Source organism: Solenopsis invicta, chromosome 6 (genome assembly GCF_016802725.1).
Source record: "Solenopsis invicta isolate M01_SB chromosome 6, UNIL_Sinv_3.0, whole genome shotgun sequence".
NCBI lineage: Eukaryota > Metazoa > Arthropoda > Insecta > Hymenoptera > Formicidae > Solenopsis > Solenopsis invicta.
Window position 1 is genome coordinate 13,944,569 of NC_052669.1, and position 72,089 is coordinate 14,016,657.

General features: G+C 39.1%; 5 protein-coding genes and 2 pseudogenes across 5 annotated transcripts; 5 read left to right on the forward strand and 2 right to left on the reverse strand.

Moving 5' to 3' along the window:
- Positions 1–23,143: 23,143 nt before the first annotated feature.
- LOC105200606 lies at positions 23,144–24,709 on the forward strand. Its single transcript, XM_011168240.2, has one exon. The coding sequence runs from the start codon at positions 23,144–23,146 to the stop codon at positions 24,707–24,709; it is 1,566 nt and encodes a 521-aa protein (XP_011166542.2).
- An 8,053-nt stretch (positions 24,710–32,762) lies between these two features.
- On the forward strand, positions 32,763–33,917 carry LOC105205980. The gene has a single exon (XM_011175513.1). The coding sequence runs from the start codon at positions 32,763–32,765 to the stop codon at positions 33,915–33,917; it is 1,155 nt and encodes a 384-aa protein (XP_011173815.1).
- Positions 33,918–35,835: 1,918 nt separating this feature from the next.
- On the forward strand, positions 35,836–36,966 carry LOC105205971 (matrix metalloproteinase-14-like). Its single transcript, XM_011175506.2, has one exon. It carries the CDS (start codon positions 35,836–35,838, stop codon positions 36,964–36,966), a length of 1,131 nt encoding a protein of 376 aa, XP_011173808.2.
- Positions 36,967–37,184: 218 nt separating this feature from the next.
- On the forward strand, positions 37,185–44,155 carry LOC113005440 (annotated as a pseudogene).
- Positions 44,156–47,939: 3,784 nt separating this feature from the next.
- On the reverse strand, positions 47,940–48,734 carry LOC120358172. Its single transcript, XM_039451214.1, has 2 exons — positions 48,130–48,734; positions 47,940–48,051 (listed from the first exon to the last, which is right to left on the reverse strand). Exon 1 carries the CDS (start codon positions 48,638–48,640, stop codon positions 48,224–48,226), a length of 417 nt encoding a protein of 138 aa, XP_039307148.1. The 5' UTR covers positions 48,641–48,734; the 3' UTR covers positions 47,940–48,051; positions 48,130–48,223.
- A 2,764-nt stretch (positions 48,735–51,498) lies between these two features.
- Positions 51,499–55,435, forward strand: LOC120358091 (uncharacterized protein K02A2.6-like). The gene is made up of 6 exons (XM_039450811.1): positions 51,499–51,632; positions 51,880–52,465; positions 52,855–53,945; positions 54,028–54,473; positions 54,657–54,837; positions 54,937–55,435. Exons 1-6 carry the CDS (start codon positions 51,499–51,501, stop codon positions 55,433–55,435), a joined length of 2,937 nt encoding a protein of 978 aa, XP_039306745.1.
- A 3,823-nt stretch (positions 55,436–59,258) lies between these two features.
- On the reverse strand, positions 59,259–60,752 carry LOC113005441 (annotated as a pseudogene).
- Between the last annotated feature and the right edge of the window lie 11,337 nt (positions 60,753–72,089).

The following is a 72,089-nucleotide window of genomic DNA, read 5'->3' on the forward strand; positions in this document are numbered from 1 at the left end:
TTGTTGGTCTCAGACTTTGTTGGAAACATCAGATTTGATCTGTATTTGGTGTCATTCTGGTAGCACGTTTGAAAACGGATTTAGTTTGTATTTTTTTGTCAACGCATTTGATAACAGATTTGGTTTGTGTTTGATGCCATTTTATCATCACATTATTATTATCAAATTTATTCTGATATTGGTTTTAATTTGACTTTAGATATGTTCGTCAGATTTGGTTTACATTGGGCATCATAATGCGGACATAGTAGGATACGGTTTTGGTACAAAATTCCGCTGGAATTTGGTATCAATTTGATATCCTTTTGCGTACAAAATATTTGCTGGGTAGATAATTCTTCAGAACTGAACTTTTTGCACAGCTAATCCTTTTTCTCTTTTTCTTTTTATATTGAAGAGAAATAGCGAAAAAAAACTTACCACTTTAGTAGCGATGCTTTACTTATTATATCTGCTTGGGGGGTTTTAATAACATCTTGAACCCTCATGAAAGTTAGGTTATATGACGTGTGGTGAGTGTGACTCTACTCGCTCTCGAGCCTTGGTCGTGGTATAGCGGTCACGCAACGCTATACGATTCTACCCGAATTATATCTGCGTAATTATTTCAGAGGTTAGGTGTTATAGTTTTGGAGATACTAAAGACAGTAATAGCATTTTCGAGTGAAATGGGTTTTAACCAACCTGAGTCAGGTTTTGACGCTATATGCCGGAATCGTCAAAAATGTTATAAGCGAATGATCGAACATGTACTATATAGCCTGCTTGCCGTAGTGATGAGATTTGTAATTAGAATATCTCAAATTCTCATGAATCCGAAGTCTAGCCTGTTTTATCCTGAAGATCTTTTGAAGACTGTTCGAAAATTTAGCATGCTTTAGAAATTTATTGTTGGTCAAAGTGGATCTTGACGATTTATGCCCATTTCTACCAATGTAGATTAACTTTGATCTCAGTTTAACTTACTCCTTATCTTTTTCTAATTATTAGAACTAAAGAAAGATAAAGAGTAAGTTAAACTGAGATCAAAGTTAATCTGCGTTGGTGGAAATAGGCATTAAGGAGGCCAAATAATTTAGAACAAACTCGACTGATTTGGAAGCAGTTTGCCGGCTTGCAATTGTTTTACCTTGTTTTACCTTATACTCTTGGTTGCACTTGGTTGTGCGCATTTTCTATTAAGTAAGCTACGCATTTTAAGAGTAAAATTATATATAATATACTAAATTTAAATATGTAAAAGTATAAATGCTTCTGATACACTACGAATCAAAAGATTAGGTATTATTTATGTTTATTTACTTATATTAAGAAAACTGTTGAAGCATTGACTTAAGGTTAAGATGCTATATGCTATACCGTGTCGCATTAGATTTCAAAACGTCCTTTCAGAGGAAAGTTCTACTCAAAATATATAGTACATATATGTAATATATAATATATTATATTGAATAAACTTTTTCTCGGGGAGGATGTTTTGGAATGTAACTTAGAAAAGTTGTGTACAAATAACTCTCCGATGCAAAATAAAGTTTAAAGAAACTGGTAGAATTAACTCTCCACAAATTAACTTGAGTTTTAATTTGGATAATTCTTCTCATTTTGTCAATTCTATCTCAATTTGGACATTACAAAAAAAAGTAAAAATCGTGTTGGATCGTATAATTTATACAATTGTATTTCTAAATGTTAAAAACGTGTACTAGAATTTTGTCACATTTTTTAAATCTTAAAAACTTTTTAAAATATATATAACTGTTTACGAGTGACTCTGATAGTCTCACTAAGTACAGTGAAAAACAATATAATCTGTGAACAATTTATGAAGTTCTTAAATGTGTCATCAACTTGTAATGTATCTAACATATCTAACATCAATATCCTTATGTGCTATTTTGACTATTATATTAATTATTTGTAATGCATATTTAACTTGTTAAAATATTTGTAATAAATGTGTTTACTTTTATAAGTTTTCAATCATGGAGCAATACGCTATTGTGAAATTCAGTGATGGACTACAAATGATACCTTCTTGTTGGATAACGGAAGATAAGAAGCATGCATATTGGCCAACATTCCTCAGCAATAAAAAATTTAGAAAATCCGTACAAAAATATATTTCAAAAATGAAATATTGGCCACTACTTGAGATAAAAAAATTTTAGGCAACTGCAAGTAAACACAAAAATCAACATGTAAAATAATAACAATAGTTCTAATAAAATTGAAAAACTGGCAAATTAGTGTTTATTAATTAACAATAATGTATTGTTGTTAATTAATGAACATTAATTTGCAAATTTGTCGACTTTAAACTATTGCCGTTTTTATTACTAGCGACTATAAGCTACTTTCCACATTTGTAGATGTATAATATTATAATATTTTATTAGGAGTATAAATAAGTTTCCGCCGTTTCACAAAAAATGGCGCCACTAGTATGTTATAGTTGAAATTGTCTGTTGTAAAACGTTATATCGTAAGGTTGGACATCTGGCAACAACATAACCTTAAAATATTAGCGATTTTGTATCAACATCATATATCTTTTTTCGTGCGAAAATGTCGAGTTTTGAGCCGAATAAGCGTCATTTGCGGGAGCTTTTGATTTACTTCTTTAATTTGAAGAAATCTGCAGCCGAGGTGCATTGATTGCTTGTAGAAGCATATGGTGAGGCTGCCTTAAGAGAGAGAAGTTGCCGTGAGTGCTTTTACAAGTTTAAGAACGGTGAATTTGGCGTCGAAGACAAAGAACGTAGCCGAAGGCCGAAAGTGTACAAAGATGCGGAATTGGAAACATTATTAGATGAAGATTCGTGCCAAACGCAAGAAGCACTTGCACTTACATTAGGAGTGACTCAACCAGCAATTTCACATCGCTTAAAATCATTGGGAATGGTTCAAAAACAAGGAAACTAGGTTCCATATGAACTGAAGCCGAGAAACGTTGAACGCCGATTTTTCACATGTGAAATGCTGCTTGCCAGGCATAAACGAAAGGGTTTTTTGCATCGTATAGTCACTGGTGATGAAAAATGGATCCACTACGATAACCCAAAGAAGAAGAAATTATGGGGACCACCTGACCATGCTTCAACATCGACAGCCAAGCCGAACATTCATGGAAAAAAGCTCATGTTGTGTATTTGGTGGGATCAGCTTGGTGTCGTGTATTATGAGTTGCTCAAACCGAATGAAACCATTACTGGGGCTCTCTACCAAACACAATTGATGAGATTGAGCCGAGTACTCAAGGAAAAATGTGCTTACTACTACTCCAGACACGACAAAGTTATTCTTCTGCATGATAATGCTCGTCCACATGTTGCGGCGCCGGTCAAAACCTACTTGGAAACACTTAATTGAGAAGTTTTATCCCACCCGCCGTATTTACCAGACATTGCTCCTTCTGATTACTACCTGTTTCGATCGATGGCGCATGGCCTGTCTGAGCAACACTTCACATCATATGAAGATACAAAAAATTGGGTCGATTTGTAGATAGCTTCAAAAAATGAAGCATTCTTCCGACGCGGTATCCGTATGCTGCCAGAAAGATGGGAAAAAGTAGTGGCTAGCGATGGACAATACTTCGAATAAAACATTAGGTATTGTTCTTTCACAATAAATGCCCAATTTTTGATAAAAAACGGCGGAAACTTATTTATACTCCTAATACATAAGTAAAAATTGCTTGTGTTTTTTTCTATATATTTATTTCAAAATAAAAATAAAATTTAATAAAGATGTCTCATCCATATAACTTCTAGAAATTTGATACAAACATTTATCAACTTGTAATACCTTTTGTTGGCTAAATTGTAATTAAGAAGTATTTTTTATATAAAAAGTTTAAAATATGTTAATTGTTATAATGCTATCTTTTACTTTAGTACTATTTAGTATAATATTTTCTTTTTTTTAGTTACATATGATAAAGGTATGAAAAAGTTAAAAAAAGTAGAATTTACATCGGATGTTAATTCAGAAAACGAAGATAATGAAATTTCCAAGAAAGAAAGAAAGAATAGAGCGAAGACTATTATGAGTAGTGAAGAAAGCTTCAACGAAAACGAAAAATGTGTTCGTTTACCGTCTTATCCAAAACTTCCACAAAAAAAATCTTGCTTATTCTAAAAATCAAACTAAAACATATAAAACAACATATAAAAGTAAGTAAAGATATTTACACATGTATAATAATATGCAATAGAAAGATTTTTTATGTAACAATTTTACTTTTAATTTATAGGCAAAAACATATTAAAGCAGATAGATTGTGAAAATAATAACACTCAAACAATAAATGTCAAGACATACAAATATTGAAAAAGTTAATACGTGTAAGAAATTTATACGCACGCACGCGCACACACGCATCACACGCATCACACACACGCACACACACTGCAGTTCCATGTTCTAATAATCAAATTATGTCAGTTTTGGGCTAGAAATAAGAAAGAAATAGGTGGATATCTATTTAAAACAGTTATTACATTGTAACAAAAATATGAAATTGAATAGAGTACGCTTTTTTTTAAACAGGTACACAAGATAATAATGAGTCAGCAATGAAAACAATAAAATCATGATCTTATGTTTATTTGGTGTACTTAATAATAATAAGCATAATATCATTTGATTTATATTTAATTGTTATTTTGCATTACAAATTTTATTGTTCATATGTTGATAGTGCATGATGAAAGCGATATGAAGGAAAAAGATACATTCTTTGATCTAAAAAATTTTGAAACTGGTAATACTTGTAAGTACTAATTATACTTTTTTGTAAGATACCATAATAGTCCGAAATTTATTAATCAATATACCAGAAAGACAGTTTCTAAAAAATTAAATAGAAGTTAATTAATTACAAATTTTAATTTCAAGTACTTGTTTTGAAGATACAAAGGTTTAAATTAAAGGTTAAATCAATCAGAAATTAGTAAATTAGAGATTACGTTTAGATAATCATCTATCATCTATTATTGATATAATCACAATTGCAATTCACCAATATGCAGGGTTGGCAAAAAACTTGTTTTTTTTCATTTTAAACAAAAAACGTTTTTTTTTATTTAAAACAGTTTGTTTCTGTTTTATTTGTGTTTTTTAAGTAACCAAAGAAAACATGTTTTAAACAAAAAAAACATGTTTTAAAAAAGCAAAATAATTTAGTATCTTTGAGTTATGCAAATATTTGAATCTTCCGCCAACATTAAATCGGAAGATAGGTCTTTTCCAATAACAATGTTGGTAACGCTATATTACTGCTTACTGCCTGGCGCCACTTGGTACCTGGCGCCTCGAATCACATGCAGGCACAGTCGTGTAAATACATACATATTTTTTTGGTTAGTTTACTTTCAATCTGTATCTCTCGAATTTATCGTACTACTTTTACCTTTTACCCCTTGATTTTGTTCTTGAATTCTTTTAATTATTAGTCTACATAACATACTGCAATTTAATAGTAAGTGGCAATAATGCAAATGCATAAAGTTGTTATGGTTATTAGGTTTAGTTTTCAGTTAAACCCAGTCTACAATTGCGTAAGTAAAATTGTACTTGTAAGTGGTTGTAAGGTGTTATAAGACGCATAAAATATGTTGTAAACCATTGTTACCGGTTATAAAGTACGTTATAGAAAATGATAGATCTTCACCTTCCACGCTCACAACTCACAACAACATCAGCTGTAAGAAGAAACCAAAGTGTTTAGGTTTAAAGGACTGCCATGTCTACGCTGCCATCATTCATATGACATATCTTTACTTCATTGTAAAATAACTTTGTAGAATATTTACTATTACTACTCTTATAACCCTACACATTTACACAATTGTAGAATAAGCTTTATTGTTATAATTGTAATTTAAAGTATTTGTTTATTTTTGGTATATGTTACTTGTTACTCATATTCTCGATTGTTCTTTTAGTTCTCAATAAATAAAAAATAACAGGAAAGAAAAGAGATCCAATATGGCACAATTTCATTGAAATTAAAGAATCTCACAAATCTGTTAACAAAGCAAAATGTAAAAAATGCGATACAAATGTGACAGGATTGGTTGCTAGAATGAAAAAACACGTACAGATATGTAACATTACATTAGTTAATGAAGATATTGAAGATAGCTTCTGATAGTAAGGCAGCATCCGTTCTCGATCTCCGTCTCGCTTAAATTCAAGTTAGTTTAAAGCATAATATACATAATACTCTATTTTCTATTTTTCATTATTAAAATGTTGACTAGCTATACAATTTTTGCGTAACTTTTGATTTTTCCTTTGATACAAAAGAAAACTTGAACTTTTCATTACATTCTAACTTAATTTTTTTGTAATAGACCAAATTTGATAGTTTTAAGTATTTTCTTTACAGCAACAGCGACAGATACAGCTATACATATTTCACCATCAACATCAAGATCATCAACGCCAAAACAGTCCGAATCAAGTTTATCAAATATGGAATCATTCATTATTAGAACATCAATTGCAAACAAGAAAAAAATTTGATTTGCAGATAGCTAAATTTATTTACGCAACAAATTTGGCCTTCACACATGTAGAACACCCAGAGTCTATAAAATTAATAAATTTATTACATCCTGGCTATAAACCGCCATTAAGACGTCAAATTGCAAATGAATTATTAGATGAAGTGTTTAATTCAGAGACGGTTAAAATAAGAGATTATTTAAATGGTAAAAATGTATGTATGGCTCAGGATGGATGGAGCAATATTCGTAATGAGTCCATAGTGTGTATATCAGCGACAGATATTATTGACAAAACTGTACATTTATTTGATACTATTGATACCAAAGATAATAGCCATACTGTAGAATACTTGCTAAGTTTGGCAGTAACTTCAATCAAAAATTGTCAAAAGTATGGTTGTAGGGTTAGAAGTTTTGTGACCGATAATGCAGCAAATATGCATAAAATGATAGAACAATTGGCAAAGTGTGAAGAACTTGGTATACCTGATATTATTACTTATGGATGCTCTGCACATGTTTTAAATCTTCTTGCGCACGACATTGAAATTCCAGGAATCAAGGAAGACATTAAAAAAATTATAAAATACTTTCGAAACACGCATTTTGCCGCTGCTAAGTATAAACAAGCAGGTGGAAAAGCTTTAGTAATGCCACAAGATGTTCGATGGAATACTTTTGCCGATTGTCTGGAATCATATGCTAATAATTGACATATTCTATGTAAAATTTGTACTGATAATCGAGTAGCAATAAGCTCGGATATTTCATCCAAAGTTAACGATATGGGTTTAAAAATTAATGCAACTAATTATTTGGAAAAATTAAAATTAATTTCAGTCGTTTTAGATAAAGTTCAACGAGATTATTGTACAATTGGTGAGGCAACAGAAATTTGGATTGAAATAATAAATCATTTTAAACAAAACAATTATGTAGAGTCTGATATTAATTGTGTTCTACGGCGTTTCAAAATGGCAATGAGGCCTGCACATTATTTAGCAAATTTACTCGATCATCGATTTAGAGGACTTCAGTTAAGTCAGGAACAATTAGATGAAGCCATGGAATATGTCAATTCGTATCACCCTGCAGCCATTCCTAACATTATGTCTTACAGAGCAAATACTTCTCCGTTCAAAAATTATCTGTTTTCCGAGGAAACCATTAAAAATGTTAAGCCGATAACATGGTGGCTTGAGTTAAAAAATAGTATTAATATCGTAACATTTGAATTAATAACACAACTTTATACTGCAGTTGCTTCTTTTGCTGGCATAGAAAAGCTATTCTCAGCTTTTGGTTTAGTGCATACAAAATTGAGAAACAGATTAGGTACAGAAAAAGCTGCAAAATTAGTAATAGTTCTGAAGGCGGGTGTGTGAAGTTGGCACCCCTATGATACACAATCATAGTTTCGTTCAGAGTTCTGGATTATTTACAACAAAAGGAAGAGTTCTTGATAGTTTTTACAAACAGTTCTGCCATTATAATAAAAAAAAAATGAATTTTGAAAAATGGGGGTGCTAATTTCACACCCAAAAGTAGCACCGCATAGTTCTGAATAATTAATTTGATGCTTTTTAAGGAGTACTAGAGTTTTCCGTATAAAAAAAACTTTTTCGAAGAGAAAAGGAAATGAAAAAATTAAAAAATGCATATCAAGTCTGAATAGTTTTGAATAGCCCATACGATTCCTTTCGATGAGTTCTAGAGTTCTCCATACATTTTAAAAACAGATCTGCTCAAAAAAGTAAAAAAAATCGCAATTGAATTCTCGAAAGTGGTATCAAAAAAATAATAGAAACTTCAAAAGTATCAGTTTTACATAATTTTCTCATTAAGATTTTTGATAGAACTCCGCGACGTCTCTTCAGAACTCAACAGAACTCCCAGAACTCTTAAATAATTTTTTCACGATGTCGGCCTTGTATTTTTGAAGTTCGGAAAAATTTTTTAAGAGTTCTGGTAGTTCTGTTGAGAGTTCTAGGTAGTTCTCTGTGGTCACCGCGTTGTTCCCTCCGGGACTGGGGGAGGTGGCCCGTCTCGGCGCGCCCCCTCCGCCGGCGCCTGACCGATGGGGAGGTGCGCGCGAGGTCTCGAAGGAGGAGGTGCTGGGGATTGCCAAGAGGCTCCGGGCGAAGAAAACAGCCCCGGGCCCGGACGGCATCCCCATAAAGGCCCTGGCCTTGGTGTCGGGCATTCTGGTGGACGGCCTCCGGCACTTGTTCGGGAAGTGTCTGGAGGCTGGGCGGTTCCCAACCGCGTAGAAAGAGGCTAGAATGGTGCTCCTCCGGAAGGAGGGTAAGCCCGAGGGGTCGCCCTCGGCCTACCGCCCCATCTGCCTTCTCAACGAGGCGAGCAAAATGCTGGAACGCATTCTGGCGGCTCGCCTCCGAGAGCACTTGTCCCACGAGGGCCCCGATCTGGCCGACTGCCAGTTCGGATTCCGAGAGGGTAGATCAACCGTCGATGCCATTCGGCGGGTCCGTGCCCTCTCGGAGGAGGCTGTCTCCCGCGGGGGGAAGGTGTTGGCGGTCTCGCTAGACATAGCCAATGCCTTCAATACTCTCCCGTGGGAGTGTATACGACAGGCACTCCGCTTTCATCGGGTGCCTGCGTATATGCAGGAGGTGATCGGGGATTACCTCCGGGACAGGGGCATTAGTTACCCGGGGCGGTACGGGGTGACCTGGAAACGAGGGATCCACCATGGTGTCCCGCAGGGATCGGTCCTGGGGGCGCTCCTGTGGGATCTTGCCTACGACTGGGTTCTTCGGGTTGCCCTCCTTCATGGGCTGGGACTAGTGTGTTACGCCGATGACACGCTACTCTTGGCCTGGGCAAGGGATTGGGGGAGCGCCATTCGCCTTGCTGAGGCCGGGGTGGCACACTTGGTGGATCGTATACGGATGCTGGGCTTACGCGTGGCCCCCCAAAAGACCGAGGTCGTCTGGTTCGACGGACCTCGGACGAGGGGACCGCCGCGCGGGGCCCGGCTAACCGTGGAGGGGATCCGAGTCCCAATAGGGACCCAGATGAAGTATCTGGGTCTCATCCTCGACAGCAAGTGGAGTTTCGTGCCGCACTTCCTGCGGTTAGTCCCCCGAGTGCGGGCAGCGTCTGCCAGTCTTGGCAGGCTGATGCCTATTCTCGGGGGACCTGGAGGTGGAGCTCGCCACCTATACCTGGGCGTGGTCCGGTCCATGGCGCTATATGGCGCCCCCGTGTGGTACGCCGATGTGGTGGCCAGCCGTCGCCTGAAGGAGCTCTTACAGAGAGCCCAGCGGGGGCTGGTCGTCCGTGCCGCACGAGGTTACCGGACTATTGCCACTGTGGCGGCGATGCTCATAGCCGGGGCGCTTCCGTGGGTGCTCGAGGCGCGCGTGTACGCGGACGCGTACGATGAGAGATGCGCGCGCCGTCGGGTGCCTGGGGCTCCCTGGACTAACAAAGAGCAGGAGGTGTGGCGCCTCCAAGCTAGGAGGTGTGCTGTCGAGGACTGGGGCGAGAGCCTGACCCTAGATGGGCCGGGTTCTCGTGTCGTCGGTGCCATTGGGCCCGTTCTGGAGGAATGGGTGGGCGGCCGGCGATTCGGGTCCCTCACTTACAGGCTGGGGCAGGTGCTCACCGGGCATGGTTGTTTCGGTGAGTACCTGCACCGTATAGGACGTGAACGCACCAAGATGTTTCACCAATGCAGGGCCCCGGTGGACTCGGCGGATCACACCCTGCTGGAATGTCCAGCATGGGATGTGGACCGTCGGGTCTTGCTTGGGGCCTTGGATATCACCCAGGCTGACTTCTCCCTGGAGAGCATGGTGCGTGCCATGCTCGAAGGGGAGGAGAACTGGGCGGCCGCGCTCTTCTTCTGCGAGTCTGTTATCTCGCAGAAGGAGAGTGATGAGAGAAGGAGGGAGTCGGCCCCGAACGCCGACCCCTGCAGGAAGAAGAGAACCGGGAGAAGGGCTCGGGCATATGCCCGGACCTTGTAAACTCTCCCAAACAGTCACGGCTGGAGGGAGGAGCGGGCAAGATGTGCCTGACCCTCTAGTCCGGGACTGCTGGAGCTGCAGGGATCGGGTGCGGGGGCACCCTATCCCATTGCACGCAGCTCCACGGTAGGGGAGACCGTTGCGTGGTGGTCCCGCAGCGGTCTTCAGTTAGGACGATCCTCTCCCATTAGGAGAGGGGAATGAGCTAGGGGGACGCCCGTTGAGAGAATGCCTCTGCAATCCCGGGGCGTCCCTCACGTCCCATGTAAAGGTGGACCACCATGGGGTTTTAGCCGGTAAGAGTCCGGTATAACCACCTCCCTTCCCCCCGGAAGGGGGGGTATCCTATGAGAATTTCCCCATGTAAAAAAAAAAAAGGTAGTTCTCGATGAGTTCTATTAAAAATCCTAATGACAAAAATCTGTAGGATTGAAAACAAAAATGTTACGGACGATCGCAGTTGTGTCGATTTTATATTTTCCGACTGCAAAATATTTTTTAAGAGTTCTGATAGTTCTGTTTAAAGTTCCAGGTAGTTCCTGATGAGTTCTATCAAAAATTTTAATGACACAAATCTGTAGGATTAAAAACGAAAATGTTACAGACGATTGCAGATTATTCCAAATATGGAATAAGATAATCAAGCAGATACTTCGTTAGATTAAATTGAAGTTTTTCATAACGGTTATATATACACACACACGCACGCACGCACGCACGCACGCACGCACGCACGCACGCACGCACGCACGCACGCACGCACGCACGCACGCACGCACGCACGCACGCACGCACGCACGCACGCACGCACGCACGCACGCACGCACGCACGCACGCACGCACGCACGCACGCACGCACGCACGCACGCACGCACGCACGCACGCACGCACGCACGCACGCACGCACGCACGCACGCACGCACGCACGCACACAGTGTCTCCCAGACCAATGTATAAAGATTACTACGAGGTAGAAGGGATCGAGATAAATCAAAAAGTCTCATAGCAGTTTGCGATATTTGCAATAACTTTCGTGTAATAAAATATTAAAGTCAGCCGAATAAGAGCGCGCGGAGAGGCAAACGGTTGGTCACCTGAGCCGTTATTCGGCTGACCTTAATATTTTATTACTCAAAAATTATTGCAAATATTGCAAAATAATATTAGACTTTTTTATTTATCTCGACCCCTTCTACCTCATCGTGATAATCTTTATACATTGGTCTGGGACACCTTGTATATACAGGGTGTCAGGTAAGTTGACACAGGTGCTCACCGGACATGGGTGTTTCGGTGAGTACCTGTGCCGCATTGAGAAGGAGCCAACGGCGCGATGCCACCATTGCCCAGCAGCCGTGGACTCCGCGCAGCATACCCTCGAACACTGCCCTGCGTGGGAGGGGCTGCGCGGGGTCCTAAAGGACGAGATCGGGGAGGATCTCTCCCTGGGGACCGTCATAGGCAAGATGGTCCTCAGGGAGAGCAGTTGGAAGGCGGTCGCCTCCTTCTGCGAACAGGTCATGTCGCAGAAGGAGGCGGCGGAGAGAGAGAGGGAGAGACAGAGAGGAGGAAGCCAAGGAGGAGGCGTGGAGCAAGCGTCGCCGGCCCCGAGGAGAGCGGAGATGGCGGGGATGCATCCACCGCAGGACCGCCCCAGACCCGCGAAGCGGCGGTGGCCCACCCCGCAAAAGAAGAAGGGGGCCTGCCGGAGCCGTGCCTCCCTCCCTCCCGACCATCGAGGAGGAGAGGGGGAGCGACAACGGCGCCCCACCAGACGAGGCCCCTTCCTCGCCTGCTGAGGGCCCGGCCTTGCGGACCCGAAGCAGAGCGAGGAAGCGGGCCGCACCTAATAACCCCCCCGACGAGTCAGGGCCGTTGTAACATGGGGGGAGGGCCTCCCTCCCACACACGGGGGAGAGTAAACCCTCCCAGACTCGCCGGAGAAGATGGCCAATACCATCTTCTGAGAATCTGAGGGAGCTGACGCCAAATAGGGGCGCGGCTAGGCCCGGGAACCATCTGGCGGGGGCCGGACCCCCGGGCCCATACCCCCAACACTAACGGGGAAGAGGCGGGGGAGGGACGGTGTCCCTCTCCCCCGACCTAAGGCAGACTAAGGCCTTACAAGCCCTGCCAGGGGCGCCCACCGTCAGGGCGCCCCTGGCGTGACGAGTCGGCTGTCAACTGGCCGACTGGGTCCGGGGGGCTCCGGAAGTATGCTGCACGCGTTCCCGGAGCCCCCCAGTTATGGACCAGGGCAGGACACCCGGAGGGGTTTTAGTGGGTATGCCCCCGCCGCCACACTGACGGCGGGGGAGAGCCCCACATAACCACCGGGCCTCCCCCGAGGCCCGGGGTATGCGGTAACGCATTTCCCCTCCGTAATAAAAAAAAAAAAAAAAAAAAAAAAAAAAAAAACTACCGCCCCTGGTTTCGTAGATTGATAGATCAAGTAAAACTGAGCAGAAAAGTTCTTTACTATTTTTTAATATTTGCCATAGTTAACAAAATAAAAATTAATAAAGTGTGCGAATAAACGCGGGCCACGGTGGGCGGTCCTACGGCTCAGGCGAGCGACCGCTTGTCTCTGCGCGCGCTCTTATTCGGCTGACTATAATATTTTATTACTCGAAAATTATTGCAAGTATCGCAAAATTGTATTAGACTTTTTGGTTTGTCTCGATTTTTTCTACCTCATGTCACGAGTTTCATAGTACGGTCTGGGACACCCTGTAAATCTAGGGCAATTTACATCCGTTATTGTTATTGCAAGATTTTGGAGTAAAACACGATGTGTTGCTCTGTAATGAGAGTTTTTGTTAGGTTTTATCATAGATACAGTTTATAGATACAATACAATCACAGCTACAACATTTACAATTCTACCTGTAATGAGAGAAACGACAATCGATGTTATTTTTCCACTCTTTATCAAGACTCTATCTATTTTGTTTATACTGTGGAAGTATTAGCGCACGTGTTTCTTACGTCCTTTTCTCAATTTCTCCCATCGAAGTCTCAAGACTACAGCCGCAAACTCTCGCGTTTCGGAGATCCAACTGTGCGTTTAACGCGGCAAATCCGAGTGAAGAAAGTATACTTTCTTACATCTCTCTCCCCCGGAGCGAACAACCTCAGCGTTTGTCCTTTGGTTATTTATTTTTATCTAAATCTTCTTCCTCTTCCATTGTTGGAATTAGTTTAGTGATGTGGTATAGAATTGATTCCGTCTTTTTCTTTTCTGTGTTGACTTTGTAAATAGAGTTTGAAATTTTCTCTATTATTTCTAATGAGCCGGTATATAGTTCGTCCAATTTTTTTCTATTAAGTCTGTTGCTGTTTTTTATGTATACTGTATTTCCTACGTTGAATGTATGTTGTTTTTGTTTTTTATTGAATAATTTCTTATTGTAGTTATGTGATTTGATAGTATTTTTGTATGCCAGTCTTCTATCTCTAATCCACTTGTCCTTATCAGTCGTTCTCTTCAGTTCTTCCGGTAAAGCTGTTACATTCGTGCCATCTAATAGGTACTTTGGTAAAAATCCGGTGATTGTGTGTTCTGTCTCATTGTACTTATCTACACATTCTCTTGCAATTGTTGTCCAGGCTTTTTTCTCTTTTTCTTTGTTTATTTTACATCTAATCTTGTTTACCAGCGTCTGATTTAGTCTTTTGTTTAAACCGTTAGAAGAAGGTGTGTCTCCTGCTGTCAGGATCAGTCTTACTTCATTTTCCTCTCGAAACTCCTTATACTCTTTTAAATTAATCCCCGGATATTGGTCCGTAAGGATTATTCCAATCTGGTCCGTTTCGAGTACAGTTTTTACTAGTTTAATAAAGTCGTTTGCACTTTGTGTTTTTTGATAAATGCGTATCTTGTATAGTAGTCTACTAGGAGGTGTAGATATTCTTTTGTAGATCTAGATCCACCAAAACCGCCTATCGTGTCTATAGACATTATCTCGTAAGGTTTCGTTGGTCCTAAGTGTGACATGAAACCATATCTTCTTTAGCCTCTTGATTTATTTTTCTTGCAGGTCTTACAATTGTTACATACTTTTTTTATATTTTGTGTCAGGTTTTTTGCTGTATATAGGGGGCTAATTCTTTTCTGCATCTGTCTGATGCCTATATGACACCACTCCTCATGGATCTTTTTTATGAATTTTTTACTGAATTCTTCTGACAAGATTATTTTATCTTTTTTCCTTGTTTTTTTATAAAATATAACATTTTTTAAATCAAATGTTTCTTTTTGTTTTTTATTATTTTATTATTCTCTTGGTCTGTCTTTATGTCATCTAATTGTATTAAGTTTACTATATTTAAAATTTCCTCTTCATTATCCTCTGGCTCTAATACAGGGTTTCTGCTCAGGCAGTTTGCTTCTAGATTCTCTTTTCCTGGAACATATTTTATTTTAAAGTCGTATTAAGACAGATAGTAAGTTAGATCTCCCAATTCCTCGTCCGTTCTAGCCCTGTTCATGTTTTCCAGAGGCTTGTGGTCCGAGTGTACTGTAAATTTCTTCCCGAGCCAGTGTTGCCAGTATTATATAGTCTCTTTTATAACTAGACATTCTAAATATATTGCCTTTTTCTTTCTTTTGGCTTTATTTAATTTCTTAAAAAAGTATGCTACTGTTTTATCTTTTCCGTTTGGTTGTTTTTGTTTTAATATGGCATCAATATTTTTTAATGATGCGTCCGTATAAGTTTTTATTGATAGGTTATTGTCGAATATTTCTAGTATCGGCTGGGAGCATAAAAGTTTTTTTATTTTATTAAATGAATTCTCACATTTCTCTGACCAATCGAATTTTTCGTTTTTCCTTAGTAATTTGTGTAGTGGGTAATGTAGTCTAAAATTATTGCGTTATTTGGTATGTATTTGTTGGCGGGGACCTTTAGAGCAAGAAGTAACTGTACAACAGGATTGAATTAAGAAATGATACACTTTATTGTATATATAAGACCGTGAATGAGAGCGAATGATCACAACGTGTCTAAGGGTCAGTGAGTAAGCGAGAGTGTGTATGTGTGTTGTACGAGTGACACACGGTTACGGTTAGATGGCGTCATTGTTGCTTTTTGGCTCCTTAAAAAACTCCTCAATGACGACATCTTCATGCTAGAAAGTGCCTGTAGTCCAGTTTCCTTTGATAATTTACGCAGCCTCACGTGCTGTATTGCTTTTGTAAGCATATCTGCAAGCATATCTTCACTCGCACAATATTCGAGCAAAATTATGTTACCTTTATTTAGGTCCCTCACAAAATGGTACTTTGTGTCGACATGCTTCGATCTTTTACTGAATTTTTGATTATTGGCTAACTTTATGCAGCTTTGGTTATCTTCGTAAATTTTCACTGGTAGTTTAACTTCTTCTTGAAAATCCTTTAATAATTTCGTTAGCCATAACATTTCTTGACATCCATCGCTTAGTGTGATATATTCCGCTTCAGCAGATGGTAGTGCTACACAAGATTGCCTTCTGCAGGCCCAACTGATTGTGCTTCCATAATATTTGAATAAATATCTGCTGTTTGATTTTCTGTCGTCCTTAGATCCTGCCCAATTTTCGTCTGCGTAGCCTATGAGTCCTTCTTCCATTCGTTCCTTCCTTCCGAGTTTAAGTTTATAATCTGCTGTGTATTTGATGTATCTTGCAATTCTTTTTGTTTCTGTCCAGTCAGTTTCCGTTGGATTATTTAATTTTCTGCTTAGTATTGCAACAGCAGCCTTGATGTCCGGTCGTGTACATGTAGTTATATATAGCAAGCTCCCGATCAGACTCTGAAAATTTTTGTTATCTCGTAATATTCTGTGATCCTCGTATCCTACACTTAGCGGTACGTTTGATCTTTTGGCGTCTTTCAATCCATAGATTTCCAAAATGTTACATATGTGCTTCGTTTGATGTATGTAATAGACTTCTTTATCTATCTGTATTTGAATTCCTGAGTATTCTTTAATTTTTCCTAGTTTTGTTAATGCGTACGAATCCGATAATGTTTCTTCTAGCTTCATTATGTCTTCTGTGTTGTTAGACGCAATTATTACATTGTCTATGTAAATTGTCACATAATTTTTAGTATTCTTATCATGTTTTATGTAAAGACATATGTCAGCTTTACCCTGTATATATCCTAACTTTAATAGTTTGTCCGAAATGCATTTGTTCCATAAATTTGCTGACTATTTTAAACCGTATATACTTTTGTTCAATTTTAGCACGTATTGTTCCTTTTCTTTGACTTTATATCCTTTAGGTTGTTGCATGTATATTGTTTCTGTTAAATTCACGTATTCCTTGTCACGATCTGACCTTAATATTTTGGGCTTTCTGTTGAATTTATTCTTGACTGCTTCAATAAATTCTTTAATACCTGAAAACCTCCGATTTGTGTGCTAGAAGGAACACTTCCGTATAGTTGCTGTAGTCATCGATCATGGTTAATACGTACCTTTTACCACCTGGCGTGATGGTTTGCATGGGACCGCAAACATCACTGTGTATGATATCGAGAATATCTTTTGTTTGTCTGTTTCATACTTTTGGGAAAGGCTTTATACTTAACTTCCCTTGAATATAATCCTCACATACTTCCTTAATTCCGCAGTCTTGTATCGTAATACCGTATGCCATATCTTCTTTGACTAATTTTCTGATTGCGTCCGGATCTCTGTGTTCTAACTTTCTGTGCCATGAATGAATACAGTTGCTTGAATGCGTTTTCGTCAACGATAGAGTATGTTTTACTGTAAGTTTGTACAAATTTCCTTGCGCTTTTTGCCGTAATGATTACCTCTTTATCTTTTAATATATTGCATGTTCTTTCTTTAAATTCTATTGCAAATCCGTTTTCTGTAATTTTCTTCACTGATAATAAGTTACTATGTAAGCCTGATATGTATAGGACATTCTTTAACATGATTGTCTTCTCAATATTTCCGTTGTAACAACTGATTCTTTCTGATCCTATGCCCATTACCTTAGCTTCCTTTCGGTTTGCAACAGTAACTTTATCTTTAATAGTTGTGAATATTTCGTTGAAGAACTCTGCTATTTGTCATGTGACTTGTGGCACCCGAATCTGCATACCACGATTCTCTTGAATTGTCTTCACTGTCTATATTAAAGCAAAGATTATCCTTGTCCGTAGTTGCTTTATTCGCTTTTTCAGTTTTCTCTTTCCATGCTTTATATTTCCTGCAGTCCTTCTTCATGTGGCCTTTTTTCTTGCAGAAGAAACATTCCATGAGATCCTGTCCTGATTTTGTGTGTTTTCCAGTATCTTGTATCTTCAGAACCTTGTCCTGTTTTTCATTCATTACAGTTATGTTGCCTGTTCTCCTGTGATACTCGTCGATAAACTTTCTTTTTACCAGACTGATAGTTAAATCCTTTTCTGGCCTGCTTTCAAGCGCATTTATCAAGCTGTTGTAAGAATCTGGAAGACTACCGAGTAATATTGCGATAAAGAATTCCTCTTTAATATTAGTAGGTGTCTAAGATGCGTCTAAGAACGCGTTGGGAAAAGCGGGGGAGAAGAACGCGGGGGGGGGGAGCAACCGTAGCGCCTGCCGTAAACGGTGGGCGAGGGGGGCGAGATAGAGGAGGCGCCAAAACGTATGTTCGTTTCAGCGCACTGCGTATGAGCGCTGGTGAGCGATGGGGTGGGGGGGTGATGGGGGAGCGTGAACATATATTCGTTTCAGCTCAGTGCGTATGTGTGAGAGCGTATGTGTGATGACGCCGGTTTGTGAATATTGTGCTTTCTAACGCATTGTAGCCGGAGATAGGAGACGACCTTGGCTGCCGCGCAGCATGACGTGTTATCTGCGGTTAACCGCATCGACGCTTCTTGCATTTTGATAAGTGTGAGATGCAGTTTTTATTGAGATGCACTTCCTGCATTTTGATAATTGTGAGATTCAGTTTTTTTCATCGCGATGTAGTATTTTATTTTAACGAGTTTAGGTGCGGCCCGATTTACGATGGCGCGACTACTATTTTGCATTTGCATTGATTTAGGTGCGGTTTGATTTATGATGGCGCGACTACTATTGTGCATTTGTCTAGCATTTATAATTATTTGTTTAGGACGTGTGTTGTATAACAACAATGTTATTGAAAAAGTGCATCGATTTGGGCGTGGCCTGATTAACGATGGCGCGACTACTATTGTAGTGTATTTGTCTAGTGTTATAAGCATTCGTTTACGACGTGCGTTGTATAACGAAATGTTTTTTCTGAGAAAAGCTTATCGCGGTTTATACGTAATTTGTAATAGAGATCGATGAGTATTTTTATGTGTCAGTAAGGCGTTTCCTGTTTGGATTAAAAAAACGATTGTTTCTTTGCGGAATGATAATGCGCTCGTGTCAATTTGGCGGCGAGTGTTTATAAGAGAGGTTGTGCGGTTTTTTATTGTCAGTAGAGAGGGACGAGCATTGTGAGTAATAATCAAAGAGATGTCGTGGTCAGTGTTAGAGAATGTGTAATAAAAAGAAGAAAGATGATGTTAGTAAAGTGGCGGATTTAGGATTGCCACCGCTGACAGATGAACAAATTGAGGAATGTTTGCAGCTTCTTGAACAGTTGCGGAGTAAGATATTCGGTTTAATTGTGCTTGATGCCTTGGAATCAGCTTGTATGGAGTGCATTGCCACCCTTGAAGCTGAAATGGAGAAGACTCGATGTCATAAGGAATAAGAAAAAGAAATGACCGAGGTAATTGATAGCTCGAGTAGCAGTAGTGACAGTATTGATTTGTATTGTAACGAGATTTCGCTATCGAGTGTACCGTGTGATACTGCGCTTGTGCCAAAAGAAGATAAACGATGGAATTTGGCGACGCATCATATTCGGAGGGAGTATGAGATTGTTTGGGCCACGAGAATTGTTATGGATAAGAACGACGATGGCCATAAGTCAAAGGGGGTTTTCCTATAAACGCACAGCGTATGCTAGTTGGAAGAAACAGAGCCATTCAAAAGTGAAAAGGTCCGCTCGCGGTTGTGATGTGATGAATTGTATTAGTTTTATGATTCCCACTGATAGTGCTGGTTGTACATTGTGGAAATCACGAGAAGATTTAGCATAAAAAAAACATGGATGACATCGAACGTGATCTCATAGATTGTGCGTCGAGGGTGAATGATGCGGAGGCGGCACGTGCGTGGGAACAACGTTGTAACGAGCATATAGAAACATTGCGGAATATATGCCGTGGTGATGAACGCGGTCGCTTTACAATTTCATTTGTTGCGACTGTAAATTCTGTGCTTGCTCGATTAACACGTTTGGAAAATCTCAAGGACACTGTGCGTTAACGTGTTTTTACAGTCGGTGCTGGTAGTGGATCGATCACAGACTATTCGTGGATAGAGATAGAAACCGCGTTTAAAAATCGTGTATTGACTGGTGTAATAGTAAACAAAAAGTACATTGAGCCTCAACGATTTCTCACGGATATACGTAAACTGGTTTTTGATCGAATTCGCGAACGCATGAGTATACATGGATGTTAATACTAAAAGTAAATACTATGTTTAATGGAGAATTTACTAAGAGAGAGAACAGAATGGAAGTGAAAACTATTGTTACCAAGAACTGTCAATTGTTACCTACATCTGATTTGCACGAATGGTACGGTATACACGTAATTGATGCTATTGTAACGGGTATAGATGATTTTCAAGAGAGTGAGAGCGGATGGGTGTTGTTGAGGATATTGAATTTAACTGTGAACGTTAATAAATGCAATCCTATGCATGCGGGTTGTTGGATAGAGATACCGGCATTTCTAAAACATAAGCGAGCTGTAATAAACATAAAATCTATGGATAATGCCTGTTTTGCGTGGGCGGTAGTTGCCGCTTTGTATCCCGTTGAAAAGAATTCTGAAAGAGTATTGAAATATCCTCTTTATGCTACAGTGTTGAAGCTAGATGATATTGAGTTTCCCATGACTTTGAAGCAAATCAAAAGATTTGAGCGCTTGAATGATATTTCTATTAATGTGTTTACCATTCACGTGCGAAAAGACGGAACGATAGCTTATTTACCTTTACGTCTTACCAAGGATAAGCAGGAGAAGCATGTTAATTTGTTGTACATGGTGTGATCAAAAAGTAAGGTGACTTTTTGAATTTCGCGCGCTCTGTACACTCTAATTTCAAAATTTTTTTTTTTTGTTGGTACACTCGTCACAATCATATGTTCACAGTTTTGACTATATAGCATGTGTTCTTTTTATGTGAGAGGCATAAAGGTTAGACTCGTGTTTGCGTGCTCGGCTTTTTTTTGCTGTTGAAAATAATGGAGCAGAGGGTTTGTGTTAATTTTTGTATAAAAAATGGTATTAAGTGTTCAAAAACTCTTGAAATGTTGACAGTGGCGTACGATGAGTCAACTTTGAGCAAAAAAAATGTTTATAAATGGTATAAGTTATTCCAAGAGGGCCGAGAAAATGTTAACGATGAACCTCGCTCTGGACGCCCCAGCACGTCAAAAACCGACGAAAATGTTGAGGAAGTGAAAGAAATTGTGTTGAAAAATCGTCGAATCACGATTAGAGAAATAGCTGATGATCTTAACATATCGTTTGGCTCATGCCAATCAATTTTAACGGATGTTTTGGGTATGACACGTGTGTCAGCGAAATTCGTTCCAAAACTGCTTAATTTTGATCAGAAGCAGCGTCGCATGAACATCGCCCAAGACATGTTGAACGACGTCAATAATGATCCTGATCTGCTCAAAAGGGCTCAACTGGTGACGAAACATGGGTATATGGTTATGACGTCGAAACCAAAGCCCAATCATCCCAGTGGAAGAGCCCAGGAGAGCCAAGACCGAAAAAGGTACGCCAAGTTTGTTTGAATGTGAAGGTTTTGCACAGTTTTTTTTTATTACCATGGCGTTGTGCATCAAAAATTCCTACCACAAGGTCGTACGGTAAACAAGGAGTATTACCTTGAGGTTATGCGGCGTTTGTGTGAATCAATAAGAAAAAAACGTCCGGAAGTGTGGAAAGAAAATTCATGGATTCTGCACCATGATAATGCACCTGCGCACACATCGTTACTAGTGAGTACTTTTTTGGCCAAAAACAATACTATCATTATGCCTCAGCCACCGTATTCACCAGACTTGGCCCCGTGCGACTTTTTCCTCTTCCCAAAATTGGAAAGGCCTATAAAAGGACGAAGATTTGCGACGATTGAGGAGATTAAGGCTGCATCGCTGGAGGAGCTCAAGGCAATACCCAAAAGTGCATTTCAGAAATGTTTTGACGACTGGAAAAAGCGCTGGCACAATTGCATTGTATCAGAGGGGGATTATTTTGAAGGGGATAACATAATTTTGGATGAATAAATGAATATTTTTTTATAAAAATGAAAAGTCACCTTACTTTTTGATCACACCTCGTATGTGACAGATACGAGATGTGATCGTAACAATGCACATTTTGTATGGATAAAAGATTGGTCACGATTGGTTGGATCACAATTGTCAAAAAGTCATCGTAAAAAATATATATGTGATAGATATCTGTTATTTCATGTATAGTTGTATGAGAAAGCAAAAGAAATGCTGCTGATTAATGAGCAATAGTATTTTGGTTTCAGATGTTTGCATTATTTTTCTACGAGCGATAAATTGCAACGCCATGTCATTAATTGTGGCAAGTTGAACGAGTGTGCTGTTCTTCTTCCGAAGGATGACGACAAGTGGCTGTATTTTCGTTATCACGATAATCAGGAGCGACTTCCGTTTGTGGTTTATGCTGCTTTGAAATGTATACTGGAAAAAAGGAAGAAGAAGGACGATAACGATGCAGGATGAAGCGAGGAGTGCGATAATGATTGCGACGAGAACGGTGATGATGAGGATGATATTGCTTTGGTCAGGGGTGCTTATCAATGTTATAAACCGTTTAGTATAGGATATTATGTAAGTAGTGAACGCCCGGAGTTATCGGTATACAGAGCGTATCGTGGCGAGGAGTGTGTGTCGTGGTTTGTTAAAGAGTTGTACAAATTGACGCATTGCGCAAAAGAGTTATTTATCTCGAATGTAAAAATGCCATCGTTTACGCCCGAGGATTGATATGTATTTTGGAATACGACGCACTGTCATATATGTAAAAAACGGTTTGAAAAGGGAGACAAACGCGTGCGTGATCATTGCCATTTGACTGGGAGTTATAGGGGGTCGGCTCATGCAAGATGCAATTTGAATTATAAAGAGTCCTATGTTATTCCAATTTTTTTCCACAATTTGACTGGATATGATGCGCATTTTATCGTTAAAGACGTAGCGAATATTTTTGAGGGTCAAGTTGAGTTGTTGCCGCTGACGAAGGAAAAATATATATCGTTTACGAAGAATGTAAAAGATACTGGTTCCAATAGATGGGGAACAAATAAAATAAAATTACGATTTGTTGATTCGTTCAAATTTCTCAGTGCTAATTTAGAAAAATTGACGTCGTATCTCGATAAAAGTAAATTGAGAATAACACGCTCTCAATTTCATCATTTAAGTGCGACCGATTTTGATTTTCTTACGCGCAAAGGTGTATTTCCATATGAGTATGTTGATAGTTTTAATCGGTTGATGGAAACTTGTTTACCGTCGCATCAATTATTTTATAGTTCGTTGACTCGCGAGGTCGTATCTGAAAGTGATTATCGTCATGCGTTAGATGTGTGCCAACGTTTTAACATTCGGACTATTGGAGAGTATAGTGATTTGTATCTCAAAACTGATGTATTGCTTTTAGCTGATGTATTTGAGAATTTTCGCGAGACTTGTTTGGATAGTTACGGATTGGATCCAGCTCATTATTACACATTACCAGGCTATACGTGGGACGCCATGCTAAAATATACTGGTATACGATTTGAATTGCTGACTGATATTGATATGTTGTTATTTGTGGAACGTGGTGTGCGTGGAGGATTGATTCAGTGTTCGAACAGGTATGCAAAAGTTAATAACAGATATGCGCCGATATATGAACCAAATTTACCGTCAACGAATTTAATGTATTACGATATAAATAATCTTTACGGATGGGCGATGAGTGAACCTCTACCGTATACTGATTTTAAATGGATTGATGTTGACCGGTTTAAGCTAGAATCAGTGACTCGCGAATCGGATGTTGAATATATTCTCGAGGTCGATCTTGGGTATCCGGAAGAAATTCACGACAGTCACAAGGATCTTCCGTTTTGCCCGACGCGAGAGAAGCCTGGTAGGAAGGTTGACAAACTTCTTGCTACTCTTTACGACAAAGAGCGTTACGTAATTCATTACCGTAATTTACAGCAATGTTTAGAGCACGGTATGGTATTGAAAAAGATCTACCGAATTTTAGGATTTCGTCAATCAACGTGGTTGCGTGGATATATTGATCTTAATACGGCATTGAGAACTCGTGCGGTTAATGATTTTGAAAGAAATTTGTACAAATTGATGAATAACGCGGTGTTTGGGAAAACAATGGAAAATGTGCGTAATCGTGTTGATGTTCGTCTTCTTACTCGTTGGGATGGGCGATTTGGTGCAGAGGCGTTGATATCAAAGCCCAATTTCCATAGTAGAAGTGTATTTTTCAAGGACTTAATGACTGTTGAGTTACGGAGGCTTGAAGTGAAAATGTATAAACCAATATATGTAGGAATGTGTATTTCAGATATATCTAAGATACGTCTATACGAATTTCACTATAATTACATGTTGTCTACTTATGCTGATAAATCTAAACTTATGTATACTGATAGTTTGTTATATCATGTGGAATGTGACGATATCTATGAGAACATAAAACGTGATATCGCGAGGTTTGATACAAGCGATTACCCTCGAGGTAATGTGTATGGAATGCCGCGCGTTAATAAAAAGGTGCCCGGGTTGATGAAAGACGAAAATGCTGGTTCGATCATAAGTGAATTTGTAGGATTAAGAGCAAAGATGTATGCTTTGCGAGTGATTGGCAAAAATGGTACGAAAAAAATTAAGGGTGTTAAGAAAAATCTAGTTGCGAAATGTATAACTTTCGAGGATTATGTGCGATGTTTGAACGATACGGAAGAAGTGACGCGAGATCAAACGTGTATACGGTCTGCGTTGCACGAGGTGTATACGGTGCAAGAAATTAGCTTTAAGTCCATATGATGATATGCGATATTTCTGGCTCTACAGCTACTCTACCGTGGGGACATTATAAAATAACGGGATAATATGTTTTTTTGTGCTGTAGTAATATTATGAGTAGTAATATGTAGTAATATTATGAGGTTATGAGTTTGTGTAACTATTCTTTTTTAATTCGTTGTTTCCTTTAGTTTTCTATATGTAGTATATTAATACACGGTAAAGCTGCGCCATGCAGAGCCTGTATTGAATACATTGCTTGAGATTACGATACTGAATTACATATTGCTTCGTGTCAAGTGATGTTGTGAGAAGTTTCGTTTGTTCGTCTTTCTGGTGAACGATGAGTAAGCAAAACTTCTCATGACGTTATATGATACGGGGCGATGTGTAATTCAGTATCGTAATTCTAAGCAATATATTCAATACAGGCTTCGCGTGCGTTGCACGAGGTGTATATGGTGCTGCAGAGAAATTGCAAAAAATAGTGGGATATTATGTTTGGTTTTTATGTTTCTTATTTTGTGCTGTATTTACAATGTGTTATAATACATTGTTTTTATTCACCCAAGAATTGTGTGTTTTGTCCAATCCTAACCATTTCACAAAGACCTGGTCTCCTTTTTTTCGCAGAATTTTCTCAACGATGCACATCGGGATTGGAAACTCGTAGTAATTCCTGTTCGTAGAACCCTCCTGCGATCGGTTCTTCTCGGTAATCTTTGAGCAGATATGTCACAGGGTTTGTATGTTGTACCTTGGCAATGCGAAAGATTTTAGTGGACCAATTAGGTGTATAGCTCTTTTCGAATATCGTTTTAAACTTGTAACGCTGGTAGTTTCTCGGTGAGGTTACGGGATTGTGTTCAGGATCGGTTGCTCGGATGTGCTCGCCGGATGTCCGGGTTCGTGTTCAATGATAACGCCGTGGTTTGATGGTAAAACAAAATAGCTTAAATGTATTTTAGAAGTGTACAAAATAATCATAAGGTTCCGATATCGGTATCGGATAACATTGAGATACGCGAGTAGTATTACGGCACTGGAGTGCTTTAATTGCGCGATGCGTGAAACTAAAAGAACGGACACAATTTATTCGCGGCTTACTTAATGTAACTCTAAACATAAAGAAGAAACGGATTCAAGTAACTAGAAAAACGGACGCGTGTTATGCGCTAGGCGCTCGGAGGTAGCAATCGGAGTCGCTCGGTGAAATAATCATCGATTCCGCGGACAAAATATATAATTGGCGGCGTAACTTAATATAAAAGAACGGACTCATATAATTTCAGATACGGACGGACTGGCATTATACGCCAGGCGCTCAGAAGTAAGAATCGGAGTTGCCGTGAAGCGGCTACTTAACTTGCGGTTAAACGGGCCGTGCTTGGCCCGCGCGACGGACGGTCGCGATCTCGGAATCGACGGTTCCGCGATACGCGAGAGCGGTCGACGGTAGAGACCTAAGTGGTCTCACCCCGCGGAGTGTTGTCACCCCGTGGAGCACAGGTTTGCGGTTTGAGCCGGAGAACGGCGTCGAGCATTCCCAACGATGGTGTTGATCTCAAGAATTCCCGAGAACGGAATTGCGGGACGGACGGTTCCTATTGGCCGAGGATACCCAGCCGCGGAAACGACGAGTATTCTCGTCGCGGACGGAGGATGGGATTGGCCGAGTATTCCCAGCCGTTAGGACCGACGAGTATGCCCGTCGCGAGAAAGTTAGAACGAGAATTCCCGTTCCCGAGGAAGTGTTCGAGAATACCCAAGCTAAGGAGCGTCGAGAATACCCGGCGCAGGAGCGGAGTAGGTGCGAGATCGGTGGCTCGGAGCGATCTGATTTCGGTTGCCCGCTGCCGGCTTATATAGCGGTCCGCGCGGTCGCATGTACCAATCAGCGCGCGCGGTTGGGCCGGCCGGAGTAGGAACGCTTGCCGAACGCGGCACGCGGCATGCATGGTAGCGCGTGATCGCGGCAAGCTTAGCCGAGCGTGTGCACGTGCTCGGTCTTACGCGTTCCGTTTGGCGTTTGGACCGGAGTGTGGCGCGGCGGAGGGACGTAACGTTACAAACTTGCTTACGCGTACCGGATCGTTTGTCTTGAATTTTGCTGGAGCGGCGATATTCGTGCGATTGTATACGAGTGATATAAGTTTTTCAGCGTTTTTGGGGGTTACGTTTACCGGACGCATGCCGATTGTTCTATGCTTGCGATGATTGTACTTTGATATCTGGGAGTGCGTCGATCCAACGATAAGATCCATTAAGTGTGAAATATTTCCACATATCGTTCTTCAGTGTGCGGTTGAATCGTTCTACTACAGAGGCTTTCATTACTGAGTATGTCGAATAATGATTGATATTGCGAGTGTTTACAAGTTTCTGAACTATGGAATTGTAAAATTCTTTACCATTATCCGTTTGTAAATTTTTAGGGCAACGTTTGTTTTCGTGAAAGATTTTGGAAAATGCTGCAGCTGTTTCGTTTCCATTTTTGTTCTTCAGCGGAATTGCCCATGCGTACTTGCTTAGTACATCGATAACAGTTAAAATATAATTGTGATCGTTGTTGTGTTGCGCGTAGGGACGCATTTCGACCACGTCAGCTTGCCATAAATCGTCGAAGCCGCGCACCACGACACGGCGACGTGGAAACTTTCGTCGAGCTGGCGCGTGCAATTCTTTCACGAGCGTTTGTTTTTCGATGCTCATTGCTACTGTGCGGTGGTGTATCACATTCTATTTACAGTGCGTAAAGTTATTCTGTTTTATGTTCGAGTTTAAGAAGTTGCTTCGATACATCACTCATCATATTTTTTGTGAGATCGAACGATGCAAGCGACGTTTCTCTTAATAAGGTTTTCTCTGCTTTTGCATCAATTTTTCTTCTCAAATCGGCAATCATGTCTTTGGTAGCCATTTTATTTTTTAATTCTCTAATTCTCTAGCGTTCCGTTGTTTCGTATCATTGTCTTTTAATTCGTTTACCACGGTCACGAATTTTTTGATATCGATTGATACTTTGTCTGTTATTTGATTCAACGAATCCTTCGTTGCTCTTGTTTCCACTAAGTTTTTGACGTCGTTTCGAGTTTCCAATGCGAGGCGACTTGTTTTGTCAAGTAGATCTTTGGGGAAGGCTTTTGTACTCGATAGTTCCGTGATTGCGTTATGATGTTGTGCGATTAGAAGAGTAATATCTTCGTGAGTTTTTGTTGCTAGAAGCTGGCTGGTTTTGTATTTATCTGTTAAGTCGAGTAATTTTGAGAAGATGCCAACGATGTCAGTCTTATTTTCGGCGTTTTGTTTTTCTAGAGTGTTTGCGCGCACCAAAATCTGTGCGTTAAAATCATCGAGTCGCTTTATCGATTCTTTCGTATTGACCTGCAATGATGTTATGTTTTTTGATAATTCCTCGATATTGATATGACGACGTTTTTTTCGTATTCTCGCTCAATTGTTGCGTTTTGTTTCGTAGATCTTCAAATGCGCTTTCAACGTGATTGTTTGTGGTTGTGATTGATTGGTGAAATTTTCTTTGTAGATCTTTGAGTGCGTTTTCAACGTAATTCTTGTTTGTGACGTCGGTATCGAGTTCTGATGTATTTACGCACCAAATTCTTCGCTCCTTTGCGTCGTAATACTCTCCGTGTAATGTGAGCGTATTGTTGCGCACGAAGTTCTGCAATCCGCCAATTGCCGATCGTGATCTCTCGAATTTTAATTCGTTGCCGATCCTTTCCGTGGACGGTATGCCAAACTTGTTTACGGACATCGTAACACTGTCGTCGGAATTTCTGTTACAATTCAATTTATAATTAATCCTGCCTCGCAAAGTTCCTCGATTATCGATAACATTTCATTGACGTGAGCATGATTGCCAGTTCGATTGGACGAATCGAGTAATCGAAGACGATCTACTAATTCATTTGGATCGTCCCAATGAACGTATTCTATTTTGTCGTTGGTTACTTTCATCGCTGATAGTATGCCTGCGCCTCGTTTTTTCTCACCACTCACGAGTGGTGCAATGATGTGTTTATATTTGTATCCTTTATTGCCCATGATAGGCATAAGAGCGTCGCGACTGCGCCTATGCGCGTTCGTTGCTAATAAAATGCTCTTGTACCTCTGGTGATCGACTTCGATGTAAATTGCGTCGTCGGGAAATCGTTTGAAAATTAATTCGTACAAATCGGGTGTACCTTTGTATTTTACGGTGTCGATGATCATTGAGTCATCGGGATTAACGTCGAATCGTTTGTCACCGAGCATCGTTCCATTCTCACCGAGATACACTCCGTATACGTGATCGATTTCGCTTTTTTTATCACGCTCAATAACGATCCTATGTATTTTTGATCTAATTTCCCCAATTGACTGTGTAGCGTTTCGAAACCTTGCTGAGTACCTAATGTTCGCCTAACGGATGTTCCTAATGACGGTATGGATGAGCCTGTTGTTTCAAAAATTTCTTTCCTTTGTTCTCTTTCGTTTTCTTCCTCTTCTTCATCTTCTCGTGTGTCGGACGATTTAAATTTCCTTGATTCCAATGGTGTAGAACTGATTGTCGGTGTATCCATAATTGAAATGTTTATATGTTTCGCTCGTTTCGTAGGATGTTTTAACGCAAATGTGTAATCAGCGTCGTGATTGGTATTATCGTCCTCTGTTTTAATATTGGTGTCGTTTTCAGATATACTATTCTACTTTGTGTGCCGTGCGATTCGTTTTAACGGTTCCACGATTGGTTTGAATCGTTTCTCCAATGCGACCTCCTCTTCTATTGTGCCAGTTTTCAATGCTCTGTGTTTTTTACGAATTGTAGCCCGCGTTTTAGCGATTTCTTTCGCTGTTCTCTCTTTTTTTGCGATATTTTTCACATCGTTCATTTTACCTGTATGTTTTTGATGTAATGCTCGAAATTTACTGATCGTTCTACAATATGGCAAATTCGTTAAACCCCCGCCTGTATCTACCGTTACTTATTGCGCTATCTTTGTCTATTACTGTGAAACCGTATTTGCGTTGCCAACATGCCTTACATAATTCACGAAATTGTTCGTATGACATATCGGTATATACATGGTCGTTGTAAATGTGTTTTAAATTCATGCTATCTTGTTTGAACAAAATCAAGACATTTGCATTGTCGCGTATCAGATGTTTTGGAATTTTAGCATATGTCTGACAGAGATAGAAACAATCGATGTTTGAATGTCGTCCCATCGCGAAGTATTCCCTGATGATGTTTTGTTTGTCGCATGCTACGTCATCAAAGACAAATATCGAATTAGGAAGCGCCTCGTTTGGTGGTATGACGTCACGATTGTTGGAAAACGCGTGATAACCTATATCGTTCACAGGTTCGAGTAATTCCTCGAGATAACGATATTTTGGTTGTTGCAACGATTTGGAATACACATAAATATTCTCGAAACGCACGCCGTATGGACTTTCGAGTAGACTTATAAACACGTTTGTTTTGCCGCAATTGGACGGGCCACAGATAATGCAGCGTATCGTATTTGGTAGAAGAAATCCATGCCTGCGTGTTTCTCCAATTGCGTCGACGGAAATCAGTCGCGTTTTATGATCGAGATTTGACACACCGATTCGTCGCGACTGCTGTAGAAACCGCATCGTACTGCATGCGCGTGCGCAAGTAACAACAAAATCGTTCTCCTATTTATACCTTCTTTTGCGCGAGAAAAAGTTGTTCTTGCAGTGATCACGATGTTTCTCATCTTGACGGAAAAACGCGACATTCTTGATCTGACTGCCGAACAATTACGTCATATTTCTAAAGCTATTTTGCTTGGTGAATTCAGCAATTACGTGGAACGTATTTGGGATAAATTACCTGAACATTTGCAAAACGACACCGAGGTGCAGAATTATCGTGTATGTCTGAAACATTACAATCGCCCGTGGCAACGGACGCATATAGACGGTCCTCCACCAATTGTTAAAAATTGCGTCGAATGTATCTCGAGACGCAAAACAATGTAAGTGGTGCCGGTTTATTGAATAAGGCGATAAACGCGCTTCCGTTCGAGCTTCATTTACCAGGATATCAATTTTGCGGGCCCGGCACTCGTCTAGCGAAGAGATTAGCGCGTGGTGATCGAGGTATTAACCCATTAGATTCAGCGTGTCGCGAACACGATATCGCTTATTCGCGAAGCAGCGATCTTGCTGATCGTCACGTTGCCGATCAAGCGCTCGCGGAAAAGGCGCGTGAACGAATTACAGCGAGGGATGCGAAATTTGGCGAGAGAGCTGCCGCAACCGCTATATGGAACCTGCAATGAAGGCGAAAACAAAATTAGGTATGGGCCTAAAAAGACGTGGACGGAGAACAACGAAAAAGAAAAGAATACTTCCTATGGCTAAACGTGGAAGCATTTTACCGTTTTTACCGTTGTTGGGGGCACTCGGTGCTCTGGCGGGCGGAGCGGCTAGCGTGGCAAAAGCTGTAAATGCTAATAAAGCATCGCGACAACAACTCGAGGAAATGCAGCGTCATAATCGCGCCTTGGAGGGACGTAGTTTACGTTTGTCTCCGTACAAACGTGGTAGCGGTGTTAAGAGAAAAAGCGGAAAAAAAACGTCGTGGACGAAAACATTGAAGATGCTCGAATTGCCGCGCTCTGGTATCACGACGAATGAGCAGTTGCATCGCTCGGCGTGTCGATTGCGTATTCCGTTTTTCAGGGGCGTATTTATGCGCGATGCGCTTCCGACGAAGCCGCGTCGCAATGAGAGTGGAATCGTAAACCTTGACGACTCGACAGGGCCGGACACTCATTGGGTTGCTTATGCAAAGAGAGTAAATATTGCGATTTACTTCGCATGGTTTCGGCAATCTTCGGCCTCCGAGAGAATTCGAGCGATATTTGGGGAACGATATAAATTTACTGTACAATCGACATTCGTATCAGACGTTCGATCAGAACATTTGTGGACAATTGTGTTTACAGTTTCTTTGGGAGATCGATTCGAAAAAGAAAGTTTATCGGTTTTCGTCATGTCGTTGACTCTCACGCTAACTGGAAAAAGCAGCGTCCTTTCGGCGAGTTACTTTCCCGCTTTCGATCTCAACGATGGCGAGTACGAGTTGGGACTTGCGAATTTTGAAACGTATAACACAATACCAAATGTTAATTCTACGAACAATAAGTTTTACTTTGACAATAAAACAATAACGATTCCCGAAGGATCATACGAATTACCAGCTATAAACAGATTTCTGAGAGCCGCCATACTTCGCGAGCAACAAATAAGTAACTGCGACGGAAGATATTCTGATGTAATTGCTGATGATACCGGTTAGCTTTTTGATTACGAGGATGACAATGATGAAAAGGGTGAACGTTCGATAATTATTCGCGCCAACGATAATACTATGAAAAGTGAGATACGATGTGTCTTTCAAGTCGATTTTACCCAACCGAATAATATCGGTTTGCTATTGGGTTTTTCATCTCGCATATTACAACCGAACAAATGGTACGCTTCCGACGAACCAGTAAATATCATGAATGTAAATATTATTCGCGTAGAATGTAATATTACCACAGGCGCGTATAGCAATGATAAACCGGTGCATACGATTCACGAATTTGCGACGAACGTTCCATCGGGATATAAATTGTCGATCACACCGGCTCAAATCATTTATCTTCCCGTCATTGCGCAGAGTGTCACCGATATTACGTTGCGTGTCGTCGATCAGAACGGACGAGCGATCGATTTCCGCGGTGAGGACGTAACGATTCGACTTCACTTACGACGAAAATGATAGATATGTTCGCATGCAAATGATGCTCATTCTGAACGAGTCTCACGCGAAGGAAAGTGCATCGCAAACGTATTATCCGGAAAGAGACGGGAATAACATCGCAAGGACTAAAGGAAGAAGACGTGAATTGACGGCAGCAAATGTTGCGTTTTTACGATCGCTTGATTTCGTCGTGAGAAAAGAATGTGGCCCAGGATATTCTAAGTATCGGAGCTAAGCCCGTCTTCGACGATTGTATTGTTAAAATTGAAACTCACACTTACAATCAGTATGCAAACACCACTTTTGGATATAGCGATAAGATACGCATACCGATACAGCAGCAGGATTTGTATACTCTACCATGTGAGAGTTTTCTGTACGTCGAGGGAGTTTTCGCTAAAACAGATTAACACGCCGTCAACATCGAAAGATAAGGATAGTTCGACAATGACGCCAATGAGAAGAGTTAATAATTGTGTAGCGTTTATGTTCGATGAGATTCGATATGAACTCGATGGCGTAGAGATCGATAGAAATAGAAACGTAGGCATAACGAGCACAATGAAAAATTATGTATCGCTAACAGACGAACGAAGCAGAATATTGAAAAACGCGGGATGGGATATCGTGATGCAACGGACTGCGGGGGAATTCAGCTATTGTGTACCCCTCAATGTTCTTCTAGGATTTTGCGAGGATTACAAACGTCTGATTATTATTAATGCGCGTCACGAACTTATTCTTATACGCGCACGCAATGACGCCAATTGCATAATTGCAAATATTTCCACGGACGAACGGGTACTAACTCTATTAAGAGTACAATGGAAGATGCCACACGTGATGTTGAACGATGTTAACAAATTGGCGCTTTTACGAACATTGGAGAGTGGTCAATATCTTAGCATGGGCTTTCGATCTTGGGACTTGTACGAGTTTCCGCTGTTACAGAGCACTACCAAACATTTGTGGGCTGTAAAAACTGCTACACAATTGAAAAAACCGCGATATATAATTTTTACGTTGCAAACAGGAAGACAAAATATTTTTGCGGAAGACGCTTCTAAATTCGATCATTGTAAACTTACCAATGTAAAATTATATTTAAATTCTGAATTTTATCCTTACAACGATATGAATTTAGATTACGATAATCATAAGTACGCTATATTGTACGATATGTACACAAAATTTAGAAAAGTTTATTATGGATGTAATCGCGAACCTCTTTTGTCTTTCGTAGAATTTTTGCACAATGGCCCTCTCGTGGTTATTGATTGTTCGAGGCAAAACGAATCAGTAAAAAGCGCCACTGTAGATGTTCGCATTGAATTTGAGTATAAAGAAAATATTCCGGAAAATATTACGGCTTATTGTCTTATTATTCATGATAGAGTGGTGCAATATAATCCTCTAACGAATGTAGTACGCAAAATCGTGTAGTGAATATTAAAACCGCAAACCTCGATAGAGATAACATCAATGCTACTACTACTGTTACGCAACGTGTCATCGCTGATCTATAAAAAACCTATTCGCTTCTCCTCTAACGAATGTAGTACGCAAAATCGTGTAGTGAATATTAAAACCGCAAACCTCGATACAGATAACATCAATGCTACTACTACTGTTACGCAACGTGTCATCGCCGATCTATAAAAAACCCATTCGCTTCTGCAAAAAATCAGACACAATCAGACAGTTGTCACAGTTTGCATCTATCGTTTGTTTTCATCTTTTTTTAACGACAAAAATAGCACGCGCGCGTGAATTGAGTGACGTACCAATTTTTGTCGACTTACATGGGCGACATTTTTCGACTCAAGGAGGTAGCTGTTTTGCGACGGGGCGACGAACTTACACATTATGTATTTCGTGCGCCACTAGCATGGAATCTTCTGACGAATGATGAAAAACAACAAGCAAATTGATTAACGGCTCATCACCATCATTTGCATTGGAAGGATGGTGATATTGAGTTTCGACAAGCAAAAAAACTAATTAGATGCGCTGTGCTTGACGGGCTATTTGATGGTAAGGATGACGAAATCATCATATACGTTAAAGAGCTTCAAAAAAAAGACGTGGCTGCAACAGTATCTTGACGAGGATCACGAGTGCAGAATAGACAGTATCGAGGTTGACTTCGAGGATATTGAGAGACTTAGGGATTTGAAAGCATCGAGATCGTTCCACTGCAGGCGTCATGTTAAAAATTGTGCTATGGATAACGTTATTAAATTGTACGAATGGTGGTCGCAATGCGCGAGGAATCTATTTCCACCATCAATTCCATATTCACCAAGAGAAAAAAAAAAGAGAAATAAGAGGGAGACTCGAGATCTCGATATTGGTGAGTTTTGCGACGATGACGACGATGACGGCGGCGGTAATGGTGACATTATTGAGGATGACAAAAGTATCGATAACGATGCTGACCGCAAACGAGATGGAAGACTTTCGGCGCCTTTTACTTCTTCCGACGCTAATGACTTAACAGAAATACGTTCTCTGGCACTATAATAACAGAGTGATAACGAGGATGATGCTGATGACGGCCACAACCGCGATAAGAAGCTTTTTTACCGCCTTTGTTCTCTTTTGATAAATTTGCGCGATTCAATGCTTTAATTATACGCTGCCGCTAGCGCAGTATTACTAACAAGATTGTATTATCTCTCATAAAGCTACTAATGTACATAATTATACGTTTTCGCATTATTGCGCGATTCTCTTATGATAAATAAAAAAAGTTATTTCACAATCGGTATCTTTTTTTGTCGACATTCCCTCCCTCCTCTTTCAGAGTTTGTATCGCATTCTTTATAAGTAGCCAAAATCACAGCTTGATCAGTTTAGTAGTCTTCTAATCGCGAATACGCTCTCAAACTGCTCGCGATGCATGTCACGCTCATTTTTGTCGTTGCCATTATATTTGCTGTTAAGCCAGAGAATTGCGTGACTCAGGATGTCGATGTGATATCGTATCTTTACAAATATGGCTATCTCGATGGTAATAATGCGCAGCTTTCGATGGATAATTCGAGTGTAACTCATGCACTTGCGTTTTTTCAAGAATATTATCAATTGTCTGGTGACGGTATTTTGAATAACGTGACATTAGATGTGATGCGTCGACCGCGATGCGGTAATCGGGATATTCCACACTACAAACAAAATACAGGCAAACGCCAAAGTGGACAAAAACGCATTTAACGTGGAATTTTCAATTTGCCGATAAATTAACTCTGACAATGGCTGAACAGGCATTTTTTTGTGTGCAGCAAAGACACCGTTAACTTTCGAGCGTAAAATATTGGGGCCCGATATTGTAATATCGTACGAGGCGAGTAGACACACGATGTCGGATTTATTCAACGCTCAAATCTGCAGAGAAGTATTTGACGGAAAAGGTGGAGTTGTTGCACACGCGATATCTATGGGTTTCTCTACCAATGGACCTATCGCTGCTGCTGACATTCACGTTGATAACGCAGAACAATGGTTTATACAATTGAAAAAAAATCCTCCGAATACAATGCATTTGCTTCGCGTGCTCGCACATGAGATCGGTCACGCTCTAGGATTAGAGCACAGTTCCCGTAAGGATGCAGTGATGTATGCTTACGGTTCTGGTCTAGAGCCGTATCCCGTGGAATTGTCCATTGATGACACATTAGCTATTCAGAATTTATACAGAGCCAAGAACAATGAAGTGATGAATGAAATAGCTACGACGACGACCACGACGATAAAACCCACCGAACAAATTCCCGAATACTTAAGTATATGTGATGCGCCGTATATAGATAATATGTTGTTATTAGAGAATAAAATGTTTATTACGTACAAACAATATGCATGGTCAATGGGTATAGAGGATAAAAAATATAGCAAATCAATCGTATTGACAGATTATATGACTTTTCTTCCCAAAAATGTTACCATAACGGCGGCGTATCAAAGACCCTCGGGTGATGTTGTATTATTTGTGAGAAATAAAATTTTCTTACTTGAGTATCCCAGTTTTACCCTGAAATCTGGTTGGCCAAAAAATATCACGAATATAGGCTTATCCTCGGACGCGGAAATCATTACCGTAATAAATACTAACAAGGGAAGAACTTATATTATTTTTAATGAAAACAACGTAGCCGAGATAAATGAATGCACTATGAGCGTAGTTAAATATTTCGCATTGCAAACGATATTTCCTGTGATTCCAATCACTGTCCAATCGGCTTTTCACTATGTCGACGGTTATATTTATTTTTTCGATAAGAAACATTTTTATAAATTTAACGAATTCACAAAAACCGTTGTAATGGCTGATAGATTTAATTTAATGCTGTTCGGTGTCGAATATCCGAAAAATGGAATAATACAACAATTACGCGAGTTTCTAAATCGACTTATTGAAGATAATTCCTCGCTTAAAAAAAAACCACCTATGATAAAGAATGAGAAATGTATGATAAAGAATGAGAAATGATTTTTTTTTTTTTATACATTGGGAAATCCTCATGGATACCTCCTCCTTCCCGAGGTGGAAGAAGGGGTTATGCCGGACTCTTACCGGCTAAAACCCTATGATAGTACTACGTTTTTAGTTTTAGCAGTACCCCGTCTAGTTTTTTAGACAAATCTACTGTAACTCGTAATCCTCCGTTAGTATATGTATAACGATCCAGCTAGCAACATCGTACAAGGATGTATTCGCTCCCAAGTGAAGTACATATTCGTGTCGACTATGAAAATGAAGGCTCGCAAAAGAAGAAGCGAACGTTCAGCGCCAAAAATGTTGACAACATTCCTTCGGAGCAGGAGAACAGCGAGAATCGAAACGCAAAGAGAAGAAAAAATGATGACGATGCGGAACAGGAAAGTGGCAGCGATGAGATAAGAAAAATTACGTAAGTATGTAGATTCAAACTTTCTCTACGTTGTGAAAAAATACTAATGCTTTTTCTTTCAGATGTTCCTTCGTACGGATATTAGAGAGAAGATACCTCCTAAAAAAACAGGGTATAAATATATAGACATTGGCATTGTCGTGAACACCCCATCCTATGGGAGCATTCTGCTCGGCGACTGTCATGGAAAAATATATCTTTTTCGCCCAATACGTGGAAGGCTTTGGTCGATCAAAAACGCCTTGTGATGTCGCACCTACACTCGAGCAACGGCGATGAGTCACAATCTCAATCTCGAATGTATATTGGAAACTTTACATTGCGATTTGGTAAATTGAATAATGTTCCACTGCTACGGATTGAGACGCCGACAGCCTGTCTAGCATTATCTAAAAGTACCGTCTATAACATGTTTAATTTGGAACATTGCGTGAACCGCTTGATTTATTCGCTGACCGCGATAACTGCGAACATTGATGCGAAATTATCGCGATTTCTCTTGATCGCGTCTACTGTTTCCGATTATGCTAATATCCCGAAAGCTATTCGCGAACACGAATCTTACGATAAAAACGACATTGTTGAATGTGAGTTGCTAGCTCTATACTTTGGTTCTTTTTACAATTAAAACAATGAAAGAAATAAATGTACTCGAAGAAAACGAAAAAAAAACTACTATAAATTATTGTACTATGAAATAATAAAGAAACTTTAATGAACTTTTTGTAGCTGATATATAATTAATAAAAAACAAAAAAATACAGTTTTCTATAATGCCCTCGATATCACGCATTATTACCCGCTACATCGTTCACACGTAATCTTTCATACGCACACGCATTACTCGCTACACCGCTGCATTTTACAACGTTCACACGTACACTCGCTTCTTAATGAATAGCAAAAACACAATTTTATTCACTTTACATTTTTATCAGAATAATCGTATTCGTAAGGACAATCGCAATCGTCCTCGCATTCCATTGCATAATCTGAAAAAAACAAAAAATGGATATATAACAAATACACCAAAAATGGATATATATAATACAATGGCCAAGAGGAGACAGATTAGCAACAATAAAACAAAAATTTCAGAGGTTGTCAGTACTACCTGATATTATTGGAGCAGTGGATGATACGCATATTTCTATAAAACAGCCATAAGTAAGGTTTTTTGTTTGAAAACTGCAAATCTTCTTGATGAGTTTATCTAATATTCTAATCATATGATCTTATGCAAAAAGTTGAGCGAGCTTGAAATTAAAATGAATAAATATTTTGTGTACTATAAAGATTTAAAATCAATATAAAATTGTCAAGAATTAATAAGTAGAGGCTATTAGACACAGCTATAATAAACAAATAGAATATTAAACATTTCAACCGTAAATGCTATCTTTAGTGAAATAAAAAAACAAAAATATTATTTCTTTAACTGAAACGCATATAAAATTTCGCTCGCAAATGTTTGTGTTTTTCAATACAATATGACTAACTTTCCAATACAGCACAACAAATATACATGTTTTTTTTCTCTTTGATTTGTTTCTGTGAAATATCAGTATAAGTGTTAAACTTCTGTCAAGATAACATGATATATAATAATCTTAATTGGTGAATATAACCAAGTTTGGCATCTTAATACACAAAGAAATGTAAAGTATACATTTGTACGTTATTTTGTATCGTGCGGAGTAATCCAAAAGCTCATCTAATTTAAAAATGCACAATTATGTCATTTTTTCTATGATTACAAAATATAACACACAAAACATATGCAAGCAAAATTTTATATGTGTTTTGGTTAGATAAACAAGGTCATTAAAAAAAATTTGATTTTATTGAAGATGATTGCATTGAAGATGATTGCATTTACAGTCGGAAAATTTGATATTTTATTTGTTTATTAAAATCGTTCATAATAACATAGTGACCTAACTCTGTTCATTAGTTCTGGATAATTTTATATTAATTTTAAATATGTGATACTTCTTATTAGATTTGCTTAAACTTGATTCGTTTTCAGAAAGACTCTCTGTTCTACAAGCATATAAAAAAAAGTATGTAGTTATACTTCAGGCTATATGTGACTCAGAGTTGGTCTTTTTGGATTGCTTTGCCGGTTACCTAGGCTCTGTCGGTGATATACGAGTATTTCGAAATTCTGATTTGTGGTTAGAAGTGCAAAGGTATAGACTATCATATTTCCCTAATGAGGAATACATCATTGGTGATAAGGCTTATCCTGTTTTATGTTGGTGTATTTCTGCTTTTCGTGATCGTGGTAATCTTACAGAGAATGTATACTTTGTATGTATGTACATTCGGTACTTGTATCTATAGTATCATTAATTTTTCATTTTTTAGTCTCTCTTATATAGTGAACATTTTCTTAACTTCTTTGCATGTCCAAACCATGAAATTATTAGAATTTTTCTTTCTTTGCAGGCTCAGAAAAGGTTCAACAACATACTGTCTATAGTTAGGTAAGTCATGGAAAGGGCTTTCGCATTGCTAAAAGGAAGATTTTGAAGGCTGAAATATCTAGATATGAATAGACATGATCCCTTTTGTGATAATTGCTTGCACAGTTCTTCACAATATCTGTCTTGAAAGATTTGATGAAGACATAGAAGAATACATTTTAGAAGGCCGGGAAAATGAAAACATTGAAGAAGACGGAGAAAATGAAGTTCACATTGCTTAAGATCTAGTGGCAGATGATGCTGGTATAGCAAAAAAAAAAATTATCTATTGACCTTAGTTCAATGGTATGTATACTAGCTGTCATAAGTATGACATTTTATAAGTATAACATTGATATAATACAATAAGTATTTTATAAGTACATTATTTCTAGTTATATCAATAAACAAAGTTTCTTGTTAAAGAATAAAATAATTGAATCATAACTTAAATACTTGTAATAAAACTACAATATATTTATTCAATCATGTCATTTACTTATACAATATACAGGGTGTCAGGTAACTACCATCCGTGGTTTCGTGGGTTGATAGATTAAGTAAAACTGAGCAGAAAAGTCCTTTACCATTTTTTAATATTTGCCATAGTTAACGAAAAAAAAAAAAATTAATAAAGTCTGCGAATAAGCGCGTATCACCGCGCGCAAGGACCACTGGACCCGCCGGTTGCCGAGACGTAGGCAACCGCGGCTGTCTGCGCGGCGCTGTGAGGTTAGGAGGGAAAAGCAGCAGTAGCTGCGGCCTGCTAGCGGCTCGGCAAGGAGGGAGAAGTAGCAATGGGTACTCGCGAGCGGCAAGCGGTGCTAGATCGTCGCTCTGAGTTGCTCGTTTCCTCGTTTTCTTATGAAAATAAAATTTTTTAATACAATATCTAAATATGGAAATATATCTTTTTTCATAACAAATGTGTGTATACACACATACATGCATGAACAACGCGTGACAGATACGCGCGATTTAAGAAGTAATTTTTTGCGCTGTGGTAAGAAAATGATAAAGTGGTATCATTTCCACACCACCTTGTGGTAGATAGCATGGTGCGTTTTTTTTTAAGTGGTATCCCCAGTAGGCCTAATCCACTTTCTTGCATTTTTAATGCAAGAATTGTTTGAAGTGCCGTCTCCGTTCTCGTACGCAAAGTTCGGCAAGAAAAAAAAATGCAAGAAAGTGGATTAGGCCTACTGGGAATATCACTTAAAAAAAACGCACCATGCTATCTACCGCAAGGTGGTGTGGAAGTGATTTTTTCAGTCTTTAGGTATTAAATCGTATTAAATACTTGAGTTAATAACACGTGCAAAAAACTTAATCTTAACCCTTAAACACACCGATCCTGTAAAATACGGAAAAACATTTTTGGGTCTGGGAGACTTTTTCAACTTTGAGAAGCTATATCTTTGATTACAATCAATATTTTTCTACGATTTTTTTTCTTAAACAAAAGTTCGAAATCTCAGGAATGTGACTGCACAATCGGCATTGGCGATAAATAATTCATTGTGAAGTTATAAAAGAAAAACCATTAAGCAAAAATTGGTTAAATTGGAGAAATTGGTCAAATCCACTTTTCCTTCAAAAAATCATATCTTCGCAACAAAAAACATTTAAGGACTTTCAAATACGGTATTTTAAAGCTAAAGAGTCACACTTCCAAAATAAAATTTGGCAAAGTCATTCTTTTTAAAAAGTATAATTATGTAACATGGAGAATATGAGGTATTTTTGGGCATCTAAAAATATACTTTAAAAAAAAAATCATATCTTTGCAACAAAAAACTTTGAAGAGCTTTACAATACGGCGTTTTAAAGCTAAAGATTCATACTTAAAAAAAAAATTATATTATTGTCATTTCTATTAAAAAATGTACTTATGTAACAAGGCAAATATGAGGTATTTTTGATTAAATAGTGTCTAAAATTGAAAATGGATGTGTTTCATGATACATTTCGGAAAAACTCCCTTTTCTACAGCATTTTATAGTATTCCAACTTTAAACAAAGTATATGCGAGTAACATTCGCAAACCGACCTGTTCGAACGTATTTTGTCTAGCTTTTTTATGTAAAATACTCACAAAAAAGTTTCACTTACACACTATATGAGTCGCATTGACCCTAACAAAACTTTATTGCCGTGCCGTTCGAATTCTAGTTGACCAAAAAAGTTGATCAACTATATCAATCGAAAGAGGAGATTTCAAACTTTTTTTACGTCTTGGTCCGAACCTCTTATCTCATTCCGTCTTCACATAGCAAGCGTTCAAAACTTCATATGGGGTCTCTCAGACCCACGTACGTGTTTAAGGGTTAATCATACTTTCAGGTAGCACTAATCAAGATATAACAAAAAATCAAATACCATATCTTTTGTATGTCAATCCCCTATGTCCTTACTATTAATATTAAATCATTCTTTTATGAAAATATAAAAAGTTTATCAATTGACAATGTAAAAAAACCTTGACAATATTTGAAGAAATCAATCAAAAAAGAATCAAACCCTCAAATAATTACATAAAAAGTCTGTATAGATTTCTGTTCAACGTGAAAAGAAAAAAGAGGAAAAATAAAATGTGTAAAAAAATTCAAGTACAAAACATCTGAAATTAATTTTGTAATTGTGATCCGATTTGAATTGTTTACAACTTAAGAGACTAAAGTATTTAAAATGTTAAAGATAATACTGTGAATTGTGTCCATTTCCACCAATGTAGATTAATTGTAAAATCAAACGAACTCACCGAGTGAAGTTCGATTTGAATTATGCTTGTGGTTTTGTCCGTATGGACAATTATAATGTAGTAGCGTTCCTCCTACACTTTGTCACCAACAGTTTAGAATAGGCGCCGAAAAAAGAAAGGTGGCGCCCTTGATCGGGTATTCTCGCCTTCAGTCTCCTACGGTTCTATTCCGTTCCGCCATATCATTTGTTCAGAGAATAAAGCAAATCGCCTTAGTAAATTTTAAGATTGGGTGGGAGAAAATTCTATTATGGGAGGGAAAAAGGTCCATACGGACAAAACCACAAGCATAATTCAAATCGAACTTCACTCGGTGAGTTTGTTTGATTTTACAATTATGCTCTGTGGTTTTGTCCGTATGGACAATTATAATGTAGATGTTCAGAGGGCGATTTGCGTTTTGAAGAAAGAGAAGAAAACTAGATTCTTCTCGTTAGTTTTTCCGTTTATTGAACATCTTAATACAAAAGAATATATCTTGATAGTAACTTAATGACATTACACATTTATGCGCTATTAAAACCTGGATTAACAAGTAAGGGAATAGAAAGAAAAGATAAACGCTTTTCGCAGGTTTTAAAATAGCTTCAAGTACTCCTGCTCCTATCTATAAAATCTTATCTATAAGGTGTGAAAATTTTATCTATGAGTTTTTTAAATTCAGTAAGACCTATGAATATTTAAGGCTGTAGGACGGAATTGCTAAATTCTTCCGGATTTATAATTGGACGGTTATAAAAACGCGCAAAAATTTGGGATGACCCCGACCAACCTGCAGCCCGTTTTATTAAATCTAAAGTTACTCCTTTTTGGGCTGCCCGAGAAGTAGAAGCGTGGCGCGTACTGTGTGATGCGAAGAAATCGGTCCTAACTCCACAGTCTTCTAGGCTCGAACGTAACCAGCGACTAATCGTCTGTTGACCAACGGCCCTGTGAGGGCGAACGAAGGAAATGAAAAAGGAATCGTCCGAAGGAGTTCGTAGATTTCGGGTTACCTCTAAATAATGTTTAGTCAATTTGTAAATGCAAAGACTTTCGTTACCTTCAAATGGAGAGAACGAGAAGGACGGTTGTGAACGACCTGGGGCGGATGTTTTAATGCGCCCTGGTACTTTGATAACAAGTTTATCCTAAAAATTTGAGATAGTTTAAAAGACGCAAGCGTCTGTACACGTTGGCCGGTGCCCAAGGCGAGGAGTAGGACCAATTTCTTTGTAATAACATCAAGCGAGAGCGAATCATAAGGGAACCAGGTGGCGAGTTTAGCTAGTACTGGAGCCGGGTCCCAAATAAGGTCGTAACGAGGGCGAGGAGGTTTCAGGACTCCTACTCCTTTACAAAAGCGTTTTATTAACGCGTGATTTCCTATCTCGTTATGCGTAATAAGAGAGATAGCGCTACGCATGGTGTTAATTGATGAGTATGAGTTTGCTTGTTGCAGCTCTTGAGCTAAAAACTCTAAAAATTGCGCAGGGCTTGGCGCGAAAGGAGAAATCGGAATGGATTGGCAATAAGACCACCAGTCTTTCAAAGGCTTAGAGTATTGCCTAACTGTTGAACTGGATAATGAGGCTAACATAGTCTCTAGAGCCCCCTGCGGAACTTCTCGATTTTGAATGGCCAGCCGGATAAGCTCCCTGCCGCCAGGAAAAGAGTTCTCCATGCAGGATGGTGATCTCTGAAAGGAGAAGAGAGCAAATTGTAAGATGGCGAGAATATTATGGGCTCTCTGGTTAGGAGACGGCAAAACAAGGGAAACCAGGCTTGTGAAGGCCACCAGGGCACTACCACAACACCCTTCGCTTTATCGTTTATAATTTTCCGAAGGACTCGAGGTATTAAAATGAAGGGAGGAAATGCAAAAAATCTTACACCTGACCAAGAAAATGTAAATGCATCTACTTCTATAGAGCCCGGATCTGGGAACCAAGATACGTAAATTGCACATTTTGCATTAATGATTGAAGCGAATAGATCTATGTCAAAAGGGCCAAATTGTGACCGAATCATTGAAAAGGCGGCTTGTGATAAGGACCACTCAGTATCTAGACTCACTATTCTAGATTCTCGATCAGCGATAGAGTTATCGATCGAGGCAATATAAGATGCAAATAACAAGATATTACGCTTTTCGCACCATGACCAGATTTGTTTTGCTAAGGCTGATAGATGCGGGTACTGAACAGAGCCAAAACGATTGATGTATGATATCGCTGTCGTGTTATCTATGCGGAGAAGGATGTTGCAATTAGAAAGATCCTCTGCAAAACATTTCAAACCATAAAAAGCAGCTTTTAGTTCAAGGAAGTTTATATGAGCGGATTTCTCATTTTCCGACCACCATCCTCGGGTATGCAACTCACCACAAGAAGCGCCCCACCCCGTTAGAGATGCATCTGAAAATATCTCTCAAACTGCTGTATTTGAACGGATAAAATAAGCCTGATTATGATCAGATAAGATCTTAATCCACCATTGGAACTCTTTAGCCAAGTGGAGAGAAATTTTCATTTTGGCCATATAATTACCGTTTTCATCCCTTAGTGCTAGAAATTTTTCTCTCTCGAATTCTTTAGTATACAAGAGTCCGTACTGCACCGCCGGACATATTGAAATTAGCGAACCGATCATGCTTGCAAAATCTTTAATTCGGCATTTAGATTTTCTTGAGAAATCGGAGATCATTTTAAGAAGAGCTGAGTGCCTTTTGGGGGGAATCGCAATCGACTGCGCCGCGGAATCAAAAATAAACCCCAAGTATTTGCAGGATTGTGCAGGGATAAGTTGCGATTTCGAAAAATTAATAAGGAAACCTAAAGACGAGAGCAAGTTCATAGAAGCGTTTAGATTTTCCAAGCAGTCCTCCCGCGAGGACCCGAAGAGCAGAAAATCATCCAAATAGACAACCGAGCAAAATCCCTCATTCCGTAATCGGGCCAATACTGGTCTCAAAATTTTAGTGAATATATATGGTGCTGTGGAGAGCCCAAAGGCAAGGCTGCGAACTCATACGTGATGCTACGCCACTGAAAACGGAGAAAGCGGCGACTTCTGAGAGAGATTGGGACGAGTAAGTAAGCATCTTCCAAATCTATAGTCGCCATCCATGAATCCTGGACCATCAATTGAATCACCATGCGCCAATCCTCTAACTGAAAATGAGGGGGAAATAAAAAATAATTCAAATCTTTTAAATTCAAGATAAAACGCATTCCACCCGATGTCTTTTCTATGAGAAAGAATTGTGATAAAAATTGATCCGCAGAGGGTGAAGTGGCTGTTATAGCACCCTTCGAAAGTAGGCGTAGAATTTCTTTATCGCAGGCCTCGGCCATGGTTGCAGAGAAATTCGGCTCTTGTAAACGATTACGAATAGGCGGGGGTGAGGAGAAGGGTATTTCATAGCCTCGAATCGCTTTTAACACCTCTGGATCCCGCGTTACCTTTTTCCACTGCAATATATATTTTGAGAGTCTACCAGCCGTTCTTACGTCTTCTAACGGTGAGATCGTGTCCGGGAGCGAGATCGGTGGAGAGTGCTGCGGGATCGGTCCGACTTCGTTCTGGCCCCTGTGCTGCGAACCGTGGGTGCTTGTTTCGACACAGGGGCTTTGCGGTTTCCCTTATGGTTAGGAGCTGCTTCGTTGGCTGTTGTTGACTAGGTTGATAGCCTGTTTTAGTCAATGCAGTAGATCCTGTAGAAAACCTCGATAGGTCCTTGCCTGCTTTTTCACAAGCTTGTGCTGACTTCAAGCCTTCTGCAAAAGTCGAGCCAAAGAGCCATTCGTCGACTGCGGATTGGTCGGCTGCTGACTTTCCCACAAATGTCAGACATGGTTTGATGACTGATTGTCTAGCTAGGGACAGCCTATACTGGTGGTCCGCCAATAGGTGGATGTCATCCGCTAATTTTGCAATAGCAGATTTTACATTCGGCTGCAAAGGTCGGCCTTGGTAGGCTTTCAAGAGATCTGAAATTCCTGAGCCAAAAGCGTTGAGGCAAGCGCCTACCTGTAACTGAGCTTTACCTTGGTATTCGTCCCGCTTTAAGACGCTATGATGTTTTGACAACGCCGACCTTATTTCGTTGTTTAACTTAGGGGGTCCGATATCTGCTAAATTTCCTTTAATTTCAAATTTTGAGAGTAGATTTGTACGCAGCTCTTCTTTCAGACCCGAGCGAACTTCACCTTTAGTAGATTCGAAAACCGTAGGGTTCCAGGGAGACTCATTTGAAATTGGATGCTCTCCGAACAATTCGTTTATCAGAGAAGCGTCATTTTCTTTATCTATATCTGGCGAGCTCGCAATAATTACCTCAGGGTCGAAGCAAACTGTCGGTGGACACCGTTGGTCTGAAAAAAGGAAAGAAGCATGGTCAGATAAGGCAATCGGTTATGTTCCTTCTTTGCCATACCGAAGGAACATACCTGGTCCGCCGCCCCGGTTCTGAAGAACCGTCTGCCCATCTGCCTGCTCGTTAACCTCTGTGTGAGAGATTTGTAGCTCTCCCAACAGGGAAGGATCAGTATCCTTTGCAACAATGTTTCCCGGTACGATGTCCTCTGGTACGATGTCCTGGATATGACCCGAAGTGTCTATTTCAGGAATCCTCGGAGTGTACTCTCTCATAAAAGCGAGGATCTCCCTGAGTGCCGAAGTCAACTCATCACGTTGAGATGAGAGGGCAGGGGAGTCCCCGCGCGAGGCGCGTGAGCTAACCTCTATTGAGGATGCGTCGAGATCTGTCTGATAGACGGGATCTCTCGATGAATTTCTTGAATCTCGTTCCCGTGAACGTCTCACAGAACGATAATTCACTGCAAAATGCCTGTGCTTATGTTTAGGCATATCGAGAACGATAATTCACTGCAAAATAATCGAGTAGAGAAACGAACTAACTGTTGGTTGCGTGCAACAGAAAAACAATGATATGGCGGAACGAAATAGAACCGTAGGAGACTGAAGGCGCGAGTACCCGATCAAGGGCGCCACCTTTCTTTTTTCGGCGCCTATTCTAAACTGTTGGTGACAAAGTGTAGCAGGAACGCTACTACATTATAATTGTCCATACGGACAAAACCACAGAGCATAATTTCTATCTCAGTTTAATTTACTCTTTATCTTTTTCTAATTCTTAAAACTAAACAGATAAAAAATTAATTAGTCCGAGATTAAAATTAATCTATATTTGTGGAAAAGGACATTAGAAATAAAATAAAGAACTAAATAATAATAATACTAAAGATTTCTACTAAATGCTAAAGATTACTACATGTTAATGACAAACAAAAAAAAATATATGCATAACAGAATGTATTATCTTAGACTAGCTTGAGAATTGCATAACGTCACATAATCTTTCATCACAGATCTCCTTTATCCTTCTAATAGTCCACGTTTACAAAAGTAATCAAATGCTCTGGTAATAAGTTCTACAACAAGAGACAAGAAAAAATGAAAGAAATTAATATATATAGTCAAAATAGAAAAAAAAACTATACATCACTTACAACTATATAACTTTTCCAAGAGTCGGTTTATTACATTTTGATAAATCTCAATAGCACTATCCTGTCGTTCCATACGCTCAGTGTGCCTCTTCTGTCAAGCATCTTTTTTTTTATTAGACTTCTTTTTTTTTGTGGTAAGTAATCTTTCGATATTTTTCTTAGTGACATTTTTCTTTCTCTTTTTGGATTTAAGAGTAGAGTCACGTTCACTGTCGTCTTTACTGCTGCTGTTTAAGCACACAGAAACTACATTTGAAGAATATGTAGTATCTATCGATTTATGCTTTCTTAATGTTGAAGCTATGGACACAGGTTTCACAGCTGGCTTGTCACCAAGAGCATTATCCATTTCTTTATAAAACTTGCATGTAGCAACTGGAAGGCCACTTTTCTTCTCATTTTCATCTCTAGCTTTCACATAGTGTTTCCTAAGGCCCTTAAATTTGTCTTCACATTGCTGACCAGTATAGTGCCAGAGTGGGTTCTCTTTCTTCAACTTGCTGGCTATCATTTCCCAGACTTTCTTGTTAGTAATGGTAGTGCTTTTGAAATAACTTTCATGTCCTCTCTATTCATCAATAAGAATTCTAACAGCATAATCATCCTTCCACGATGCTGCATTTATGATAAAAAAATAAGAATAGATAATAAACAGTAGTGTATAAGGAGACAAAATTATGATTAAAAAGAACATAGGTACTTTTTTTGCCAGAAATGTCAGTGAGCGGTAGACTTTGTAAATTTTTATTTTTTGAATTTGCAGCAGATTTTTCACCAGACAACCGTTCTGGTTTTGACGCCAGAGTCTCATCTGTTCAGCAATAAATATTATTTATTTTTAAAGATTTATTGAATAAAATAGTCTTACGTACAATATTTAGTAAAACAGAAATTAGTAATACAATACACTTGCATCTCTGATAAGAAATAAGAATAGATAATAAACAGCAGTGTATAAGGAGACGAAATTATGATTAAAAAAAAACATACATACTTTTCTGGCTAGAAATGAACGGTTGACTTTGTAAATTTTTATTTTTTGAATTTGCAGCGGATTTTTTACCAGACAACAGTTCTGTTTTTGACGCTAGAGTCTCACCTGTTCACCAATAAATATTATTTATTTATTTTTATAGATTTATTGAATAAAGTAATCTTACATATAATATTTAGTAAATCAGAAATTAGTAATAACAATAAACTTGCCTAAAGAATTGATTTCAACATGCAGATTGAAAGATGCTAGATTTTCAGGTGTTCTATCAAAGTGCACTGAACAATCATCTATTAAAATAAAAGAAAAATAAATAATTAAACATTGATTGAGACCCAAATATTTAAAAATATAAACTACAAACCAAGCAAAGCTGTTAATGCTATTATAAATCTTACAAATAACATTAACAGACGTTTTGGCCTAAAAGTCACCTTCAGTATAATGTATAATAATATATATAAAGATAATGATAGCTAAATAATAAATATATATATATATATATATATATATATATATATATATATATATATATATATATATATATATATGATCAATCGATTAAAAATTAAATTAATTTGCAAACATTACTTATTAGGGTAGAATATTTAAACAAACTATCCGGCTACGCTTCAACAATTTCAAATTTGTGTACATATACTTTAGGTTTCAATTTTTAATATTAATTTTGCTCAAATTAAAAAATTGTTGAAGCAGAGGTTGAGAGTTTGTATACGAGGTGTGTTCAAAAAGTATCGCGAATTTTGTGTTTTTTCAAAAATTATTTATTTATTCATGAATATCTATTTTGTCCCCTTCAAAGTAATCCCCATGAGATATTATACACTTGTGCCAACGGTTTTTCCAATCTTCGAAGCACTTAAAAAAATCATTTTTTTTTATCTTGTTCAGCTCCTCCTTCGATGCCGTCTTTATCTCGTCAAGCGTAGCGTAACGTCGTCCTTTCATGGGCCTCTTCAGTTTAGGGAACAAGAAAAAGTCACAGGGGGCCAGATCTGGGGAATACGGTAGCTGCGGCATCATTAGTGTGTTGTTTTTGGCCAAAAAGTCGCGCACAAGCAACGATGTGTGAGCAGGGGCGTTTGGTACGAATTTCGCGGCGACCCGTCTCATGCCCAAATCATTGATAAAAATCGAATGGCACGAGCCAATCGATATGTTTAGGTCCTCAGCAACTTCTCTAACGGTGATTCGACGATTGGCCAATACCATTTTCTCCACTTCATTAATTTTTTCGTCTGTTGTTGAAGTGCTCGGGCGTCCGGCACGCTCTTCGTCGTTCACATCTTCTCGGCCTTCTGAGAACATTTTGTACCACCGATAAACGTTGCTTCGGTCCAAGGTAGCTTCTCCGTATGCCACAGTCAACATTCGGAATGCATCCGCGCACTTAATTTTGTTTTTCACACAAAATTTGATACAGGTTCTTTGATCCATTTTTTTGAATAGGTAAAAATCGAAGACGATCCAAAACACGTGCAAGCAAAGCAGCTGTCAACAATTAAGTGAACATTCAAAATGGCCGAGCTTGTCGGCATAAGTGAGAGACATGAGTACCAACATAACGCCACAAAAAGATCGAAATTCGAATATACGTAACCCGCGAAAATTCAAAATTCGCGATACTCTTTGAACACACCTCGTATTTTATCTAGACAAGAAATGTTTACAGACAAATTTAATTTCTAACCGTTTGACGTTTACGTATATTGTGCGAGAGCGCAATTCGAATACCGCGCGTTCCGGTTTCTCCTCAACCGCCGCGAGCGAGTAAACGCGAACTACGCGAGCGCCGCGTAATGCGAGGCTCGCTCTCTCTCCTTTTGTAACAGCGGACCCGAACGGATCGTTCTGTACGCGAGGCTAGCAATAAAGTGCGTTGTACTTGTCCACTACCGTCTACACAGTCTTTTCACCATCCCGCAACTACACAACAAAGAATTGGCGACGAGGATGGGATCCGTGAGTTGCTAGCGAGAAAAGAAGAGAGATTACTGCAGTACGGACAAGAAACCAGTACGCACCACGAGGTACACTCATAACGTGGCGAGGCTTACACCTCATTTTTCCGTACTAAAAGGGCGTTTCCGCGGTTCGAGCGTGAGCAAGCACGGTGTAGAGTTTACTCTTTTCTTTACAAAGAAGCGGTAGAGAAACCGCACGTGCATAGTATACCTACACGGTGGGGCGTATCGGTGCATGTGTAGAGCACGTGGCGCGCGCGTGAGGCCGAATAGATACACACATAGCAAGGGGGATTACGAACCGATGACGCTCGTTACGAAGAGCGCAGCTAGCCCTACCGCAGGTTTCCTTCGAATTGTACCGGCGAGTGAGCACGACATACACGAGACATGGCAGAAGTTGTGTTACACGGTAACTTCTCGATCGACGTATTCGATCCAACCACCACGGAATGGAAAAGATGGCTGCAACGTTTCTTAGCCGCCATCAAAATTTTCAAAGTTTCCACCGAGCAACAAGTACTGTATTTACTGCACTACATCGGTTCGGCGGCATTTGATGTCATTTGTAATAAATCTGCTGACCCTTACACTATTCCATTCGAGACTCTAGTTGCAAACTTAGGCGAATTCTACGCTCCGGAACCGCTGAAAATAACGGAAAATTTCCGTTTCCACTAGAGGAAATAGAAGGAAGAGGAATCCGTGAAAGATTTCGTTGCTGCATTACATAAATTGAGCATTCATTGTAATTTCGGAAATTACTTGAAGTCAGAGAGCGCTGAGAAACCAACTGGTTTTCGGACTATCGAGTCTCCAAGCTCAGTCGAGGCTGCTCGAAACAAAAGACTTGACCTTCGAGAAAGCGGTCCAAGTGGCTACAGCCCTAGAACTTTCGGAGAAAGACTCCCGGCAACTGCAAACAGGAACAACGGCCGTCGTGGAATATGTGGGCACACAAAACGACAAGTCGGAAGACAAAGGAACGCGGAAGAAGAAACCGATGCGAGAGAAGACGACCTTTAAGGGGAAGAACGAACCGAAGCGTACAGCGGTCGGTAAACATAATGTAACCCAAGCGAATACGTTTACAAATGCTAATGTAGTTTGTTTTAGATGCGGTGGAAATCACCTGGCAAACAAATGTACACGTGATCGAAATATTAAATGTAATTATTGCGGCACGCCAGGACACTTACGTAAAGTTTGTATGGGGGCAAAGCGTGCATCTGCGAATCAAATCGAGGAGGTTTTGACGGCAGAACATCCAAACTACCGTGACAAATTCTTTAAAACGCTCACGGTCGACGGGAAAGCGTTGCGTTTCGAGATTGATAGCGGAGCGGCAGTCTCTATTGTAAGTATTAACACGGTCAGACGTTTATTCAGTGAACGATGGTTACAACCAACAAACTTACAGTTAGTTGCGTTTTGCAACGTCAATAGATGTAGTCGGCATGCTGCCGGTTTCCGTGGCGTGACGTGGTGGCATTTGCAAGCTGAATTTATACGTTTCCAAAATTGAACGCAAGCCATTGCTAGGTCGCGAGTGGCTAAGACAGTTATGGTTATTTTAATTGACAGATTCTATTAATTCGATTCAAAGTACACCAGACGATACAAAAGTTAAAATTACAAATTTATTACTACGTTACAAAAAAAAATTAAATCCGAGTTCTACAAAAATAAAAGATTTACAAGCCAATTTAACCTTAAAAGATAATGCCAAACCGGTGTTTTTGGAAGCACGTACTGTTCCGTTCAAGTTATTACCTTTGGTCGAACAAGAGTTACAGACTTGTGAAGGACGGAATACTCGAGAAAGTAAATACATCACGTTGGGCTACACCCATTGTTCAGGTCCTTAAGAAAAACAATCGGGTGCGACTCTGCGGAGATTTTAGCGTCACGTCAAATCCAAATTTGGTGATCGATGAACACCCACTGCCAACAGTCGACGAATTATTCGCGGCTATGGCCGGAGGCACTAAGTTCACAAAAATCGACCTCGAACAAGCCTATCTACAACTAGAAATACGCGAAGAGGATCGCGAATTGTTGACCTTGAGTACACACAAAGGATTATTTAGAAGCACTAGGTTAATGTACGGAACCGCGTCAGCGCCAGCGATCTGGCAACGCGAAATCGAAAACATCCTACGGGATATACCGGGAGTGTTGGTTTTCTTGGATGACATTAAAGTCACAGGGCCAAATGATGACATGCATTTACGCCGTCTTGAACAGGTGCTATTACGATTAGCGGATAAAAACATACGGATAAATGAAGAAAAATATGAATTTTTTAAAGATAGTATCGATTACTGCGAATACAAAATTGATAAACACGGGATACATAAAACTGCTGAAAAAATGCAGGCAATTGAGCAAATGCCACGACCGCGCAACGTAGCCGAGCTGCGTTCCTTTTTGGGCATGGTAAATTACTACGGGAGGTTTATCAGAAATCTAAGCACTATACTGGCACCATTACATACCTTACTACAAAGGGAAACCGAATACAAATGGACGCAAAATTTCGAACGTGCGTTCCAACTAGCAAAAACAGAATTCCAAAACGATACCGTGTTGGTACACTATGACTCGAAGCTACCGTTAGTCCTTGTGACAGACGCAAGCGCCTATGATGTGGGAGCCGTGTTATCCCAACAGTATCCGGATAGTACTGAACGTGTATTGCAATACGCGTCGCAAACAAACACTCAACGGAAATACGCACAGATAGACAGGGAGGCTTACGCAATCATTTTTGGATTTGAGAAATATAATCAATGTTTATATGGACATAAATTCGTACTCATCACGGATCATCGTCCGTTAGTGCAAATTTTTTCACCCTTAAAATCGTTACCAGCTTATACAGCATTACGAATGCAACATTACGCGATTTTTCTACAGGGATACACCTTCAAGATCAAATATAGAAATACAAAACTACATGGCAACGCTGACTGTCTATCTCGTCTACCCGTTGCGTCAACGTCTACTGCGGAGTGTAGACGTTTACGAACTTGAAATTATGCATAGTATACCGATAACTACAGAACAATTAGCGCAAGCGACAGTTAAAGATGCGCAGTTACAGAACATTATTAAAGCACTACGCGAAAAAAAAGAAATACCTGCCAAATCACGTTTTAAAATCAACCAAGCAGCATTTAGTATACAACGCGAGGTACTCTTATGTAACGAGAAAGTTGTAATCCCTACGGTTCTACGGACCCGTATTTTGCGCGACTTATATAGAAGTCACTTTGGAGTGGTTAAAATGAAGGCATTGGCAAGAAGTCTCTATTGGTGGCCAGAGTTAGATAAAGCTATTGAGGAGATGGCAAGAAATTGCAGTACGTGCAATTCAATACGTAACAACCCACCGAAAGTTGAGATTCACAAATAAGAAACCGCAGAAGCACCTTTTGATAGAGTACATGTTGACTATGCGGGCCCATTTATGAGCGCCAATTTTTTTGTCATGGTAGATTCATGTTTGAAATGGCCTTTTGTTTATATTGTTAAGAATATAACAGCGAAGAGTACAATAGATGCGTGTAAGAAAATCTTCTCGGATTTTGGAACTCCTAAAACTATGGTAATGGATAACGGGCGTAACTTTCGCAGTACAGAGTTTACACAATTTTTGGAATCTAATGGAATTTCACCTAAGTATACGGCCCCATACCACCTATCTACAAATGGGCAAGCGGAAAGGTTCATCCAAACGATGAAAAATGCACTACGAAAAATACTAACAGATCCGCAAAACAAAAATTTAAAGTTAGAAGACGCGTTACAAATTTTTTTAACCAGAGTCACACCGCATTGTACCACAGGAGTTGCTCCATCTGAGAAGATGTTCAACAGAAAAATACATACTTATTATAACACATGCGTTCTTAACAAAGAAAAAAGATTTTCAAACGCGAGCATAAACAAAGGAATTCGCGAAATTGCGGTGGGGGAAAAGGTGCAGTGCCGAAACTACAGCGGAGGTTCAAAATGGAAACAAGGCATTGCTCAACGTATCGGCAAATTACATTATAAGATCACGCTGGACGACGGCAGAACGTGGGAGCGGCACATTGATCAAATTCTCCGATCCGGAGAACATCAGAACATTTGCGAGGAATCATTGAACGAAACGGATCCAAACACGCCAGAAGCCGACGGCGGCACAGTAACACTAAAAGAAGCTCTACAGCCACCAGCGGAAGTACGAGACCGGCCCTCACCAGGACAAGGGGAGCGTTCTGTACGCGACCGACGACCTCCAGAGAGATATACGGACCTCTCATGGAATCAGAAGTAAGGCGGAGCTTTTCCTTACGGGGAGAGGTGTTGTGCGAGAGCGCAATTCGAATACCGCGCGTTCCGGTTTCTCCTCAACCGAACGCGCGATGCCGCGAGCGAGTAAACGCGAACTACGCGAGCGCCGCGTAATGCGAGGCTCGCTCTTTCTCCTTTTGCAACAGCGGACCCGAACGGATCGTTCTGTACGCGAGGCTAGCAATAAAGTGCGTTGTACTTGTCCATTACCGTCTACAGTTTTTTCACCATCCCGCAACTACACAACAACGTATATAATACTTTAATTTTTCTTAAAAAACCAAGTAGTACTATTTTTGTATTTTAACAGAAAAATTTTTCCATGCTAACCCATGTGTGTAATTTTACCATAGAGATATAAGAATAGAGGGAGTGAGTCGTATGCTAGCACATAAGCTAGCACGTAAGAGGCTGCGATATAGCGATAGAAACAGAATGCTGCATAAGGACCCCTTTGTCTTTGTCTATACGCGCATGCGCTTTTGCGCTGCTCATTGTCTATAACGCATTTAGGTTCTAACCTCTTGAACAGTTTGAAAAGATAACCTTAAAGAAAAATTCTCAAAATTACAAACTTATTACAGCAAACAGTTACTATAAAATATAACTTTTTTTTTAATATGGAATTGTATATAAATGTACTGATATATATAATAATAAAATAAAATTTATTACAATTACATATTGTTTTTTATACGAGGTGTGTTCAAAAAGTATCGCGAATTTTGAATTTTCGCGGGTTACGTATATTCGAATTTCGATCTTTTTGTGGCGTTATGTTGGTACTCATGTCTCTCACTTATGCCGACAAGCTCGGCCATTTTGAATGTTCACTTAATTGTTGACAGCTGCTTTGCTTGCACGTGTTTTGGATCGTCTTCGATTTTTACCTATTCAAAAAAATGGATCAAAGAACCTGTATCAAATTTTGTGTGAAAAACGAAATTAAGTGCGCGGATGCATTCCGAATGTTGACTGTGGCATACGGAGAAGCTACCTTGGACCGAAGCAACGTTTATCGGTGGTACAAAATGTTCTCAGAAGGCCGAGAAGATGTGAACGACGAAGAGCGTGCCGGACGCCCGAGCACTTCAACAACAGACGAAAAAATTAATGAAGTGGAGAAAATGGTATTGGCCAATCGTCGAATCACCGTTAGAGAAGTTGCTGAGGACCTAAACATATCGATTGGCTCGTGCCATTCGATTTTTATCAATGATTTGGGCATGAGACGGGTCGCCGCGAAATTCGTACCAAAATTGCTCAATTGCGACCAAAAACAGCATCGCATGAACATTGCTAATGAGATGTTGGACTCTGTCCGCGACGACCCAAATTTGCTCCAGAGGGTCATAACTGGTGACGAATCGTGGGTTTATGGTTATGACGTGGAAACCAAAGCTCAATCATCTCAATGGAAGCTGCCGCACGAACCAAGACCGAAAAAAGCGCGCCAAGTTCGGTCGAATGTGAAAGTTTTGCTGACAGTTTTCTTCGATTGCAGGGGCGTGGTGCATCATGAGTTCTTGCCACAGGGTAGAACGGTCAATAAGGAATATTACCTGCAAGTTATGCGCAATTTGCGCGAAGCAATCCGCCAGAAACGCCCGGATTTGTGGAAGAACAAAAATTGGCTTTTGCACCACGATAACGCCCCTGCTCACACATCGTTGCTTGTGCGCGACTTTTTGGCCAAAAACAACACACTAATGATGCCGCAGCCACCGTATTCCCCAGATCTGGCCCCCTGTGACTTTTTCTTGTTCCCTAAACTGAAGAGGCCCATGAAAGGACGACGTTACGCTACGCTTGACGAGATAAAGACGGCATCGAAGGAGGAGCTGAACAAGATAAAAAAAAAATGATTTTTTGAAGTGCTTCGAAGATTGGAAAAACCGTTGGCACAAGTGTATAATATCTCATGGGGATTACTTTGAAGGGGACAAAATAGATATTCATGAATAAATAAATAATTTTTGAAAAAACACAAAATTCGCGATACTTTTTGAACACACCTCGTATATTGAGTTGTAGTCGGATTATTGTTATGTCCATTCATTCTTCTTATTGATGAACAAAACATTTCGATTTGATCCTGTGATAGTTTATAGCTTAACATATATTGAATAATGTTATTTTCTATTAAATAATTAGCAAGATTGTAGACGTTTCTCAAACAAATAATAAAACCCACAAAACCTGTACTTACAGAATCACTATGAACAACTGATTTACGTATAATATTTGCATTTATATATTTTGACAGAATTTTCTTTGTTTGATGTTTTAATTTTTACATTAATTTCTAATTGTTCAATATATTGAACGTATTCTTCAACTTTTTTTTTTAATTCTGGTAAAGAATCTTTAGTTATGCTCATTCGGCCTGATGTTTTGCAAAATTTATTTCGAACATTTAATAAATCAAATATATCATTGAAGTTTTTGCAAAATGTCGCTGTTGGAAAAGTGTTTACAAAATCCTGATTTTTTAGATCAAATTCAAGGAATCTTAAAGCAGCTGAGACACTATTGTTTAAAACTTGAGCAGCCAAGAATACCTTCATTTTTTCATTGTAAAAATATACGTGCCTATTTCGAATTTTGCAAGCACAATGCAACTTCTCATGCTCTTGTATGTTATGCAATTTTTTAATGAATTCCCAGCGTATATATTCGTTCGATTATAAATAATTGGACCTTTTGTAGCGAAATAATTTCGAACAAGTTTAAGACAATGACAAGGATCATAAAAAATATAAACAGGTTTTAAATTTTCTGGATGTTCGAAATATGGCTTAAAATGATCTTTATCTTTATAATTTAAATGAGCGCCTAATAAGTTACATGCTGTTTTATGGGCTCTATCACCGTCAAATGTTACACTGACTACATTAATACTTTTTTCATTTAGTTTTATTAATAAATCTTTTAAAAGAATCAATTTTTCTACGTCATTCAAAGAATTAATCAAATAATGGGCTATCGGATTTTTAAATCCGCCATTTATATTAACTAACATAAAAATTAATACTTTAGTGGCAACTTTGACCTGTCCATTTTTCTTTATTTCGTCTAGTTGTCCACCGAAATCTACAAGACCCTTCCACGAATGTGTATTTCTATCCCACTCTTTATGTTGTTTAATATTCATCTCATCAAAAGTTATATTAAAAACAAGTTTTTTACCTTTCTCTGATTCTTGCTTAACAATATTAGAGATATTATTAATAATTTCTTCGGAAATCCCCGGTTTGTATTTTTTTGAACAGATCCAACTATTAAGTGTTTTAGTATGTGGTAAACAATTAAGAAAACTACGTCTAACTGCTTCGTATGCAGCTGGTGAATGAAAGTGAAGAGTTCTAGCAAAGTTTTTTAGGTTAGCAGGAAACGGAGCTGTTTGTTTGCGTTCTTTCATGCGTATTAAGAATTCTTGTACATGTAGTGGCAAATCCTATAAAATACAAGTATTAAATAAATTTTATATACTCTTTTATTAAAAGTAATATAAAAAGATTATATATAAATATTATATAATATTAATATACAATAGAAACTCAAATTTCTATTATACATTTATATATTATATATATTATGTATAATCTACAATCATAAATACATATATAAATACATATTCTTATTATAAAAATTAATGATCATAAAATTGTAATCAAAATTAATTATTAAGATTTTAAGAGAATTCTATTTTATATACAATTGTTTAGTTACACAATTTTTTTCTTAATTAAAACCGTTATATACAATTTTATTTTAAAAATCATAAATTACCTAATGCTATTGTATAATATAATTGTATAGTACTGATATATGTATATAAACTGCGAGATAAACGGTATATAGTGTTTTTAATCATTTAATTTTTTCATTATATATATATATATATATTTATTATACACTGGAAAACAATTCTTGTTGCATTAACAAAACTTCCGTTCAAAAATCGACGAAACAGAATTACTGGTTAAATCTACCACAATTCCGTATAATGCATACAAGAATTCTTGTATGCATTGTACAAGTAAATTGTTTCGTCGATTTTTAACCAGATTCATCATTTAACCAGAACCTGTTTTTCAGCGTATATATTTTTATGATATATATATTACTAAAATTATATAATTAATCTTATAGAACCTTTAAAAATTCGGCAGCATTAAATTCTCCTTTTCTCTTCAAATCTTTTATCAAAAGGTTTAAACTTTTTATTTTTTTTTCTCTGCGTGAGTTTTTCTTATGTGCCACTGCTATTTTAGATCTTCCATAAGTTGTGAACCTTAAGAATTGATTCCAAGCTTCATCAGAAACAAAGTCTTCTCGAGAAATATATTCCGTTTTGTAACAATTCATAAAGCGAACTCTTTTTACAGCTTTATTATTCGTTAATGAGTTTTTCCTAAAATTTAAATTTTTTACATTTATCGTTAATGTAATTATATTGAAAATAAAAATATCAAGTATTTCTATTGCGATATTTTGTAATAATATTATCTATAGCATTTTTATATATACTTTCTTATTACTGTAAAAGAAAATTAATTACCTTTTTCTACTGTTTGTGTCATTGCTTACACTACTATTATTCATATGAACAATCATGCTCATTTAAAGAGTCTTCATCAAGAGAATTCACAGGCATCTTTTCTCTACATATCTTTTTATCACAATCTCTTTATCACAATCTTTATTTGTTTCTAAATTTTTGTCTTTTAATATATTATTTTCTAGTTTATTAACACTGCTAACTAATACTCTCTCTGTTACTGGCTCCTTTGTAATATTCTCTGTTGACAAATAAGATTGATTTACATTTATGTTTGCCGGAACAGCTTCTGGTCGTAATCGTTTACTGCTTCTCAATTCATCAGAATAATAAAACAATTTGTCATCAAAATGATCGCTGCATATATATGTGGTTTTGAAGTTTGGAGACGTTGATAAATTTATAGCATCCATCCATTTTTTTCTTATTTATTCATTTTTCGGAAACCTGTTTGTATTAAGAATTATAAAACTTATAAAATATATAATTGAAATGACTTATGAAATATAATTTATTATTAAATACATACTTTATTAAATTTTGAGGTTAGAAATATAAATATGTACTTACAAGTGAAAAGTACGATTGGAAATAGGAGATGCTTCTATTTTGCATATCAAGCATTTTTTTGTCATCTTAGTAATCAATCAAGAGACACTAGTGTCTCGCGCTAATTGTAAAAGTTATGTAATTATCTCAAAAATAACAGAACCAAATACAAGCAGAGATACACAATTTTCCACGATCTACTACATATGCGCACGCTCCGCACGCATATATTCCATGATCTACACATGCGCACATAAACAAAGACAGAGGAGCCCTTATGCAGCGTTCTCTTTCTATCGCTATATCGTCCTTTCAGCTCGTTCGCTCCCTCTAGTCTTATATCTCTATGAATTTTACCTTTAACTTTAATTCTACAAAACAAAAGTAATACTACATTGTACTTTGTATTCTCATTGAAAAATTTTCCTATTCCAACCCAAGTGGTATGTATTTTAAAAAATGAGTGAAATCTTTAAATTGCGACAATTATAAAAAGAATATATTGCTCTTTAAAATTACTGCTGTATTTACTTAAAAATAAATATCCTAAATTTAATCCAACCTAAATGTATTTTTTCCAAAAATGTATGAAATCTTTAAATTGCGTCAAATATAAAGAGAATATATTGCTGTTTGAAATACCTGCTGTATTACTTTAACGAATAAAATGCAAGTGATAGTATATTTATTTTCTAAGTAAAACCCAAGTAGCGGTATCTTTAATTTCTTTTTAAATAAAATTCAAGTGATACTCTCTGTGTATTTTTATTGAAACACTTTTCTGTTCTAACCTAAGTGGGTGTATTTAATTTAAAAAAGTTTCAATGAAATATGTAAATTTAATCTTCAAGAATTAAAGAATAAACAGAAATAAAAACGTTTAATTAAAATAAAAAATTTTTAAACTACAAAAAATTGGCGCTGCTAGATGTCTAAATATAATCTAAATAAAATGTTGTAAAACAGCAATGCTAATTTTTTGTAGTTTAAAAATTTTACTTTAATAAAACATTCTTATTTCTGTTTTTCTTTAATTCCTTGAGATTAAATATTACATATTTTATTGAAAGTTTTTTAAATTAAGTACATCTACTTAGAACAGAGAAATGTTTCAATGAAAATACGTCTATTAAGCTGACACAGCCACTTCAGCACAATTCGATAAAACATACACAGAAATTTAGTGCTCTTTTGTTAATAATTTGTTGCTCAATTCCGAATTTTGTTGCTCAAGCCGATTCGGAGAAAATAGTGGCTGTGCTGACTTAAGAATAAAGCTAGCCATTTAAAAAAATAAAAAAATAATAAAAAACAATACAGATTCTTTTTCTACTAATTTGTTGCTAATTTGTTGCTCAATTCCCAAGTTGTTGCTCCACCCCCAATCCCCGAAAAACCGCCCCAACCAGTCGTACATTAGCACAATAAAATAAAATTTATTTTTAATAAGGTATTTAGAATGATTTTGTTTCTACGAATTTGTTGCTCGCAATTTTTAATAAATCCGGTTTTTATTGCTCCACCCTCGACCCCCGAAAAGCCACCCCAAACAGTCTTACGTGAGCACAATTTTAGAAACTTAATATATAATAAGACATTTTGACTTATTTCGACTCTCCAATTTTGTTGCTCGCTATTTTCGACAAATCCGATTTTATTGCTCCATTCTCGACCCCCGAAAAGCCACCCTTAACAGTTCTACGCAAGCACAATTCTCCAAAATTAATATTTAATGAGATATTTCGACTGATTTGCTGTGTGTGTGTGATTATGTTGCTCGCTATTTTCGACAAATCCGATTTTATTGATTCACCCTCGACCCTCGAAAAGCCACCCTGAACGGTCTTACGTAAGCACAATTCTAAAAAATTAATATATAATAAGATATTTTAACTGATTTTCACTCTCCGATTTTGTTGCTCGCTATTTTTGACAAATCCAATTTATTGTTTCACCCTCAATCTCTGAAAAGCCACCCCGAACAGTTTTATGTAAGCACAATTCTAAAAAATTAATATATAATAAGTTATTTCGACTCTCCAATTTTGTTGCTCGCTATTTTCGACAAATCCGATTTTATTGCTCCCTTGACCCCCAAAAACCACCCCAAACAGTCTTACGTAAACACAATTCTCCAAAATTGATATATAATGAGACATTTCGATTGATTTTGACTCTCTGATTTTGTTGCTCGCTATTTTCGACAAATCCAATTTTATTGCTCCACCCTCGATCCTCGAAAAGCCACCCCGAACAGTCTTACGTGAACACAATTCTAGAAAATTAATATATAATAAGACATTTTGACTTATTTCGACTCTCCAATTTTGTTGCTCGCTATTTTCGACAAATCCGATTTTATTGCTCCATTCTCGACCCCCGAAAAGCCACCCCTAACAGTTCTACGCAAGCACAATTCTACAAAATTAATATTTAATGAGATATTTCGACTGATTTGCTGTGTGTGTGATTATGTTGCTCGCTATTTTCGACAAATCCGATTTTATTGATTCACCCTCGACCCTCGAAAAGCCACCCCAAACAGTCTTACGTAAGCACAATTCTAAAAAATTAATATATAATAAAATATTTCAACTGATTTTGACTCTCCGATTTTGTTGCTCGCTATTTTTGACAAATCCAATTTATTGTTCCACCCTCAATCTCTGAAAAGCCACCCCGAACAGTTTTATGTAAGCACAATTCTAAAAAATTAATATATAATAAGTTATTTCGACTCTCCAATTTTGTTGCTCGCTATTTTCGACAAATCCGATTTTATTGCTCCACCCTCGACCCCCGAAAAGCCACCCCAAACAGTCTTACGTAAGCATAATAAAAAAAAAATTAATATATAATGAGATATTTCGACTGATTTTGACTCTCCGATTTTGTTGCTCGCTATTTTTGACAAAGTCGATTTTGTTGCTCTACTCTCGACCCTTAAATAACTATGCAATATAGTTGTTTTATATCAACACTATACCTCAAAATTTTGAGTTGATGAGATAATACGCTTTTTTGTGTTATTTTTATGTGTCGATTTTAAATGTTTTTACATTTATTTTTTTCGCAATGTTTTAAATTTGTTGTACAGTGTTATTGTAATGAATATTTGTTTTGGATGTTTTAATTTGAATGCATTGTTAAAATTATATATTTTTTCAGAATGTATTTCATGTAACATTTCTTTTTTAAATTTACTTTTGTCTTCATTGATGTGGTATTATATAACTCATAAGTGCTGATTATGCTGGAAGCGTAGGAAGATTTCGAAGTGGATAAGATGACTTCTTAATAATTTTCTAGCTGACATTGTGTGGTGAGCCGGTGCCTAAGTAATAGAATGTTTACATTGCATGTTTAATTTGTTTAGTGTTATGTAATAAATGAGGTCTTTGTTTTTAATGTGCAATGTATTTAATCATTTATACATATGTACATGAGAACATGCGGATTTACTTTTTTGTTCTTTTAATAATTTTTTCTGTTAATTCGAGATCGTTGTATTCGATCCAGCTTTCAGATTGCCTACTGATCGCAGTATAGTGTCCAATTGTGCTGTGTTCTGTTCCTCGTGTGTATATTTTAGGATGTATGTAATTTACAATTCCTAGTAATTATAAATCATTTTCTTCATTTTCTGGATTTTTAATCGCTTTTGGTATGTCTTGTACTTGTATTGGACTTGTACTTTTATGTTTAATGTTACAAATATTACATAATACAATGAGACCTGGAAAAGTTTTGAGATGAGAATGTATGCGTATATGTATGTGTATATGTATATTAAACGACTTGTTTAATGTTACAAATATTACATAATACAATGAGACCTGGAAAAGTTTTGAGATGAGAATGTATGCGTATATGTATGTGTATATGTATATTAAACGACTTGTGATGTAAATACATGCAATTTTTGTAAATTTCCAACAATTTGTAGATGTTATCTTAAGTATTCTGTGCATTACGTTATTATTTTAGTTTGTGAATTGTTTTCATATTTTGTTCTTATTATTAGGTAACTTTATTTTTTAATATTGTGTTTTAGAAATAATTATGATAGTCACAATTTTTTAAAAGTATTTATAAAATATCGTTTGATTCAACAAATAATTTAGATGAGTTTAAAGTTTCAATCCAAAAAATGTTTAAACTGTTTAAAATTATTACACATTTTTAATTACTTATTTTGCAAAGCATTGTTGTTTCAAAACCTGGACAATTTTTTTGATACCTTTTTGTGCCAGTTAACATAATGTTATCATTTATAACATTATAAAAATTAGTTTCTGTTATTATGTCTGAATTGATTTGTGCTATGGGTAATATTTTTCTTTGTTTTGGACAATATCCTATATTGCAAACTGATTCTTCTTCAAAACTTGGTGTATTTTTGAAAAGTAAACCAGCCAAATATCCAACATTGATTTGACAATCAATTTGCATACAAGATTCAAATTGTGATTTTTCAGTTAAAAAAATAGGTTGTAATATTTGTGCACGGAGTTTGTATGTGTGTGCCCTGATGCCTTTATCTAAAATATCTATAGCCATTTCAAATAATACTTTCTGTTGCACGTATCTACATAATAGAATAAAACCTATATTAATATTACAAGTAAAATAAAATCTATTTTAATATTTTAAATAATTATTTTATACGTTTATGTATATAAATAAATAATAAATAAATAAATTTATTTATTTAAAATTCATTAATTATGTCTCAATAATATTATAATTGAAAATAAATCACAAATATAATAAGTTATCAAAGATCACAACATTTTCAAAGATTACAATATTATTATTAACATTATTATAGGAAAGGAAACTATTAACGGCTCAACTTTTTGAGTTATAATATTTAATATTTTTATTCTAATTTTACTTTAATTATTATACTGTCATAATTATTTTGTAATAATTATTTAAATTTTATCTCAGGAAATTAATTTTTAAAAATTACCTTGTTTGCAAAATATTTGTAGTCTGACAAAGCTACAAACACATTTTGTAGAAGACTGTCAAATGCGCAAATATTTGTTGTGGTATAATTTGTACCGTCTATGTTAACAGCTTGTAACGTCATACTATTACCGTTTTTAATAATAGATAACTTGCTTTTGTTCCATGCTAGAGCATCTTAAATGCTGTGGTGGTTCTCTCCTAAATATAATAATTTGCTGTTCGTTTTTTTCTCTCTTTATTTAACCCTCGCCAATTTTCTATTTCTTGTAAAGTAAGAATTTTTTAAAAATTTTTTATTGAGGAGCATGATAAACAAACACGCTTTTGTCCATATCTTTCTTCTTCATCCCAAGCTATCAAGCATTCTTGTAATGCATGAACAGATATTTTACAAATTGCACAAACATGTGCATTAGTGTGTCATTATTAATGAAAACTGGACATTTTGTTTGTGCAGTTTTTGCAGTTTCGACATTTTGCACTTCTTCTTTTTTATTCATGCATGTACTTTCGTCTGAGAATATTCTATTTTCTTCTGCGTCTACAATTTTTAATTTGCCATGCAAAAAGTCTAAATGAATTTTTACAAATTCATCTACTCTTATAGGCAAATTGTAATTGTTTAATATATTGTTTTTTATTAAATTCTCCCTCGACTTCCGTTTCCGGAGCGAGCGAGAGTAGTAGAGTGCGATTAGAAGGTTTTGGGTTTACAGACGTGGAGTGTATGCGGGGAGTGGAAGGAGAGAGCGGAGTGCGTGGAAGGAAAGTGAGAGGGACAGAAAGATGGAGTGAGTGAGGGGAGAGAGATTGGGTGGAGTGAATGAGAGAGAGAGAGTGTAGAGCGAGAGAACAGCAAGAGTGAGGTTAGGAGTGGTAGAGAGAATAGTGAAGAGGAGAGGAGGGAGGGGAAGGGGGAAAGGAGTGCGCGAGCGCGGAGCACAGAGGCAGAAGAGGCGAGAGAGCAAGCGAACGGTGTGGCACGGACGGAGAGGCGCGCGCGCGCACGGCCACGGCCAGAGAGTAGGCAGTAGAGAGAGAGAGGCGACTTGAGAAGGAAGAGAGCGGAAAGCGGTAAGAGAGTCGGAACATTGAACAGACCGTTACACAAGCAAATCGCAATAATAAGTAATAAGTAATAAGTAATAATAACAAATGAGAAGATAGTTTATCAGTTTATTTTTATTTTTATTTTTTATTTTAATTTTTCGTTTTTTTCTGCAAAATAATTTATATTATATTACCTAAAGTATCAGATAATCGGGCTGCAAGCACAGACAAATTGTGTAATCATCACGAATAGCTACGGAGATAATAAACTATTAGGCTCATCACTGGAACGAAGAGGGAGGAGGGAAGGGAAAATGGAGAAAGGAGTGAAGGAAGACGTGGCGACAGGAAAGGGGATGTTGTTGAAAGGTGGAGGGAGAGGACGCAGCGGGAGTACGGCAGGGGGGTTGGAGATGTGGAAGAGGAAAAGAGACATAGAGGTAGGAGGGGAGGGGGAAGACGGGAGGGAGGTAGGGGACGCTTTTCAGAGGAGTAAAAAGACGTCGAGATCGCCGGTGCGGGAGGGGGACGGGGGACAGTCGGAGATGATGGGGGCAATGAAGAGATGGATGGAGGAGATGATGGGAAGGTGGGAGAAATGGGAGGAGAGGCTAGAGGAGAGGATGGAGGAGAGAATGAAACTGATTATGGGGGAGCTAGAGGAGGCGAAAAGGAGAGAGGAGGAGTGGAGGAGAGAGAGAGAGAAGATGGAGAAAAGAGTATGAGACTTAGAGAAGAAATTGGAAGAAGGCATGAGGTTAGGAGTGGGAGGGAAAGGAGTGGGAGATCTAGAGCGGAGGGTAGGGAAATTGGAGGAGGGCGGAAGAGGAGGAGGCGAGGGAGGAGGGGGAGATGGAGGGCTAGAAAAGAGAGTAAGGAAGATGGAGGAGATGTGGGAAGAGAGGGATAGGAAGGAAAGAAAGAGGAGAGTGGTGATAAAGGGATACAAAGCAGAGGGGAAGGACGTGAAGTGTAAAGTAGAGGAGATACTAAAGCGAGTGGGGGCTGAGGTTAAGGTGGAGGAAGTGAGGGAGGTGAAAACCGGGCGAGAGGAGCAGGGGGGGTTTGCGGTAGTGAGTTTCAGGACAGAAGGCGAGAAAAGGGAGGTAATGAAAAAGAAAGGTGGACTGAGGGGAGACAAGGTGTGGATAGAGGACGACCTGACGTGGAAGGAAAGGCAAGTGAGGTGGAGGATCAGGGAGATGGCGAGGGAGGAGGAAAGGAGAGGGGCCAGAGTATGGGCGGGAGATAACAGAATGACGGTTAACGGGGTATGGTGGTTTTGGGATGAGGAAGAAGGGGGGTTGAAGGATAGGACGGGAAGAAAGTGGGGAGGTAACGAGGGAAAGATAGGAGGATCGGGGGAAGGAAAGGAGAGGGTCAAGTAGAGGAGAAGGGGGGAGGACCTAGGAGAGGGATGAGAAAGGCAGAGGGCGAGAGGCTGGGGGAGGGGGGAGCGCAGCAGGGAGAGAGAGATGGCAAGGGGGTGAAAATGGCGTTTTGGAACGTGGCAGGGCTGCGGAGAAAGGACGAGGAATTTTGGAGAGGCTTGGAGAGGTGGGATGTCATAGTGTTGATTGAGACGTGGGTAGAGAGAAAGGCGCAGGGGTGGGTGAAGGGTAAGCTGCCGAAGGGGTATGTGTGGAAGTGGTAAGAGGCGAGAAGAAGAAAAAAAAAGGGGAGGGCGACGGGGGGAATGCTGATGGGGGTCAGGAAGGAGTTGGTTGGAGGAGGGGGGGAGGAAAGGGGAGGAGAGAGGGAGGGGATCGTAGTAGGTGAGATGAAGTGTGGAAAGACGAGATGGAGGGTGGTGGGGGTGTATGTGAACGGAGACATGGAGGGAAAGCTGGAGGAATTGAAGGAGTGGATGGAAGAAAGAGGTCAGGATACGAGGGTAATAATTGGTGAGGATTTCAATGCAAGGACAGGGGAGAGAGGGGGAGGGGTAGGGCTGGAGGGAGAAGACAGGGAAGAAGGAAGCAGGCGATCGTAGGATAAGAAAATAAATGGGGAAGGGAAGAAGCTGGTAGATTTTATAGAGGAAAGGGGCTGGATTATCCTGAACGGAGGGATAAAGGGAGACGAGGGAGGGGAGTGGACATACGCGGGGGGAAGAGGAGAGACGGTGATCGACTATGTGATGGTGAGGGAGGAGGATAAAGAAGAAATTAGTAGGATGGAGGTGGGAGACGACGTAGAATCAGATCACCAGCCATTGGTAGTATGGTTGAAGGAAGAGGAAAGGGGGTTAAGGAAGAGTAGGGGGAAGAGGAATAGAATTAGTAGGGGGGTATGGAACGAGGAGGGGAGAGAGAGGTTTAAAGAAAGGTTAGGGGAGGTGGAGAGGGGAGGGGGGGGGAATTGAGGAGGATTTGGAGGCGGTGGGGAGCAAAGTGAGGGAGGCGCTGAGGGAGGTGGAGGAGACGGTGAGAGAGAAGGAAAGAGAGAGAAAGGAGGGGTGGTGGGACAAGGAATGCAGGACTGCGAAGAGAGAGGTCAGGAGAGAGTTGAGAGACTGGAGAAGGAGAGGAGGAGGTGGGGAGGAATATAGGGGTAAGAAGAAAGTGTACAAGGAACTATGTGAGAGGAAGAAGGCAGAGGAAAATAGGAGATGGGAAAGGATGGTGGAGGAAGCGAAAAGGGAAGGGCAAGTCTGGGAAGTGGTGAGGAGAGAAAGGAGGAGGAGGAAGCAGGTGAGCAAGGATATAGAGATGGCAGAATGGGAGGAGTATTTCAGGGAGTTATTGGGAGGGGTGGAAGGAAGGGTGGTGTTGGGAAGGGGGGGAGGGATCAGGTCGGAAGGGGAAGAAGACATAGGAAGGGAGGAAATAGTGAGAGTGATTGGAAAACTGAAGGATGGGAAGGCGGTGGGAATGGACAGGATACCCAATGAGGTATGGAGGTACGGGGGGGAGAGGGTAATAGAGGGTATGGGGGACGTGCAATAGGGTGTGGAGGGGGGAGGGGTGGCCGGAGGTGTGGAAAGAAGGGGTAATAGTCCCTATAGTTAAGAGGGGGGAAGGGGAAAGGGTAAATGAGTATAGAGGGGTGACACTAATGCCGACGTTATATAAGATATACGCGGCGGTATTAGCGGGGAGGTTGGAAGTGGAAACAGAAGAGGGGGAGATGCTTCAGAAGGGGCAGGTAGGGTTTAGGAAGGGAAAAGGGACTGTGGACAATATATATGTCCTGAACTTTCTCATAAACAGGCAACTGGGGAAAAATGATAGGTTAGTGGCTCTGTTCGTGGACCTGAAGGCGGCATTCGACTCCGTAAACAGGGAAACGGTCATAGGGGCAATGAAGGGGAGAGGAGTGAGGGCGGGACTGGTGGAGAGAGTGGAGGAGTTACTAAGGGAAACAAGGTGTAGGGTGAGGGTGGGGGACGAAGAAGGGGGAAGTTTTTGGACAGCGAGGGGGGTGAGGCAGGGTTGTCCACTCAGTCCTATGCTATTCAACCTAGTGCTGGCGGACTTGGAGGAAGAGATGAGGAAGGTGAGATGGGGAGGGGTAGTATTGGGAGAAGAGAGGATATACTCCTTATCGTACGCGGACGATATCGTCCTGTTGGCGGAGGAGGAAGGAGAAATGAGGAGTATGATAGAGAGGTTAGAGTGCTATATGGACAGGAAGGGGCTGGAGGTAAACGCGGGAAAAACGAAGGTGATGAGATTTAGGAAAGGGGGAGGGAGATGGAAGAGAGTGAGATGGAGATGGAAGGGAAGGGGGTTAGAGGAAGTGAAGGAGTTTGATTATCTGGGATACAGGTTCCAGACGAACGGGGGGCAGGAAGCACATTTAAGAGAAAGGATAAGAAAGGCAGCAAGCACGATGGGACAGGTATGGGGGATTGGGAAGAGAAGATTTGGTAAAGATTGGGGCAGGAGGGTATGGTTGTTTGATAGGTTGGTATGGACAGTGATGGGTTATGGAGCAGAGGTGTGGGGGTGGAAAGAGAGGGAAGGAATAGAGAGGGTGCACGAGAGATTCTTGAGATGGGTGTTAGGGGTGGAGGGGAGGACGCCGGGTTATTTGGTGAGAGAGGAGCTACAGAGGGAGATGATGAGGAGCAGGGCAGCGAGGATTGCGTGGGGCTTTGAGAAAAGGTTAGAGGAAGGGAGGGGAGGGGACTTGGCAAGGAGGTGCTTGATGGAGATAAGAGGGAGAGCAGAAAAGCAGAGGGTTTGGTCAAAATGGGAAGAGGAGAGAAGAGAGTTCTTTCAGGAAAGAGGAGTGGGGGCGGGAAGAGCAGGAGGATGGGAGGAGGAGGGGGAAGGGGTGTGGGAGGAAGTCGAGAGGAAGGAGAGAGAGATGCAGGAGAGGGAGAGGTGGGAGAGAATAAGAAGTTCCAGGTACAATAGGTGGTATGGGGAGGTAAAGGGCAAAGGCCTGCCGGAATACCTGAAGAAGGGCTGGGGAGAGAGTAGATGGAGGAGAGTAGCGAGGTTCAGATTAGGGAACGAGATAAGAGAAAGGATGTATTGGGGAGGGGAGGAGGAGAAGGGATGCAGGCTGTGTGGAGGAGGGATAGAATCATGGGAGCATGTGTGGGAGGAATGCAGAAGCTGGAGGGAGAGGGGAGGGGAGAGTTGGCAAGAGGTATTTAGTTGGATTCTGGGGGAGAAGGGAGAGGGAGAGAAATGGATGAGAGAGTTGGAGAGGGAGAGGGGAGGGGCGGGAGGGAGGGAAGAGGGGTCGGACAGGGGATATGGGGAGGGGGGAGAGGAACGAGAGGGTGCGAAGGAGGGGGAGGGATGAGAGGGAGTGTGTAGGGGGCGGAAGTATGGATGTGTGTAAGGGATGAAAGTGGGAATGAATGGGAGGCCTGAGAATGTTGTTATAGAATGTAAAAAGAAAGGAAGGCAAGATGGCACAGTTGGCTTGCGACGGAAGCGGAGGTCCTGGGCGTGTGTGTGTGTGTGGCGGGCGCTTTAGGTTTAAGATAGTTTAAGATAGTCTTAAGGTAGCGTTTAAGCATAGGTTAAGGGTTGTATCGCATTTGAAAGATTGTAACCCTAAGGGGATCAATAAATATATATTATTATTAAATTCTCCCTCGAGAATGCTGCGCTGGACGCTGGTACTCGTCCATACGCTAAAGATGGGAAATAATGCGCGTTGTCACGATCACCAACTTCATTTAAATTGTTTTCAACTTCCATGTTGATTTGTGCAGCCCATTCCGACCATTACTTAAATCTTCAATTACGTCGTTTTCGTCATTATTTAAATATGTTTTTTCCAAATCTTCGTTGGTCTCATGATCTAATGTATCTGTGACAAATTATTAGTCAATAAACACATTTAATTTTAAAATCTGTATGGTTTTCATATTTTTATTAAAAAATTTAGAAAAATTTAAGTTTATATGTAAATATAAGTTGCAATTAAACATCTCCGTATGATATATTCAATGTGTAAGTATATGTGTGTGTTTGTAATTGTGTTTGTACTAAAAAATAAACTTTTTTTAAAGTTTTAATTTCTTTTTTTA

Excerpts from the sequence above, each read along its gene's own strand:
- LOC105200606 (XM_011168240.2), top strand. The coding sequence starts at position 23,144 with ATGGAAACTTGTTTACCGTCGCATCAATTATTTTATAGTTCGTTGACT.
- LOC105205980 (XM_011175513.1), top strand. The coding sequence starts at position 32,763 with ATGCAAACACCACTTTTGGATATAGCGATAAGATACGCATACCGATAC.
- LOC105205971 (XM_011175506.2), top strand. The coding sequence starts at position 35,836 with ATGTCGGATTTATTCAACGCTCAAATCTGCAGAGAAGTATTTGACGGA.
- LOC120358172 (XM_039451214.1), bottom strand. The coding sequence starts at position 48,640 with ATGATAGCCAGCAAGTTGAAGAAAGAGAACCCACTCTGGCACTATACT.
- LOC120358091 (XM_039450811.1), top strand. The coding sequence starts at position 51,499 with ATGGCAGAAGTTGTGTTACACGGTAACTTCTCGATCGACGTATTCGAT. Across the intron at positions 51,633-51,879 it reads TCCACCGAGCAACAAGTACT|TCAGAGAGCGCTGAGAAACC; the intron begins GTATTTACTGCA and ends AATTACTTGAAG. Across the intron at positions 52,466-52,854 it reads GCGGAGCGGCAGTCTCTATT|CACGTACTGTTCCGTTCAAG; the intron begins GTAAGTATTAAC and ends TGTTTTTGGAAG.